This window comes from Talpa europaea (genome assembly GCF_964194135.1).
Source record: "Talpa europaea genome assembly, chromosome: 7".
Lineage (NCBI taxonomy): Eukaryota > Metazoa > Chordata > Mammalia > Eulipotyphla > Talpidae > Talpa > Talpa europaea.
The window spans coordinates 132,023,317-132,091,595 of record NC_140074.1 but is presented as its reverse complement, the minus strand read 5'-3'; the positions used below and the strand labels follow the sequence as shown (position 1 = coordinate 132,091,595).

The 68,279-nt window shown below is 60.2% G+C and overlaps 4 protein-coding genes across 4 annotated transcripts in view; 1 reads left to right on the top strand and 3 right to left on the bottom strand.

The window, feature by feature from the left end:
* Positions 1-17,221: 17,221 nt before the first annotated feature.
* GPR142 (G protein-coupled receptor 142) lies at positions 17,222-19,629 on the bottom strand (the record flags this gene model as incomplete). The annotated part of the gene is made up of 3 exons (XM_084238052.1): positions 17,222-18,081; positions 18,764-18,928; positions 19,605-19,629. 3 exons carry the CDS (start codon positions 19,627-19,629, stop codon positions 17,222-17,224), a joined length of 1,050 nt encoding a protein of 349 aa, XP_084094178.1.
* Positions 19,630-23,548: 3,919 nt separating this feature from the next.
* BTBD17 (BTB domain containing 17) lies at positions 23,549-28,525 on the top strand (the record flags this gene model as incomplete). Its single annotated transcript, XM_084238051.1, has 3 exons — positions 23,549-23,698; positions 25,506-25,782; positions 27,454-28,525. The coding sequence occupies exons 1-3, from the start codon at positions 23,614-23,616 to the stop codon at positions 28,523-28,525; spliced, it is 1,434 nt and encodes a 477-aa protein (XP_084094177.1). The 5' UTR covers positions 23,549-23,613.
* A 1,233-nt stretch (positions 28,526-29,758) lies between these two features.
* Positions 29,759-51,930, bottom strand: KIF19 (kinesin family member 19; the record flags this gene model as incomplete). Its single annotated transcript, XM_084237068.1, has 20 exons — positions 29,759-29,889; positions 30,121-30,280; positions 30,482-30,879; positions 31,418-31,514; positions 31,710-31,815; positions 32,070-32,203; positions 32,645-32,766; positions 32,853-33,123; positions 33,659-33,857; positions 33,971-34,145; positions 34,696-34,861; positions 36,571-36,693; positions 37,454-37,600; positions 38,690-38,884; positions 39,162-39,287; positions 40,151-40,287; positions 40,666-40,753; positions 41,340-41,450; positions 50,175-50,255; positions 51,892-51,930. The coding sequence occupies 20 exons, from the start codon at positions 51,928-51,930 to the stop codon at positions 29,759-29,761; spliced, it is 3,006 nt and encodes a 1,001-aa protein (XP_084093194.1).
* Positions 51,931-56,335: 4,405 nt separating this feature from the next.
* DNAI2 (dynein axonemal intermediate chain 2) overlaps positions 56,336-68,279 on the bottom strand; it is a gene marked incomplete at both ends in the record, with an annotated part of 15,918 nt that continues 3,974 nt past the window's right edge. The window contains 9 exons of the mRNA XM_084238050.1: positions 56,336-56,416; positions 56,674-56,901; positions 57,921-58,067; positions 58,929-59,064; positions 60,837-61,060; positions 63,086-63,208; positions 63,720-63,859; positions 65,662-65,775; positions 67,135-67,277. Of these exons, the coding sequence (XP_084094176.1) occupies positions 56,336-56,416; positions 56,674-56,901; positions 57,921-58,067; positions 58,929-59,064; positions 60,837-61,060; positions 63,086-63,208; positions 63,720-63,859; positions 65,662-65,775; positions 67,135-67,277 (1,336 nt within the window). The remainder of the gene's footprint in view (positions 56,417-56,673; positions 56,902-57,920; positions 58,068-58,928; positions 59,065-60,836; positions 61,061-63,085; positions 63,209-63,719; positions 63,860-65,661; positions 65,776-67,134; positions 67,278-68,279) is intronic.

The window sequence follows — 68,279 nt, the reverse complement described above, 5'->3', positions numbered from 1 at the left end:
CTGAGCATTCAAATCTGTTTTGTGGAGAAAGAGAGAAAAAATGTCAGGCCTCCCTGGTGGCACAGGGGTTAAGTCTCAGCACTATGAAGCCGTCTGCAGTCACCACAGCACGAGTTCGAGCCCAGGCCAGGGAGCTGACCCACATGGCGCAGCAGACCTCTCCTGACTCGCCCACTGCTCCCCTCAGCAGTGTATTTCAGTGGATCCTCCTGTTCTGCTCCCTACTCTGTCTCTGGTGGATCCTCTCACCCCCCTGCTCCTCAGGCCTACACCCCAACTCTTGTATGCATAAATAAATAAAGTAAATCTTTAAACAAAAAGAGAGAAACTGTCACTTATTTACCTTCCCCACCACCACCTATTTCTGCTTGATTGCGATTTCCAAAGAAAGCAAATCTTGGACAGTTAAGCAGGGACGGGGGCGGGGGTGAGAAGAGACAGACTGGGCTCCTGCCTGCAGAGCGGCCTGGTGCATCCGTCCTGCTTTCCCTGCTGCCCTGCTGGCCTGGATCTCTACGCAGAATCTCTGTTCCCTCCGGCTGTTCTCGTGAGCAAGGACAAGGCAGCAGGAATAAGAGAAGTGGAGAAGGAACCAGAAAGAATGCCGGGCAGGCAGGCTGGTGGTGCAGAACAGACAGTAACCAGAATGCAAAAAACTTCTCTTTCTGAGTTGTGCGAGATTCCCAAGAAGCAGGTGACCCACCGGGGGCCCCTGAGCGGGTAGTGGGGGCTGCAGGAAGTGGGCCTATGTGTCATCCTAGGCTGCTTGGCTCGCTCAGCCTTGCGGCAGCCTCTTACTGGACAATATTCATGTTTCTGCTTCACAGACAGAGCAGCTGGGATGTGTGCCGCTTCCCCTAAGTCACCAGGCAGGATGCAGCTGACTCAGAATTCGATGCCATCCGCTGGCCCCCAGCTGGAGCCTGAATCAGCGTGCACCGGGGCTCAGATCATGTTCTGGGTGGCAAAGGGGGCAGTGGTGACCCCCAGAACGCCGCAGCCAGCGTTGGGGTAGAAAAGGCATGCACAAGGGAAGCAGAAAACCTTGACTTGAATCCTGGCTCAACCGCTTACTGTGTGACTTCTGAGAAATTGCTTCACCTCTCTGAGCTCCCCTGCCTTCACGTGAGAACTGAACCGACAGAGCAAACGGGGCGCTTGGTGCAAGGTAACAAGCCCCATGTCCGCGAGATGGGACTTTGCTCCCTCCCACCCCGTCATTCTCTCCTGGAACTTGCCGCTCCGTCAAGTCCCAGGGTCACGCCATCTCCTGCTGGAGAGCAGCCCACCTTTTCAAGTGTCTTTCTTCCCCCGTAAGGAATGCGTGCACACAGTTCGAGCATTTGCAGTCACCGAGCGGTAGACAATGAAAGGCTTGTGCCTATGTCACCGGTGAAACCAACTTACCCGGTGAACATCCAGAGATGGTCTTCGGCGCTCACAACCAGACAGGAACACGCACCGTTTCTCTTGTTCCCTCCGTCACCGAGCGGCAGCCGTGACATTTCCCTCACTCACCAAGCATGGAAGCCAGCCGGCCCCACGCGCCCGGCCCGCTTTGCTTTTCTTATGTTTTCTTATGTTTCCTCCCTTCAAGAAATTTCTTATTCGTTGTTCTGGCCACTGTACCCCATCGTGTGGGCATTTCATAAACGTGGAGGCACCCGATTCCTTGTCATTCTTGCACAGTGTCCCCGGGTCATTTCGCACTGCGCGTGTGCAATTGGAGGGGCCTAGTTTAGAGTGGAGCTTGGAATTGTCCTGTCATGGAATGTGCATTGAGTAGATGCTGCCAAATTGCCCTCTGAGGGCGTTTTACGGTCCTGCTAGAACCGTAGAAGCGTGCGTGTGTTCTCCCCACCCCTCGTCGGCCCAGTATATCCTCAAACCTTTGACCGTTGCCAGTCTCCTTGGCGGAAAATGGATTCTGGTGTAGTTCTCATTTGCACACCTCTTATTCTCAGTGAGGGTGAGTGTCTTTTTATTTTTTTTAAAAGATTTATGTATTTATGCATACAAGAACTGGGGTACAGGCCAGAGGTGCAGGGGGTGAGAAGATTCACCAGAGACAGAGTGGGGAGCAGAACAGGCAGATTGACTGAAATACACTGCTGAGGGGAGCAGCGGGCAAGACAGGAGAGGTCTGCTGCGCCATGTGTGTAGCTCCCTGGCTGCCCAGGGATCGAACCCGTGCTGCAGAGGCTGCAGATTGCTTCATAGTGCTGTGCTTAATGCCTTGCGCCACCAGGGAGGCCCTGAGGGTCTTTTTAGCACAGCTTTCTCCAAGGCCACAGCCTGGCCCACTGTCCTTCCTGCAAGACCTGGAACTAGATTTATGTTTCTATCTGCTGGCTCCTTGCTGAGTCACTCTGGTGAAGAAAAGGGCAGCGAGCTCAGGTTATTTCTGCCCTGGGAGCCATCCCAGCTGCCGGTCGAGGGAAGACCTTGGCCTCCGCCATTCCCCCGGCGCCCAGCACCCAACACTCTTGCACACCAGGTCATTCACCTGCCAAGCCCTGACTCCCTGGTCCCTCTGGGAGAGATGGAGACTTGCAGCCATGTTTGCAAAGTCGGGTTAGTTCCTGCATGTTTGCATGGAAAGGGCTCAGCTCCGTTCAGAGAGGGAACATTTGGGAGAACTGCTGAGCCAAATCCTAAGCGCTAAGTGACAGACGAATGTAAATGAGGGACGCCTTCTCGGGAGGGTGGTAAGCCACAGCGGCGGGAGGGGGCAGTTGGAAGAAGAGTCTCACCGGAAATCTCTAAACAGGAAATGCACTTTGCACGAAATGTACCCACTCCCAGCTGCTCAGGTCACAGCCACTTCAGGCTTAGTGCTAAGAGCTTCCTGGGGTGGGAAGCAAAGAATCGCCCTTGGCTTCTCTTGGAGGTTTCAGGTCACTAGTGAGACCAGCCTGAGGTGCAGAGATGCCCAGTGACCCTGCATGACCCCTCCGTGTGCGTCGGGCAGCCCTGGTCAGGTTGTTGTTGCTGAACCTTAGTGCTGCCCTATCTGGCCTGTGTCTTGCTCATGGACAGAAAAATCAGAAGCCAGTGACTGGACTCCTGGGCCCTGGGGAGTCTGCGCTGTTATTTCTAGACTCAAGCAAGCAGCAAATTTGCACTGAAAATTGCTGAAGCAGAGTCATTCTGAAGCCCATTGAAAGATGGGGCTGCTGTGTCATTTTATGACCTGTGAGGACGTCCAATGCCATAGGGGAGCTGGCCTGTGGTATCTGGGAGCTGCAGCACAGCCCGGAAACCACCCTGAGCTGCAGGCCTGACCTCGGACTGGGCCAGCAGTCCAGAGCTGCTCTTAAAGCGGGCCGTGAGGAGAAGGTCCTGTGTGTCTTGGCCCCCTCTAGGCTCCAGTCCATGGCTCCCAGTGCTCCTACCACCACTGCCGTTCACACCAGCCCTGGTGGAGAATGCAGAGGGCAGCTGGGGCTGGCAGGAGCATCCCCCAGCAGCAGGGCAGGGGTCAAGTGCGCCCATGCCTGGTTTGTCAGCTTTACACAAGCTCCCTTTCTGCAGCGAGCATCTCGAGGCTTCTAAGCACCACATCATAAAGCAGTTTTCAAGAACTGTAGCTATAGATGCTCCCTACCCCCACATCTCTGTCTCCCTGGAGGAAAATACAGAAAGTTGTGGTTGTCCCTGAGGCCCGAGAGAAATGCTTAATTGCTTTCTGAGAGAATTGTCACCTCTTTCTGGCTTCCTCCCCCTCTCTGTACTCTGCTCCACCTCTTCCCTAACCACTGGAGGCTCTTGTTCAGAGAGTTGGGACTGAAGACAGTGCATTCTGGCTGCCTCCCAAAGCAACCAGGAGCCATGCGCTGAAAAGAAGCTCGCCTCTCCAGATATATGGCTGCTCCACCTTCGCCGAAAAAAAGAACCCTATGTTTGGGGAATAAATGTGCATTTTTCCGTGAGCCAGGCCCTCATGAGCAGCAGATGGATGGCCAGCTGAGTCAGCCAGACTTTGAGCAAGCAGACAGTGTGAACCAACACAGGGACGGGAGCCAGCCCAGGAAAGTTCAAGAGGGATGTTTGCAGGCTTTCATCCCAGGAGTTTAGTCAGCGCCCTGTGCAACTTGGTTCCAGTGGAGGGCCAGGTCGAGGGCTGTGAAAGGTAGGCTCAAAAACAGGACCGACCAGACTTCCAAGCACACAGTGGTCCAGATCCCCAGGGAATTTATTTCTTACTCATATGACGCACCAAGGTGGGCGTTCTTGATTGACAGGTGGCTTTCCTCCATGTGGTGATGCAGGGACCCAGGCTCTTATCATATTGGGGCGCTACCATTCCCTGGGATCTCATTGTCATCCATCTCCAGCTGGCAGAAGAGGGAGCAAGTATGGGGAGCTACTCCTGTAACTACCTTGGCACACATCTCTACCTGTAACTACTCCTGTAACTACCTGGCACACATCTCTTATTCCCACATTCCATTGGTGAGAACTAGTCACATGACCATGCCTCGGTGCAAGGACAACTGGGGAATGTAGTCTCTGTTCCCTAGGGATGACTCCATACTTTGAAAGGGAAGCAGGGATTTTGGTGGACAGTTAACCATCTCTGCTTCTGGATGAAATCAAAGCACTTAGGTCAGGGGACCATAAGAGAGAGCAATTCATTCTGAGTTCTGTCTGGAAGAATAGTCGGGGTCTTAATTGAGGGAGTCCTGTTTAGATAACTTACTAAATCCCTTTTGGCAAGGACTGGAAGGTCCAACATCATCAGAACTGGGCAGAAATATCAGGGACATACACTGCAGAGGAGCAGTGTATAAGAAACCTAGATAAGCAGGCCTGAGAAGCTGTGCTGTTCACCTGTACTTGGTCTACCTACAGTGTGTGCCCAGACCTCCCCTCCCACTCCACCTGGTGCTTGGAGCTGGGCCTCTGGCAGAGGCTGGGTGAACAATGATCTGAGTGCCTCCGTGTGGAGAGGCACAGCCAGAGTACAGCAGAAGTGGGGTGTCGCTTGGCTTCTTATCTGGGGTCAGCACACATGACCTGGAGCCTTCGTGAAGTAGGTACCTGAGTTAGAGGCTTAATGGCACCCTCTTCTTAGCTCACAGTCCTGTGTGTCAAAAATCTGGGGTGAGTTTGATGGGGTCTGTGCTCAGGGTCTCAAGACCAAAATCAAGTTGTTGGCCAAGCTGAACTTTTACCTGAGGCTCTGAGGAAGAATCTGTTTCTGATGGGGAGCTGGGGCGGCGGTGAGGGGTGGGTGGGGAATGGAGGGAAGGCACCATACCTAGCATCGGAATCTGCACATACACTTAGCACAGGCTGCATGGACACACTATGTGACTAGTGATCTGTTTTCTTTAAACCAAAACTCTTGCTTTGACTTGCGATTCCTGCTCTGATAATGACCAAAGTATGCTGGACATTGACATCATCAGAAATTAACCAGGAGGGGGCCTCCCTAGTGGCACAAGGGGTTAAGCACTGTACTATGAAGCAATCTGTAGCCTCTGCAGCACGATTTCCATCCCTGGCCGGCCAGAGAGCAACCCACATGGCGCAGCAAACCTCTCCTGTCTTCCCGCTGCTCCCCTCAGCAGTGATTTTCAGTCAGTCTGCCTGTTCTGTTCCCAACTTTGTCTCTGGCGAATCCTCTCACACACACACTCCCAACCGCCACACCTCTGGCCTGTACCCCAGCACTTGTATGTATAAAAAAATAAATTAAAAAAAAAAAGAAATTAACCAGGATTACTAGGACCAAGATAATGGAGAAGCTGATACCAAGTTCTGGGGGCTGAATATGACAAATACCAGCAACAACTGTGACAGGCTGTCCTGACAGGCTGTTTTCTTATAACTAACTGTCTTTGTATAACTCAATATAAAAAAGGCAGCTCTAGATGAGATGTCAGAATGGTTTCTTCAGGGAGCTACGCCCGCTGTTCTCTCAGATCGCTGGCCAGATTTATGAAAAATAAAAGCACTTATAGATTCAATTCCTGTCTCTGCTCATCTGTTTTCTGTAGAGACAGCTGCACCAGGACCTGGCCCTATTGCAGTGTCACTTCCAAGTTCATGTGGGTTCTCAGCAGAACTAGTTCTCTGCCTCTCCAGGTCTGAGAAGCCCTTTATCTTGCTGGCTATTGTGGGGTCTCTCTTAGTTTCTGGGGTCTCTCTTAGTTCTAGCAAGTCCGTCTCAGGCAGCTTCTTTATCTTCAAAGCCAGTGACGATGCAGCAAATCCTTCTCAGACCTGGAAACTCTGACTTTCTTTCTGCCACTGGGGAAACTGCTTTTAAAGGGTTCAAATGATTTGGTCAGACACCCCCACCCACTGACATTTGAAGGTCCATTTGAAGGTCGACTGATTAGTCACCTTAATTCCAATGCAAATCCTTTTGGCCATGTAATGAAATGTAATCACAGAGCAACCCCAGGGTGGAGGTCATGGGGTACCTTAGAGCCCCGCCTTTTGCAGGACCCGAGACTTTTTTGTGTGGACCCAGTGCAGGCTCCTTGGTGCTAAAGAGAATTTTGGCTTCTAGCCAAAGCAGATAAAGCCCCATTTGGTTCCATGCAGCATGGTGGGGTGACAGAGGGGTCTGGCTCAGCTCACCATATACAGGGGAGATCTAGAAACAGAGGAAGTGCCCCTCCCCTGCTACTCTGCAAGGTACTTTCTTGCAGAAGCTCCTGCAGAACGCCTCATGCAGAAGCTCAACACTGCACAGAGGACTAAGGGCCCCAGAAAAGCAAGGCCAGCTCTGCTATCAGGGAGCACACCCACTAATGACCCCTACTTGCCTCTCTGACTCCCCCCACACTCTTAGGTCTCATGCCCTGAGGGGAATCCCAGAATTTTCTGGTCTCCCGCCCCTCCCTCACATCCCTATTAGGGAAGGGCAGGCCTGGGCACAGTGACTTCAGGGCTTGGCAGCAACCTGGCATTCCCTGGCCCACCTCCTGGCCACCCAGATGGTGCCAGCCTGGAGTGGCAGCTTCTTGCTCATTCCCTGCAGATGGCCTGCCATCGGGAAGAGCGGGGGAGAGGGCTGGGAGGCTCTGCTCCCCTGCCTTCTGCAACCCCTCTCTGCCCTCCCCACCCCACCTCTTGCCTGTCTGCTAGCTCTCTTGAGGGCCTGCCATTACCATGCTTCCAGCACTTTCCCCAACTGTTTCTTTCAGGCTTTCAACGCCTGCTCCTTGTGGCCAGACCAGGTGGGGCAGCTCCTCTCCCCTCACCTGGGGCCGTCTCCCCTGTAGGTGCCTTCTGCCAAACCACTGAAAATTCTTTCTTTCTTTTTTTTTTTTTAAGATTGATTTATTTATGCATACAAGAGCTGGGGTACAGGCCAGAGGTATGGGGAGGTAAAAGGACTCCCCAGAGACAGAGTGGGGAGCAGAACAGGCAGATTGACTGAAATACACTGTTGAGGGAGCAGCGGGGAGACAGGAGAGGTCTACTGTGCCATGTGGATTGCTCCCTGGCCGTCCAGGATCAAACCCGCGCTGCAGAGGCTGTGGACAGCTTCACAGCGTGGCACTCAACCGCCTGCGCCACCAGGGGGGCCCTGAAAATGCTTTCTTGACAGCAGGCCCAGGAGCCACTGGTGGCTTCCTCAGACTCCACCTTGGTCTCCCCTCTTGTTGGTGAGTTTCAGGGGCCAGAGCCTTGAAGAAGACCCCTCCTGGGTAGTCAGAGAACGGAATCCAAAGGCCCCATGGGCAACCTTGGATGGGTTTTCAGCTTTTCCTCCCCCTTTGGCCCTCACAGAAGGCAACCAAAGGCAGTGGGTCCTCTGCAGGCAACTGGGGTGCAGGTGCTAAGGGAAGCAGGGTGCGATGGGACCTAGGCAGCCCTTCCGATTCCCCGGGATGCTGTCCGCGTGCCAGCTAGGCAGGACTGGCAGCATGGGTGCTGACTGGCATGCATGGATGTGATGTCTGCACTGCTTAGAATGGCAAAGCCCAAAAGACAGTCTCTAGTTGACCAGATAGCCTGCTATCTGATATCATTTATGCACCCACAAAGCATTGCTCAGGGTGTGGATAATACGGCCCACTTGTCAGGCACTGAGTAGGCGCCAGGAGTCTGCAGGCTCACGGGGCAGGTTGGCCGGAGCCTCGGTGGGACAGGCTACAGGAGGAGATGGGCTGGGGCCAGGGCCTCAAGGGCAGGAGGCACTGAGGAGTCAGGACCCCATGCTGGGTAGTGGGAAGGCCCCGGAAGGCTCTCCAGGGAAAAAGAGGACTCTGGCTGCAGAGAGGAGTGGACAAGCCTGGAAGCCAAGGCCTGCAGGAGCCACTTCTGGAATCCCAGAGAGGTTGGATTCCAGGCGCCAGTGACTCACACTCATGTCTCTGGTGTGCCCCATGTGGGCCCTTGGCCAGATCTGCTCCGGCACCCACGAGCTGCCCGAGGAGCCGTGCTCCAAGCACTATTTCTTTTGTAATTGCCCAACCCGTGTCCTCCTGGCCCCTCTGCTTCTCAGCAGCCGTCTGCTCCCTCTGCAACCCGGCTCCATCCTCTTCACGTCCTCAAACCTCTGATTTTTCTTTCCCCTTCTACGCACCCCACACTGCTTCCTGCCCCCACCCCCTTGGCTTTTCAGGGACCAAGCCCTCTACTGGGCATCTTTCTGAAATAAAGAAGAGAGGAGGCCGGACGTAGAGTGTCTGGAATGTTCCGGGGCTGCATGGAGGGCCCTACCTGCTGCCCTCTCCTGCAACTGTAACAGGGTGGTCCCCAGGAAAGGGGGAGGTTCCAGGTTTTCTGCCCCACCCAAGGGAGGGTGAGCTGAGCAGGGAGAGAAGAAGCTGCAGAGGAGACTGAGGAAGGAAGGAAGCAGGATGCAGAGCCAGGAGCCCTGGAGGAGGCATATGGGGCCGAGAGACGCGTGAAGAAACTGCACTTGCTTTTTGGTTGTGGACGGGGTGACACAGATGTGGGTGAGACCCGTGGGGAGGTGACAATGGCGGTTTTTGTCTTGATGTTGATTTTGCTCTTTTTCCTCCAGACTTGTCTGGTTGTTTCTGATCCTTTTCTGTGGGTCCCCGCTGAAGATAGTTTCAACTTGGGGCAGGCTTTGGGGCCTTGCTCTGGGCCAATCCCATTTGGATGGACTTTTACCCACGAGGGGACTGGTCACTTTGGGTGCCTGATTTAGAAACTAGATTCTTTGCCTTTCCTGTATTGTTCCCTAATTGTATTAAAGTTCCTTCCCATTAAAGTCTCATATGTTTTGTGTTGATGCGGCAGATGGCAGAACCCGTTTAGAGCAGGCGGGTTTGCGGGGTCTGGAGTTCCCCCTCCCTGCCCTGTAAGACAACAAGCAGATAGAGACCGGCATGCTGATGGGGGTCAGAGGCTGGAGGGAGCCCCTCCGATCCACCGCCTTGTGTGACATGAGCAGGTTGACCAGATGTTCCCTGGGATCTGGACTTGAGAGCCTTTCCAGGGTGTAGCCACACCCCTCCTCCATCGCCCGGGGGCGCAGTCCCAAGCAGCACCAAGCCCTTGGAAAAAACAACAGCCACACCTGTTACTCACCAGGAGTCCTATTCTTTCACAGGTGTGGCTGGGTCCACCTTGAGGTCAGAGAGGGCGTGGCTCCCGGGCTGGGCTGCAACCCCTTGGGGGGTCAAGGGTGGTGGCGCACTGTGCTCATGTTCTGACGCCACTTCTTCCTTTGCCGAGACCCAGGAGAGCCACCTGACCAGCGTGACCCAGGGGAGCAGGCCGTCATCCTGGCCTGTCTTGGGCTCAGAAGAAGCAGATCACAGGAGCTAGGGTTAGATTAGATAGTGGGGCTTACAGAGGCCCAGGGCCCCAGGGCCAGAACAGGACACTCAACTCACCTGACCCCCAGGATGCCTGACCCCTCAGGCCTCTGCCCTTCTCTGTCCCTGTAACACAAACCCCTTTTACTGAGTCACATAACGTAATCACAGAGTAACTCCCAAGGACTGGGATGGGGGTCACGGGGCCCACTTTAGAATTCTGCTTTCCATAGTGTTGTAGAGCAACCCCGATACAAAACGGGGTGCCTGACTGTGGGTCCTCACCCGCGCGCTTAAAGGACTTATCAATGCTCTACTGCAGGCACACGTGAAAGGTTCATAAAAGGTTTATTGACAAGGGAAGGGGAAATGAGGAAATGTACAGCTCTGGGAGAAAAGCGGGAGACAACGTTTTAAATGAGTCCTACCCGATCCGCCGATCAGGAATCCCAAAATGGCGCTCTGAGAGCTGCCCGCCAGCCGGAGCCGTGAAGCCGGGAGGCGAGCGATCGCGAGCCAGAGAGAGAGCCCAAGGCCCACGTGTTTGGTTTTTATATCCAACCTGGCTGCCCAACTCCACCCTCAGGTCCCAGCCACCCTCCCTTGGTGGTGATGGGATTTGTCTTTCCCAGAGTCTTGATGGCTTTAGTCTGGAGTGGGGGTGGAGTCCACAAAGCCTGTATGGGATTAACTCAGGACATCACTTCCCCCTAACAATTGGACTTGAGGCTCCTGTGCCCTCCACCCCCCACTTGGCTGTACCCCTCTCCTGTGCCATTGGCTGCCCCTGACTCATTGAGGTCAGACTAGAATCCCGGATCTGGCTGCAGGACTCGGAAGGGAGAGAGCCCAGGGCTGGGAGTTCTGATTGCAGGCGCCCCTTCAGCCAGATCCCTCCCTCTCCTCTTGGATTCATTTCCACCAGCCTCCCGCATGGACATCATAAAAACAAGCAGTGTTTATTCACTGAGTAAATATTTAGGGAGCTCATGCTCAAAGAGCTGATGTGGGGGCTGGAGGCAGGGCCCAGGAACGTGGCTATCAGGAGGCGGGAAGGGAGAGATGGGTGTTCCAAAGTAGTGGTGCTGAAACTACAGGCTCTGAGGCCCAGCGACGTAAGCTGACCTTTCTGGTTCCAAGTCTGTGTGCCTGGAGACCCGGGGCGACACCACAGCACAAGCTGTGGGTGAAGACAGAATACACAAACAGACAGGCCAAGTAGATTCTGACCCACAGCCTGCAGCCACCAGCCCAGAAACCAGCGCACTCGGTGCAGGAACCAGCTCAGCAAGCTGGCCTGGGAGTTAGAAATCCGACTGCAGGAGCCAGGTCCGTGATCTCTAACGGCTGGCCCAGGAAGGTCAGCAGCGACCGTGCAACAATAGGCCTCAAGTGACCAGGACTGGAGAGAAAAACAAATATGCACCCCAGAACCACCACAGTGTTAGTTAGGCCCCATCCCCCACCGCCAGCTTCCTCAGGCTGACAGCCTCCCAGACCAGCAGGCTGGATGCCAGGCCTACCTCCCTGTGGCCGGGTGCGCCTCGGAGCGTGCTGCTCAACCTCCGAGGCCCTCAGCGTGTCCAGCTATACAATGGATATAAAATACCTGCCTCCTGGGGCTTGGGGAGGGTTCTGAGATGCCTCCTATTAATACCAAGCCCAGGCCCCAGATGTGGGAACTGCTTTCTCGCGCTGCCTCCCATCAGCGAGTTCCTTTTCCCGATTGACCCTGAACTAAGGTGGAGGTGCCTGCCTGGGGACAGCAGTTTGCCAGTGGAACTGCCCATGGGCCCCGTGTAGCCTGATGGCCATGTATCTCAGCAAGGTAACTGAGATAACTGAGGTGGCAGCCCAGGTGGTCCCACGTGCCACTCAGGTGATCTTGGCGTCAGAGTGCAGAGCAGTTTCCGAGCCTTGCCATCGTGCTTTTAGTCTTCCCCTGAAGTCAACCAACATCCTTGTAGTTTGCAGAGTGGGCACTCTGGAGAAGGGTTTGGAGTTGATACTTCAAAGAGGGCTTGTGACATAGAAATTTCTAGAAGGGTGGTACCCTGGGGTCAGTAATAACTGGCATGTCTCAGTAGCATATGATCCCTTTCTGGAAGGATCTCTGACACATCAAGAGCTCATCTCTCTCCGCTGGCTGGGGAACCCCACCCAGAGGTGCCGGTGCCCCAGGCTTCGGCGGGTATTCATGGGTTCTAGGCCAAGCGGGAGGCTCTCTTGGGTCTGGCTGAGCTGCTTGGATCTGGCTGAGCGGTTTATTCACCTGGGGAACAAGGGAGGGGCCACGGGCAAGGTCAGCCAGCAGATCAAGCCCTTTTTATCTCACCCCTGGGGACATTACCTGGGGCTGAGAGGCTGAGATTTGCACAATTATTCAGTGTCTGAGCAAGGATACAGGCGACTAGTCAAACAAACAAGCAAACAGGCAAGTCATTTCTGTGACTGAGCATTTCTGGGTCCTGGAGACTGGGAGGAGCTGGATTGTCTGGGTTCATGGGTTTCCACCTTCCTGGGGTGTCAAAAGTCAGCAATTAGTCCACCCAGCCCTTATCAACTTTCTTCTGCCTACTCCGCCCCAGGGTAGGGCTCTTGGAAGCTCTAGAAACCTGTTCAGCCCCACCCAGATGATGTCTGACAGTGACATCAGCAGCCCCAAAGCGGAAACATAGCTTCAGCAGCAGAGCCCACAGCCACCTCCAGCTGGCCGAGGGGGCCGGACAAGACCTGCCTCAGACACTCAGCACCCACCACCCAGCAGGGGGTCCCAGCGCCTTGTCAGCGTGCCCCCCAGCCCTGCCCGTGGCCTTCACCAGGAGCAAAAAAGACTCCAGGGGGTGTGGAGGGAGCACAGGGGGGTGTGTGGGGGGAGCACAAGGGGAGTGTGGGGGGAGCACAGGGGCAGTGTGGGGGGAGCATCACCAGCCCAGCAAACCTTCATCTCCAGCAGGTGCAGAGGGGACCAGTGGAGAGCAGGGCTGACCATAGGTGGGAGGGGTACCCCGGGTCAGGCGGGAAGAGCCCCCTCCTGCCCACATTCGACTGCAGGAGCAGAGGACCAGCCCCTCATACCAGGCCAGGAAGATGGGGTCCTGGGCTCTCAGGGGTAACCTGTGAAAAGGGACCAGGTATGTTTTCACTGCCCCTGCCCCTCCTGCCCAGAGAGAGGAAACTGAGTCACAGGAGGGCAGGAGCAGCTCTGTTGCCAAATCTCAGGGCAACTGTGTGGCCAAGTCAGTCCCCAGCCCACCAACTCTAGAAAGAACAGAAAGGTGACTCTGGGGCTGCTGGGCCGGCTGCACGCCTTCTCCGGAGGCGGGGCTCCCTTCTGTTCCCCTTGAACAGAGGTGAGGAGGCTGGCATCGGGCTCCCCCACTGGGATTACCATCCCACGGCCTCTTCTTCCCCCAATGTTGTGGAGCAACAAAGCAAGACGCCTCTCAGCCTAGGCCTGCCTGCCTACCCAAAGCACCCCCTGAGTTCCCCTGTGCCCCCTAATAGGATGGGAGAGTGCAGGCTGGTAAGGTCAGGGGAGGGATAGAGATTATCTGGGACTCCAAGATGGGGCACCAAAAAACATCCCTCTATTTTGTGACTGGGGGGCAGCGCTCGGCCTCAGCAGCAGCAGGCCTGGGGAGGAGCCCTGCCTGGGGCCTGCTCTGGGCCTGACTCACTGGGCTTGGCCATCTCCCCGCCTCTTCACCTCCCAGTCCCTTTCTTCAATGCTTGTCACGGGGCCCCTGCCAGGGACAGGAGCAACTCCGGTGGATGCTACCAGGACGCCCGGGTGCCTGCCGTGGCCAGGAACCACTGGCCAGGGGAAGAACTAGACTAGGGTGGGGCACGTAGGCCCAGGGGCTCTGAGCCCAGGTAGGCTGAGCTCCCTGCCTTGGGAAAGGCCAGGCTAATCTGAGGCCAGCAGAAGGGGCCGCTGTGGTCGGGGGTGGAGCAGGAGGAGGAAGGCTGTGAAAGGGCCCTTCACTCCGTGCCACCCTCAGGAAACTTTCCAGCCACCACAATGATATGAAAAAACTGCAGGGACCTGCAGGGCCGGGGCCAGCCCCAGCAGGGCCTCCTGATGTGGCTTCAGCAGAGGAGAGTGACAGGGGAATAGCTGGGCCTCCGCATCCAAGCAGCCCCCCAAGCTGTGGCCCTGCAGGCAGTGTCTTTGTTTCCTCTAGATCTGGCTTAAAAGCCCAGCCCCAGGCTCCCGGGCCCACCTGTCCAGCCAGCCGGTCTGCAGCGCCCCCTGCTGTCTGAGCCCGTGGCCACAGGCCCCCCAGCCACAGGCCGGGGTCTGGCTTCCCCACCCACTAAGGAGGTGTGTGGGGGTCGGCCAGCAGACCTCTCCTGTCTCCCCGCTGCACCCCTCAGCAGTGTATTTCAGTACATCCGCCTGTTCCACCCCCCACTCTGTCTGTGGTGAATCCTCTCACTCCCCCGCTACACCTCTGGCCTGCACCCCACCTCTTGTATGCATAAAATAAATCTTAAAAAAAAAAAGCAAAACAGCGCCCTCAGCACTGATGGACGATAGGAAATGAGACTAACTGGACGAAATGTAGTGGGAACCATATAAGAAAGAAACTTAGAATTTTAAAAAGCAGTTCCTGAAGCCAGGATACTTCAGCAGAGGATTGGAGGAGAGAAGCGTCCCATACCAGCCACAGACCAGTTCTCTAGAAGCTGCTGGGAGTTTAATGATAAAAATGTGTGAACATCCTGTAAGACTTTCTGTGGACACCCTCCCTGACCCCCCACTCCCCTTCACCTCCAGCCACCCCTCCCTCTTGTCTAGCAGGCAAGAGAGCAAAGTCATCTGCATAGAAAGAGCGGGAACAGGCTGCACCCGGGAGCTCTGCAGGGTCCTGCCACCTGCAGGTAAACCACTTCCGGTCCACACCTAGGAGGCAGATGGAGATGTTAACTAGGGCACCGGCAGGTCCATCTCCAGTGCCGGGGACAGGTGAGGTCACATCAACACCTGGGTGCCGGAGACTGGAAGCCCCTACAGTACAAAACTCCACCTGCTACCACAGAGCCTCCCACATGTTTCTGGAAGTCCCTGGTTTCATAGGTGCACAGGAGCAGGCAAAAGTCTGTCTGTCTCCCAAGGGCACCCCCCCCCCCCAGATAGGTTGAAGAAGCGTCCAGCCATCGGTCGCCTTCCATGACCGTGCTCTTCCCTGAGGCTGGGAGGCACTCCAGCAGGCACCCTCCTGGGTTCTTAGTGGCAGGAGGGTTCCATCCCCAAATAGGCACATCCACTGTCCTCCTGTGGAGCCCACTGCCCGCCCCCACCTCCACCCCGCAGGCAGGAGCCAGCATCCTCTCCACCCTCCAGCACCCTCACCCCCCCCCAACCTGCATTTGCAGCCCCACCCCCGCATAACAAAGGACCGAAACCAGACACATCAGCTTCTGCCAGGGGTGCATCTGTGCGCACATTGGGGAACCCTCCACACCCCAAATCCTTGGGGTGCAGCAGAAATGGGAGAACATATAGGTCCTTGGTTCTTTCTCTGAACCCTTGGGACCAGATGTGTATCCAAATTCAGGACTTTTCTAAACAGGGGAAGGTGCCAGGGCCTGGGCTTCAGATGAGCCCTGGTCTAGCAGGGTCTTGGGGCGCCACAGTGGAACGGCGAGCAGGACCATCTCCCACCAGCTCCGTTCAGACTGATACCCAACACCGGCCTCAGTTTCCCTCAGCCAATAAAAGGAAACAGAGTTTGAGCAAAAGGAATGTGGTTTAATTTGTCGACAGCTGAGGAGGGCAGCAGACCCATGTCTGAAAGACAACCGTCCTGCTCTTTGGCAGGGTCCAGGGGTATTTATGCAAAGGGAAAAAAAAGGGGGAGATGGGCGAGGGTCTGCAAAAGGGAGGGGGAAGGGAGACAGGTGGGCGCCAGCTCACTTTTTTAATTGCTGTGCTTGGAATGCAAGAAGACAAACCTGTCAAACAAGGGGGGAACTGCAAGAAATAGGGGAAAGAGGAACTTGTTAATGCTTATCTGAGAGACGGCAAGAAGAAGGCAAACTTGCCAAATAAGGGGGAAATTGCAAGAGGTGGGGGAAGACAGACTTGTTAGTGCTTATCTGAGAGACCGGCCATTCGGCCATTCGTAACTGCATCCAGAAGGCTTTGTCCCTAAACCTGTCCGAAGCAAACTCAGGACAAATGTTTTGGTTTCCAGAGCTCTTTGGAGTTTAGAGTTGTGGCTAAAGGACTGGAGAGCTGCCTTGTCCTCCTGCTGAGCGTCCCTTCCTGGACACCCCCGATATGATCTGGGGAGAGTAGAGAAAGCAGAGGGGGAGGCCAGCATGCGCTGTGCCCCCACGTGTCCCCGGCACGCATCTGGCTCTCCCGTCTGTCACCCATTAAGGGGCTGGGTGCTGGCGGGGGCGGGCCCGGGCCTCCCATTCAGGGGAAAGGCCAGCTCAGCCTGACCTGGAAGCAGAAAGCAGCCCAGTTCTCTCCCCGCTAATGTGTTTACCCAGCGCGGGAGCAGGTGGGAGTCCATCTGCTAAGCTCTCTCAGCTGCCTCTCCGGGCCGGGCCGGCGTCCTGAAAGGGCAGGGGTCTCCGGAGAGGCTGGGGTGGGGCCCAGGGAGCGCAGCCCTTCAGGGTCCCGATGAGGGAGGCCCTCTCCTTCCTCTGCTGGTGGACCAGGAGGCCTTGCTCCAAGGGCCTGGAGGGTGCGGCTGGGCCCCTCCCTTCCCCCTCTCCGGCTCTTGAGCTGAGAGGCCATTTCCTTTCTCTTCAGGAGCAACAATGAAAACTGCAGCCCCTGGTGCGTCCAGGCCCTGAATATGTCCTGGCTCCAGGGCAGGGAGTTAAGGGGACTCAGACGGGGATTCTAGAAACCCCACAGGTGTCACCTGGGGCAGGGGTAACCAATCTGCTTTAAGGACCCCTCACTTCCTTTCCCAAGCAGTCCTCCGGGTCTCTCAGCCAGCTCACTGGATCTCCCACCCCGGGGAATCTTTCTACCCTAGAAGCCAGGGAAGTGATTAACTCAGGAATGAACCTCAGAAAGGAGGAGGCTGGAATCCATTCAAATAAATCCATCATCCATCCATCCATCCATCCACCCACCCACGCGCCAACATTAACTTGGCCTTCATGAGATGCATATTATAAATACAAACGTGCCAGGTTTGAAGGGATGCCCTTGGCAACTGACATGGTTAGCTGTGCCAGGCAGACCCCTTTCCTGGTCCCAGGGAGTGAGGGTGGCTGGTGAAGCTAGTGGGGGAGATGGCTAAATTGTCCTCCTATTAGGGGGAAAAGGATGTCCTAAAGCTATAACACTCCCCTCCATCTAGGGCACCACCCCCAGGAAGGGGCCTCTCCAGACACCAAAGTCAGGTATTGATAGTTCAGGGGGCACAACCACAAAAGCCCCCAGTAGGTGTGGCCCTGAGCCAACCCAAGGTCCCTGGCTGGCGCCTCCCCTACAATTCTGCCCCTTCGGGGAGTCCTGGAGGCTTCAGGGCTGGCTCCTCTGGCCGCGACCCCAGGGCGCAGGGCAGGTGGACCTCGTGGACAATATCTCGGACAGTGGCCCGGAAAGTCTTGCTGACCAGACAGTAGAGGACAAAGTTGACTGTGGTGTTGAGCATGGCCGCCATGTTGGCCACATCCAAGGCCAGGTGGACCCTCCAGTCCCTGTGGACGGGCGCCACATATAGGTGGTAGAGCATAACGCAAATTCGGGGTGCCCAAAGCAGGGCGAAGAGCGTGGCGACGCCCAGGAGGATGGCCGTGCTCTTGCCCACCCGTGGCTGCAGCGCCCCCCGGCCACGTCTGCGCAGCCGGCAGATGATGGCCGAGTTGGCAGTCAGGAAAATGCCGCAAGGGACGAAGTAGATGATGAGGCAGTGGGCCCACTTGAGGACCTCGTCCAGCGTGCTGGGGGGGTCCACGTCCCTCCACACGTCCAGCCACCAATAGAAGGGGATACCGGTCAGCAGGGCGGTGGCCAGGACGGCGGCGATGGCCCTGCGGGTGCGGCCAGGGGACGAGGCGGCCCGGTGGCGCAGGGGGCGGCACAGGGCGCGGTACCGGTCCAGCGTGAACAGCACGGCCACCCACACGGAGGCGTGGTTGGCGGCGAACTCCAGGATGTTGGCCACGCGCACCACGGCCTGGGGCACCCGGCGGGCCAGCACGGCCCCCTGCAGCAGGAAGCCCACGAACACGATGACCACCTGGGTGACGATGTCCGAGGCCGTGAGCGCCAGCAGGTAGTGGTAGGAGGGCTTCCGCGTCCTGGCGGCCAGGCGGCCCAGCGCCACGGCGGTCAGGAGGTTGACTGCGGCGGCCAAGGTAAGAAGAGGACATGTCAGAGCGGCCAACTCAGAGCTGGCCGGCCAGGCCTTAGGTCTCCTCCCGCCCCACCTGCTAGTGCCGAGGCCGTGCTGGCTCCCTCCTCCTCCTCCAGACCCTCCTCTAAGCCCACCTGGTCAGGAGATTAGCCCTGCCCTGTCCACCCACTCCACGTGGTCACTGACTTCAGCTGGGGCGGGGACTCTGCCTGGCACACAGGGAGCTCTTTTGCCGGGCAACAGGTGTCCGCAGAAGCCTCCTGTGCCTGCGGCATTCCCCCTAGACACGTCTCGGGTGCTCCGAGTCCTCTTTCCCAGGGGCTTCCATGGTGACAAGGTCGAGACCACCTGTCCTTTCTGCATTCCCCCTGCACCACCCCCTCCAGCAACCCCAGCTCTGCTGAGGATGGTCCTAGGGGACTGTCCACTCCGGGGTAGAGGGGGGCAGTCTGCTCTGGTGAGGCCTCAGGTATAGCTATAAAGCACCCCCAAACCCTCACTTTTAATCCTATGCTTTGCTCCCCTGTGACTCAGATCACCCCATAAAAGCAAGGGGAGTCCTGGAGTCTGTGATCCAGGGTCTCAGGGGTCAGCACAGAGGGTTGGCACCCAAGGGGGAGGACCCCTGTTTCCAGCCACGCCCATGCCCCACCCCGGCTCCCCTCTCACCAGGCAGCCCCAGGCCCAGCAGGATGCTGTAGTAGATGACAGGGGCGACGCCAGCCACACACGGGGACCGCTCTGGGATCTCGGGCCAGTAACCTTCGAACTCCTGGCTCGGCTCGCTGCCACTGCCATTGGGCGCGGGCGGCAGGGCCTCTCCTGGCTGGGCAGCTGGGGAGGGTGCAGGGTAAGAGTTCTGGTCTCTTTGCAACCCAGCGGCCCCGTCTTCACCCTGAGGTCTGTGTTCACCCTGCTCTGTGCAGACCCCCCCACCCCCAGTGCCCTGGCTCCCCTGGAAAGGAGCCCCCTGTGTGTTTCCTGTAGCCTTGGAGACTGTTTCTCCATGACGACGTCAGCCTCGAAAGCAGGGCTTCCAAATGGGGTACAGGTGCTGCCAGGCCGAGCCAGAGGGTCTGCTGTGGGGCTCAGGCCCCTCTGCTCTCAGGAAGTGTGCTGGGCGAGCCCCACCCTCGGCGAGAGCAGCTGCCCTGCTCTGCTCAACAGCCGCCCCCTTGAGGAGCCGTGACTGGGCGCCCCTCCTTACTGAGTTAAAGACAATCCGTCTTCACTGGCTAACACTATTGGAGTTGAAACCGCCCTGGTTTCCCAGTAGGGAAACTGAGTCCAGAGGGCATCAAGTCCCCTGCCCACGACCACAGCTGACTTACGTCTGGGCTGGGGAGAGGACGAGCCACCTGCTCTGGTCCCTGCGCCCTCAGCCACTCTTTAGGTCTCTTGAGAATCACCTTCCAGCTGGGCCTTGTGCTGAGCCCCCCCCCCCAGCCCCCGCTAGACCTGCCTGTGTCTGCCTCGCCGTTGCCTCCCACCGCAGTTCCAGACGCCTTACCTGCCTCTCCTCCATCAAGCCTCATGCTTCTGGGTCCTGAGCCCCCTCGTGGCTTTTTCTGAGGGTCCTGCAGCATCACCAGGGGCCCGGCATCTCGGGCGCCGGCCCCACCCGGCCTGCCTCGAGCTGTTGTTCGCCCCACGGTTCCTTCAGCAGAACTGAGCCAATCTGCTCAGGTCACTCAGAGAGGTGGGTGTGGGGAGGCGGGTGGAGGGAGGAGGAGGAAGGAAAGGGTGGGGCCCAGACTCGGGGGAGTGAGCCCAGACTGTAGATGTGGCCTGCAGCAAACTGGGATTCCCAAGGGTGCTCAGGCCACTAGAGTCAGGTGGGAAGGGGCCCTGGGGGGTGCAGGATGGGGCATCCTGGGACCTGACCTGGGCTCAGTCATGGTGGGGATACTCTACGGGGAGGGCTTTGGGGAGAAGCAGGAGAATCGGGGAGCTACTCTACCTGCCTCAAAATGAGGAGGGCTTGTCTGCAAGAGGGCAGGTTAGTGCCCTGGGAAGAGGTAGTCCAGGCACGGCCCAGCTCTGGAGGGACCTGGGGCCAGTGAGGGAGTCAGTTCTGCCACAGCTGCTGGTGGAGGGACAGACACAGAGGAGGGTCCTGCCCGAGGGCCGCTGGCCAGGAGGGACGGCAGGGGGCTATGCGTAGGGGGCCAGGACCATGGGGAGAAGCAGGTGTGCCAGCAGCCGGGGAACCCAAGATCGGGTGGCCCCCGCAAGCTGTTGTTTTCCCAGCCCTGGTGAAATGGACCATCCTCCACAGAGTATCAGTCACTGGCAAATAAACACCAGCAGGCGAGGCGCGCGGCCGGAGAGGGTGGGAGTGGTGCCTGGCCCCTTGGGAGGGTGACTGGTGCCTTCCGCGGTGGGCAGGGCTGGCTTCCCCTATCTGCCCTCTGGGAATAGAGAAATGCTGGCTTCTGGGCTCCCTAAGTTAGATCCCACTTCTGGTGGGAGGTGGGGAGAAGCTACCTGTACCCCCAGCCCTCCCCACCCCCAGTTACACCTGGACTCTCACAGACGAGACCTTGCTGCCCCCTGGTGGCTGCCTCTAGACCCTGCAGGCCCTGAGAGCCACTCCAGCTGGGCAGGGTCCCCTGGGTGGCCAAGCAGGAGCAGAGGCAGCCCCCTCCCTCCCCCAGCTCAGGCCCCAGGTAGGTGTCCGGCACCCAGCCCCAGAGAGGGCAGGTAGCACAGATGAGTCCCCTGGCTGCCACTTCCCTGCGCCCTGAGGCTCTGGACGAGCAAGGAGCTGCTTCCAGAAGAGCTGAGAGGCCAGCACACTCGAGGGGCCCCACAGATACCCCCCGATGTTCCCCCCTTCCCTGCTGTGACACCCCATACAGCCCCACAAGCCGGCTGGCACCCCCACTCCACACTGACACTGAAACTCAGAGAAGGGCAGCAACCTGGCCAAGGCCACACAGCCGGAGCAGGCGGCTGGAGTGGGAGCTGACGCGGCCCCTGGCCCGAGACTGTCTGGCCCTCACCCTCCTCACGCCGTGGCCTCTCCTCCCGCACGGGCAGGGCAGGGCGAGCCCACTGGACCCCTGTGAGCTCCAGCCTCTTGTGGGAGGGAGACACCAGGTGAGCTCGGGCCTTACGAGGAGGGGGAGGTGCGTGGATGGAGGGATGAGCACTGAGACAGGCAGGGGGAGGGGGGGCGGGGGAGCGGGGAGCACTGTCCCATCGGGGACAGCAGGTTGGAGGCCCGAGCAGGACGCGGCCCGGCTCCAGGGAAAGCCTGCAATAGCGTGTGAGTTGTTCAGGGAAGGATCCTTTCCTGTTTATTATTATTTGTTGGTTTTTTTCCATGATGAGTGATAATCTATATTTAGAAGGAGCCAGCTGGACGCGGGGGGGCGGGCCCTGTCTTGCTGCAGGGTCCAAGGCACCTGGCAGGAGCCCCCGGGTGCACCTCCCTCCCCCAGGGCCTGGGCCAGTGCTGGCCTTGCCCCGTCAGTCCCCGGCTTCTCAGGCGTGGGGTCTGGGGCTGCGGCCCTGGTGCCACGGTGAGCTTCTGTCCAGTTCCAGGGAGACTCTGCGGTGGGGGGAGCCATGACGGCTGGTCAGGCTTGTTCCTCCGGGGCGCCCCTCTGAGGGAAGAGGCCCCCTGCAGACCCGGTGACTTGGGTGTGGGAAGGTCGTGGATGCAGCTCGAATCTTCTGCGGCTGGGGACGCCTCCCGCCCGGCACTGCCTTCCCGGCCTTCCAAGCCCAGGGGTGGGGTGGGGGGCCAGGGGCTTCCTTCTTCACTTTTGACGCCATCTTCCTCCTTCCTGCTTGAGATTTGGGCGCCGTCCCCACCCCCAGGACACAGGCCCAGAACCAAAACTCATGACTCCCAGTCTGAGTGTCAGAGGGAACCCCGCAGGGAAGGGAGCCCATAGGGATGCCCCTGGAGGGGAGGGGCTGGCCAGGACCGGCCCGGGGCCCACCCTCCGCCTTCCTCGCCCACTCCACAGCAAGTCTGGGTCCTGCCCGAGCTTGCAAGAGCTCCCAGCTGCTTTCACTGCACTGAGATCCCGCGCCCGCTGGGGAGCTTGCTGCGGAGGAAATGGCAGCCGGGCCCAGGAGAGACGGCGGGGGTGTGGGGAGAGAAGCAGCAAAGCAGCATTTGAATCCCGGCCCCGGCCCCCGCCTGTTCCTGGCCTTGAGAGCTCCGCAGCCCTCAGGGCACGAACACCTCAGTCTTGGGCAGGAAGGAACCATCCTCTCTGGGGCTTTTCTTGTTATGAGTCCCCAGCCCAGCTCTCGGGGTCACGCGCCTCCAGAGGCTGCGCCCTTCCAGAAGGTTTCCAGGGGCAAATGCCTCCTTCCTCTCTCCCGATCCAAGACTCAGGCTCGCTGTACACAGCACCCACACACCAGCCCCACACACCACACAAACACAAACGCATCACACGCATGTGGAAAGTGGACATCTGAGAAACCAGACGGGCAGGAGCTGGAGGGTCTGCACAAGGGGAGGCAGGCGTGGCGGGCAGGGCAGTTGGGCGGGGTTTCCCCTGGGCGGGCATCTCTGCCAGACCTAATTCCTGCCTTCTGTTTCTCCGGAGAAGGGGCGGAGCTGTGCCCCTTCTTGCTGCCAGCCAGGGCTGTATGGAGCTGGTCTCTGGGTCCAGGAGCTGCCCCAGAGGAGCCCAGAGCCGGACCTGTCAGCTGTCGCTGCTTCAGTTCCTCAACCTCCAGGGAGCCCCTCCCACGAGGAGCTGCGCCAGGGCCCCCTGCTCTCCACAAGGGCCAGGCCTCCGGCACCCACCCCCCACCCCCCGGGCCCCCCTCGAGACCCTTTCCTCTGTGCCTTTGTGCTTAGACCATCTCCAGGGCCCGGAACGGGGGGGTCACATCCCCAAGGGGCCCAAGAAGCCCATCGCCCACCCCCTGGAGCGTGCCACGAACAGTCTCCAACCTGAAAGGATGCCCGGGGTGCCTACTGAGCCCCTTGCCCTCCTCGCTGGAGAGCTTGCCCACCCCAAACGGCAGAGGGGGCGGGGTGGGAGTCTGAGCCACCCCTTCCCGCGCCCCTTCCAGGCCTTTCCTTTGCAGCCAGCTTGCAGGGCCCTCCAGCCAATTGCTGCCAGTGTGCGCTGTGCCAGGGCGGGGGTGTCCTTGGGGCCTGGGGGATGGGGGTACCCTCTGGGTCAGGGACTGCCAGTGGTGCTGAGCTCCTGCCTGCCCTTCAGGGGCCTAAACCTTCCCAGGAGAGGCCCAGCTCGCTGTGTGGGGTGGCAGCGCAGAGGGGGTGCCGGATCTGTCCCCTCAGGGGCCCACCAGCAGCACAATAGCCCCTGGGGCTGCCACTCTCTGGCTCAAGTGGTTGCCTGGGCAACAGCTGGGGCCACTTTCCACCAATCCGTGGCAGAGGCTGGGTGGGGGAGGGTGGCGGCCCAGGAAGGGGGGCTGGTGCCAGCCCCTTGTGCAGATCCTATATAAGGAGGAGGGGTACACGCGGTGTGGCCAGCTTCCCTGTCCCTCCAGCGCACCGGGGGCGGGGCACAGAGATGCTCAAGCTGGGCTTTGCCAGGCCTGGGTCCTGGGGCAGCTTCTGGGCCGTCCTGACCTTGGTGGGCCTGGCCACTCGTGCAGGTACGTGCACAGCGGGTAAGGTGGGGGCAGGGAGCAGGGCCCCCCTAACTTCCAACACTGGGTGGAGGTGGTGCCCGGCTGGCCAGGGTTCCCCCAGTCACAGGATCACACAGATCCGGAGGGAGGGCAGCCTGCTTCGGGGGGAGGACAGCTGGCCCGGAGGAGGGGTCTTATCCACGAAAGAGCCTCTCACTGTCCATTGTGCCCGCGCAGCTGGGCCCGCGCAGAGGTGAGCGGGACGCCATCAGCATGGGGGTCCTTTCAAGGGAGAGCTGGGGGGCATGGGGCTGAGAAATGAGCCCCTGCTTCTTTCTTCCTCCCTCTGTCTCGCTCCCTTTCCCACACAGATGTTCTACCCTCGAGTAAGTGAGCCTTCCTGCCATTAGCCCATATGAGCAAGGGCCGGGTGTGTGTGTGTGTGTGTGTGTGTGTGTGTGTGTGTGTGTGTGTGTGTGTGTGTTGGGGCTGGGGCTGGGACCCATCTGCTGCTGTCAGGCACCCTCCCTGCCCCCTCTGGGAGGCTCCTCACGTTCGGCCTTGGGAAAGCTGCTGGCAGCAACTTCTGCAGCTGAGTTTTCTGAAACCAAGTGCATGTCCCCATCTGACCCTCATGGCGCCCCTGGAAACGAGAGAAACGCTTAGAGGGGCCAGGCTGGATGGCGGGGTGCCGGCTCTGACACCCAGTTCCCGTGAGAGCCCTCCCAGCTCTGCATGCACACTCTGCCCTCTCTGCCTCCTCCACAGGCCACCCGCTGAGGGTGGACTTCTTTTTTTGCTGTTGCTGAAGATTTATTTATTTATGCAAACAAGAACTGGGGTGCAGGCCAGAAGTGTGGGGTGGTGGTGAGAAGATTCACAGAGACAGAGTGGGGAGCAGAACAGGTGGATCTACTGAAATACACTGCTGAGGGGAGCAGCGGGGAGACAGGAGAGGTCTGCTGCGCCCTGTGGGTCACCTCCCTGGCTGGGGATCGAACTCATGTTGCAGTGGTTGGTGACAGCTTGATAGTGCTGTGTCTTTAACCCTGGGCCACCAGAGAGGCCCTGAGGGTGGACTTCTGTCTCACACACAGGGCCCAAGAAGGCAGCTGGGCCTGGACACAGCTTGCCCTCTGCACCTGGGCTCTGTCCTTGGGCTCCACCCCTCCCCCTCCCACGCAGCCCCCACCTGGCTCCCAGCAAACAAGCCCACCCTCTGCAAGGGCCTTCGCATAGCTGCTTCTCGGCCTGGGTGCCCTTCCTCTGGTGCCTCCTGACCCTCCCTCTGGGAGCCCATCCCTTCTCCCTGTACCTAACGTAGGCCCCACCCATTTCTTTCACCCCCCTCCCCTCCATTTATCACAGTCTACAGCTGCTGTATTCCGAGCTGCTGGCAAAGAGTAGGTGTCCAGAAAGTATGTTCGAGAATGCACCACCTCTGACAAACCCTCCCAGGCTAAGCGGACAATTCTGGGTTGAGGTGGGGGTGGGGGGACCCCCAGACTCATCATCCCTGCCCGAGCCTCTGCAATCCTGGAGACCAGCTCTGGGCATTTTGTCCCACTCTGGTTCATGGTATCTCCCTGCCAGGGACCCACCTCCCTTCCAAGAGCAGCCGCTCAGGGCTTGCTCAGGGTCAGGTTCGCCGCCTTCCCCACCCTGGATGTGTGTGTGTGCACCAGTGCCTGCAAGCACCTGAAGGACAGCACACAGCCTGGGCTGGCCCATCCTCTGCCCACACCCACACCATGTGTGTCTCCAGCCGGCCCCTCGGCCCCTCTAGACGCGGCCCCAGGCCCAGGCTGTGCTGTGCTCCCTCCCGTTGCAGCCCAGAGGGCCGACATCACGGGGGAGGCAGCGGGCACCTCCATCAACCACTCCCAGATGCTGCTGCAGCGCCTGCAAGAGCTGCTGCGCCAAGGCAATGCCAGCGACGTGGTTCTGCGTGTGCAGGCGGCGGGCACCGACGAGGTCCGAGTCTTCCACGCCCACCGCCTGCTGCTCGGCCTGCACAGTGAGCTGTTCCAGCAGCTGCTGAGCAACCAGAGCGAGGTGGTGCTGCAGGAGCCCAAGGATGGCGCCGCCGTCTTTGACAAGTTCATCAGGTAGGGACAGAGGAGGCTGGGGTGCAGATGTCATCCCTTCCCAAGCCCCCGGCTCTTCTGCTGTGGGTCACGGAGCTGTGGCTCCTTAGAGGTCACGATGACCACTCCCCAGGTGTCATTAGGACGATGATGCAAACAGCTCCTCCATCCCGTCTCCCACGGCTCTCTTGCAAAATGCAGTGCGACTCCCCTGCCCTTCCTGGTTTGATGTCACTTACTAAATAGTCTCAGAGCTGTTTCCAAACCTGGCCGGGAGAGCTCTGAGAAGTTACAGAGCTCTGAGCTTCACCTGGAGGGTCTGCTTCAAATCTGGGTTTAGCTCCTGCCATCGTTTTTATTTTATTATTATTTTTAATATTTATTTATGCATACAGGAACTGGGGTACAGGCCAGAGATGCAGGGGAGGGAATGAGAGGATTCACCAGAGACAGAGTGGGGAACAGAACAGGCAGACTGACTGAAATACACTGCTGAGGGGAGCAGCGGGGAGACAGGAGAGGTCTGCTGCGCCATGTGGGTAGCTCCCTGGCTGGCTGGAGATCGAATTCATGCTGCAGAGGCTGCAGATTGCTTCATAGCACTGAGACTTAACCCCTTGCGCCATCAGGGAGGCCCCATCATTCTTATTTTAAAGCCTGCATGTGGACTTGGTGTCTGGACAGCTTTGAAACCATGGGGCTAGGGAGCTGGAAAAGTTAGCCAGTGCCACCCCCCATCTCCTGCTTCCTGCCACGGCACAGCACGGGGCACCATTCACACTGCAAGGAGTCACACAAACTGGCTGCAGAGCTCCAGACATCACTTCCAAGTTCCAGGCAACAGGAAGAGGGACAACACAGAAGGTCAAAAGGGGCTTCCCCCACTTAGTTTCACTTAACCAGCCGTCCCAAGATTCCATCCTGTGCCTGCAATTCTAGCCAATTCTGATTGGCTAGAATTTAGCCACACGGCCTTTCTAAGAGAACCTGGGGCACGCGTTCTGTTCCCCGAGGCATGGGCGTGGCTGACATGAGACATGGTGCAGGGGCAGCTGCAGGCACTACCGCCACACCCCCTGGAGACTGTGCCAGGGGGACAGGCAGAAAGGCTGCTCAGAGGGACCCTTTGCCAGCCGTAGACAGAGAGCGAGTGAGCAAGAGCAATACTGGACAACAACAGGGGAGAGACAAAGCTAGAAAATCACACAGCAAGGAGAAAAAAAGGGGGGGGGGCAGGATGGGAACTTCCCTGTGTGCCCCGCCAGGCTGTAGCAATTGTCACAGTAACAGCAGATTTCTCCTTTCCCTGGAGAATCACCACAAGGAGCAGCCAGGTTAAGCGACCTGCGCACTCATAGCAAAGAGGAGGTGGGATGCGGATCCCAGCCCAGATTGTCAGCCCCCCAGTGCCAGGACCCACGCGTCTCTTCTAGCAGAAAGCTCCACCCAGCAGACATGACCCAAGCTGTCCCGAGACAAAAAGAAGAGGCGAAGAAGGAGGCTGGGCACGGGGACGATCCTTGGGAGGAAAAGGCAGGAAACCTCCACGCCCACTCTGCTGTGCGCGCCCCTGACCGCGAAGCTCTCCACCCAAGGCCCGGGCCCTTCTGGACCCAGAAAGTGGCACCGGGTGTGGGCGCGGTGCGCTGCACCCCAGCCTGACGCCGCCGCGCCCCTGTGCTTCTCCCGCAGGTATCTCTACTGCGGGGAGCTGACGGTGCTGCTGGGCCAGGCCATCCCGCTGCACAGGCTGGCCACCAAGTACGGGGTGGCCTCCCTGCAGCGCGGCGTGGCCGACTACATGCGCGCGCACCTGGCGGGCGGCGCGGGCCCGGCCGTGGGCTGGTACCACTACGCGGTCAGCACCGGGGACGAGGCGCTCCGGGAGAGCTGCCTGCGCTTCCTGGCCTGGAACCTGTCGGCCGTGGCGGGGAGCGCCGAGTGGGGCGCCGTGAGCCCCGAGCTGCTGGCTCAGCTCCTGCCGCGCTCGGACCTGGTGCTGCAGGACGAGCTGGAGCTGTTCCACGCGCTGGAGGCCTGGCTGGGCCGGGTGCGGCCGCCGCCCCCCGTGGCCGAGCGGGCGCTGCGCGCCATCCGCTACCCCATGATCCCGCCGGCCCAGCTGTTCCAGCTGCAGGCGCGCTCGGCCGCCCTGGCGCGCCACGGGGACGCGGTGGCCGACTTGCTGCTCCAGGCCTACCAGTTCCACGCCGCCTCCCCGCTGCACTACGCCAAGTTCTTCGACGTGAACGGCAGCGCCTTCCTGCCCCGCAACTACCTCGCGTCGGCCTGGGGCGCCCCTTGGGTCATCAACAACCCAGCGCGCGACGACCGCAGCACCAGCTTCCAGACGCAGCTGGGCCCCAGCGGCCACGACTCGGGGCGCCGGGTCACCTGGAACGTGCTCTTCTCCCCGCGCTGGCTGCCCGTCAGCCTGCGCCCCGTCTACGCGGACGCCGCCGGCACCGCCCTGCCCGCCGCGCGCCCCGAGGACGGCCGGCCGCGCCTGGTGGTCACCCCGGCCAGCAGCGGCGCCGACGCGGCGGGCGTGAGCTTCCAGAAGACCGTGCTGGTGGGCGCGCGCCAGCACGGCCGCCTGCTGGTCCGCCACGCCTACAGCTTCCACCAGAGCAGCGAGGAGGCCGGCGACTTCCTGGCGCACGCGGACCTGCAGCGGCGCAACTCCGAGTACCTGGTGGAGAACGCCCTGCACCTGCACCTCATCGTCAAGCCCGTCTACCACACCCTCATCCGGAGCCCCTAGTGGCCCAGCAGTGCCGGGAGGTGGGGGGGCGGGGGGCTGGCCTCTGGGGACATCTCTGATGGGGCGCGAGGCCTGGGAGGAACCCCCGCATGGAGGTGCCTGACACCGGCCCCCTGGGTGGCCCGGCCCTGGCAGTGCAGAGATGGTGGCGGCCAGGTGAGGGCTGGTAGACCAGATGCCTGGTTTCAGCAGGTGTTTTCACAACCGACTTGGAGGCAACTGTCTTGGTTGAATAAACAGATGCTCAGAGGATGGGAGGTGATTGAATCACCTGTGCAGGAGTCAGAACAGCCCAAGGAAGGTCCCTCGAGTCGCAGGGTCCCCAGCTGCTCCCTCCTCCCCTGCACAGACCAGGGCCCATGGGAACATCCAGGTGGCCAGGGTAGCCCACCAGCGACCAGCCCGGGAAGCCCCAGGCAGTTTTCCAAGGGGCTTAGGTGGGCAGTTTCCGAGCCCAGACTTCAGGGTAACCACCTCACTTGGGTTATAAGGATTTCTGAGGTCTGGACCACCCCGAATGTGGCCTATCTCCCTGGAGGGGCCCTGGGCAGGTGTGACTGACAGGAATCAGCTTGCTAGCCCCACCCTTCTCAGGGCGGGGCCTTAAGGTCTGAGGAATACCCCTCCCCCCTGGTGCAGTGACCAGACAGAGCTTTCGGGGGAGGGAGAAGAGAGTTGGGGTGAATCTTGACCAAGTATGGCCACCCCACCTTCTAGACAAGGTGGAGCTTCCAACACACCGTCAAGACCCAAATGGGATTTTATTGTTAAAAAGGAGGGGGAAAGACACTACCAGTAACAAAATCCGATCCCTCCCCCACCCAACCACAGTACGAGAAGAGCTTGCCAGCCTCTCCCCAACCATCCAGGTGCCCCCAACCATCCAGGTGTGGGCCCAGGAGCCTGTCTCACTAACAGCCCCGTCCCCCCTGTTTCCGAGGCTGGGTCTGGCCACAGGTCTCTGCAGGATTTTGGCAACAGAGTTCTGTCTGGGAGGCCAGGAAGCCCTGTCATCCTGGCCTGCTTCTGGGCTCATGTCCCTTCCCCGGTGGCACTGAGAGCATGGAGGATTAAGCAGGTGCATCACAGTTCCTGGGGCTCAGGAGCCCCAACCTTCTGAGGTCCTGGGCTCCTGCTTCCAGGTCACCCCGGTCTGCCCTGCCTCCATCTCCCATTTCCTGCCACACCCCGTTCAGGCTCGGGGCCAGGAGGGTGGGTTCCAGGCAGGGGTCCTCAGTTACGCCGGAAGCGTCCGTCTTTGCCATGGGTGCTTGCGCCATGGGGCAGGCGGGGCCCACGGCTCGCCCGACGGGAAATAGCAGCTGGGTTGGAGGGCGCAGCGAGCGGTGAGGTGTCCCCAGGGCCTGCAGCAGGAAATGGCCAGGACCAGGGATTTAGGGATGTCCCCTCTCCCCCGCCTGATCACTAATGTCTTGCACTCCTTAGGGGCGCAACCCCAAGTAGCTAGTCCCACGAGTGTCCCGCAAGAACCCTGTTTCCAGCGGGAGGCAGCCATAGGGGCAGGGAGCGCAACGGCCCCTCCCTGGGCCCGTCAAGGCCTCCCGGTCCCCAGTCCCTCCAGGGGTGTTACTGACCCATGTTCTGGCTTGGAGGGAGTTTGACTTTGGCCAAAGGCAGCGTGACCTTTCCCAGGTGCCGGCTGCCAGGGTTGGGGTGCCGGCGCACTGGCATCCTGTGGTCGGAGCTGCTCTCCAGGGGGCGGGATCCTGGGAGGTGTGACTTGGGGCAGGAGAGCTGCACGGTTGGAGCACAGTGAGGTGAGGCGACCGACACGGGGATCTGCCGTGGGGACCAGCCACAAGGCCAACCGTGGGGACAGGAATGGAGTGGGCTGGGGGGTGGGGGGTGGATGGGTGTAGCTACCCTGGGGTCCCCTAAGAAATCCAGCCCTCACACCCTCACCCACAACAAAGGGGTCCTGCCCCCATGTCTCACCCCTTGCCCCGTGACCTCAAAGGACCGGGACCTCCGCTTCCTCTTCTTGGCCTCCAGCGACTCCTCCCGCTTCTTGCCCAGGATTTTCTTCTGGCCCCGCAGCCAGGGCCCAGGACCATCACCATGATGCCCGACCGCCCGGGACGGCGCTTCTCCCGTGCTGCTGGACAGGTTGTCCTCGCTGGCAGCGTGCTGCAGCATGGGGCTGGACGGCCGCTTGCAGGCCAGGGGACCCGGTGGGCCCAAATCTTCAGCTTCGCTCAGCGAGTGCAAGGACAGGCTGCTGCGCTCCATGGCGGGTGCCAGCAGGTGGCGCCCCTCGGCGCCCAGGGCCCGCGAGCGCCTCCGCGCAGCCTTCACCGAGATGCACTTGGTGCCCGTCAGGATCTCCTTCCTCTCTGCAGCGGGACAGAGGATCCCAAGCCGGGATCAAGGCCACACATCCCTCCCCTCCTGCACCACCTCGACAGCCCTCCAGTGCACAAATGAGCAGAATCCAGAATGTTCGCAGCTCCATCCTAGCACCCCCACTAGCTGGCTATTTAAAAAACTGGGGGCACGTTCCTGAGCTGACTTTCATCTGTAAACCGGGGGTGGTAAAATAACCCCCATAGGGTTTTGTAAAGATTCACTGAGCTAACGGCTTAGCCTAGGGCGAGGGGGGGATTTGGTCTGTGTTTGCCATTACAATTATGACTGAGTGGAGGGAGGGCTCCATCTAGTGCCGTGGGCGCCCCGTTCTCATTTCCGGCGGTGCGCCCCGCCATCCCGCAGCAGCCGCTCGCCCTCTCTGGCCTCGGTGCCTCTCGCCATAGGAAAGGCGCACCGTGCACGGGAGCATGCAGCAGCGCAGCGGGCAGGAAGGGGCTAGGGCTGGGTGATCCTGGAAGTTTAGAGCCTGGCAGGCTCAGGCTGACAGGGTGGGCAGGGGCACACCTTTGCGGGACATGGGGACCTCTGACAGATTCTCGCTGCTTTCGGGGGAAGAGTTGATCCGGCTGCTCGGGCTGACCAGGCTGTCCTGAGTCCAGGGCTGCGGGCAAGGAGGTTGGGGAGAGAAAGGCAGTGAACACAGCAGGGACACAGGAGCTACTCAGTGGGGTGGGGGTAGGGATGGGGCTCCAGGGTGGGGGTGCTTTGGGAGAGGCTCCATGCCCACCACGGGCTGCCCCCTGTGCTTCCGCCTCCAGTGGTGGGGCCCGTGGGCGGGCGGGTGCTCAGAGCTCACCTCCTGAGTCACCAGGCTGCCCATCTGGATGGGGGGTGGGGTGGGCACAGAGGAGCTCTTCACCTGCCAGGCCCGGGGACTGGCCTTGAACATGCGGTTGGCTTCGCTGAGGCTGGCAGAGGAGGACAGGTGGCTGTGACCAGGCCGGTCCCACGGAGGTCCCACCCCCACCCCGGGGGGACAGCTGTTTGCACAAAGGGAGAGACAGCCCACAAGTCCAGGCTCCAGATCCGCTCCAGCTTCCCTTCCACCACTCTCCACCTTCCCCAGGTGGCTGCCATCCACTTCGGCCCCCAGGGCCCGGCCCGGCCTGTGGTGGTGCCGGCAGAGGGGCTGGAAGGAAGCGGCCTCTGGCCTCACCTCTCCAAGCCGAGGGGAGGGAGCATGCTGCTCTGCAGGCGCTGGGCTTCAGAGTCCAGCATCTTCACGCTCTCAGGGTCAGACTCGGGGGTCAGCGTGGCTCCTGCTGTGGTAATTTTGGGCAAAGAGCTGTCCTGGGGTGGAGAGAGGCAGGAGGGCACAGTCAGAGGCTTGGTCCTGGAGCCGTTTAACAACGTGGGGCGACGGAGGCGCACACAGGGTGACCAGGGCTGCAACATGGGCTGGGAGTCCTGCAGGCAGTGAGTGTTCTGAGTCCCCAGGGCTGAGCTGGTCAGGCAGGCATCCTGAGTGGCACTGCCTGATGCCCTGGCCTCCTGGGAGGGCATCTGGGGCCATCTGTGACATCTCAGACCCTGCGTGGGAACAAGTGCCAAAGAAGAATGGCCAAAATGAAGCCCTTACTCAGGGCTGGCAAGGCCTGGGTGGGTAAGAGGGAAAGGAAGCAGCCCCCTGGGGGGCCAGCCCGTGGCCATCCCAGCTACCTGCAGGCATTGCTTGGGCATCAGCCTGCTCTCTGCACCTGTGCGTGCATACTCCCAGGACCTGGTGCCCACCTGCAGGGCCCTAGAGGCCACCCGGTCCATGATGGTGGCCCGCTCCAGGCTGCCCTCCTCCAGCTCCCGCAGGTAGGCCTCATACAGCTCCTCCAGGTGCTGGGGGACCGCCAGGTTGTAGTCTGCAGGGAGGGAGCAGGCTCAGCGCAGGCTCTCCGGGTGGGCCCGAGGCTGCTGGGCTGCTGGGCAGTGCCCCGGCAGGTCCTACCGTCAATGAGCTGCCGCTGGCCCTGGATGATCTCGTCGCAGAGGCTGCGGTGCTGCTCCAGGCGGCGCACGGCCTCGCGGCGGTGGCGGAGGGCGCCGTCGCGGAGCAGCGCGTGGGACTGCATCTCCGTGTTCTCCACCTCCAGCTCGTGCACGCGGCACAGCAGGCTGAGCACCTCGCGCTGCTCCTCCGAGCCAATGCGGCGCGGCAGGGTCTCCTCCAGGCAGCGGCCCCGCGCACGGAGCTCCCGACAGCGCTGCTCCAGGGCCAGCTGGGGTGGGCGGGAGGGGTCAGGCGGGGAGTCTGCCCCCCTCCCTCCAACCCCTCAACTCTGCGTGCGCAACGGTGCTCTATGTGGGGCCTTGCAACCAGAGGCTGCGGCGAAGGGACCCCTCCCTGCGCAATTTGAGGCACAGCCCACACAGCCCACAGCTGGAGCCAGTTGGGTGGATATTTGCTCAAGCCTCGGCCAGCTGAGCCCTCTGGTCCCTGGAACCTCCTGGTTTGGGTAAGCTGCGGCGCAGAAGGCAATGATCTAAATCTTAAAAACCCTGCTTGTAATATCAGGTGCCACTGTTAGGGTCCTTAGCATGGAAAAGGCATTTATTTCATCTCTCCTGCCCCCAACCGGGGCTGCACCATGATTATTCCCCTTTTGCAGACGGGAACGCAAGGTACGAGACGCTAAGGGGCTTAGAAAAGTCAGCCAGGGCTTGTGGCCACGTCTCACTCCCCTCCAGCCCCACTCCCAGCCCCTCCGGCCTTGGCCTCTCAAACCCACTTTCCTGCCCCCACCTTCCCCGCACCTTCTGCTTGCGCAGCTTCTTCTGCTCACCCACCAGGGTGGCGATGCTCTCCCGGGCTGAGGCCACCTCTGGCGGCTCCAGGATGTCTGGCTGGTCATCGCCGGTGTCCGAGTCTTTCTCGCTGTCCTCCTTGGTGTAGGACTCCTTTCTCTGCTCCTCCCGCCATTTGAGGGCCCTCCGCGACTTCTCGTGCTCCCAGCTGTCACAGCCCCACCCCAGGAAGACACAGCGTTCAGGCCGCGGGGACACAGCGTGCCATCAGTTCGTGGCCTCTCCATCCCAGGCCCAGGGCTGGGACCTGGGGGTGCTTACCCGGCGATGGTGAGCAGGTGGCGGGAGGTGTCGATCTGGACCTCCATGGCATGGTTCTCCAGCTCCAGCAGGCGTCTCCGCACATCCATCTGCTCTTGGAACGCGCTGATGAGCTGCTCTCGCAGCTGCCCCATTTCAGCCTGCTCGCCCTGCCCGTTGTGCAGTTGGACCTCGGCTGCCCAGAGGATAGGGGTGCAGGCGGTCAGTGGAAGAGGAAGGCTGAGGCCAGGAAAATCGCAAAACACTTCCTGTTCAATCACCTCCTCCAGAAAGTCCTCCTAGATTCCTACCTCCTCCCACACCTCACTTCCACGCTGAGATTTCAGGCTGAGGCCCAGAGGGGACTCCAGCGCCTCTGTATAAACTGGGCTGCTGCTGGCCCTCACAGCATCTTTGTGTGAGATATTTTAAAAATGCCCCTTAGATACTTTCCTGCCATCTGTATGAAAACCATCAAATACACAAGTCTAGAAGAGAATGGCATTCTTGCTGATGCTGGGCATGGTCTCACAGCCCTACCCTCGCCACAGCCAAACGCTCACTCCTGTGATCCCAACTCGTCTCCACGCCGACTCTCTGAAGCAGAGATTACAATTCCGTTTTCTAGTCAGAGAACAGAAGGCTCAGAGCCTCAGAGTCTGCCAGAAACAGCCTGAGTTTGGATATGAACCCAGAGCAGTTTGGGATGGCCTGGGAGGGTTCCAGAGCCGGACCCCAGCACACACCTTGGATCTGGCGGATATCGGCCCGCTCCAGCCGGCCTCTGGCCTGGCCCCGCCCGCCCTGCTCATCGATCTTGCACTTGAGCCTTTGGATCTCGCCTCGCAGGTCGGCGATGATGCTGGTGTACTGGGCGATGTGGTAGGAGACATTGAGCAGGTTCTGCTTCACCTGTGGAGGGCGTGGCATGGGGGCACGTCAGGTAGTCACCCCCTGTGCTGAGGCCTTTCTTGGGGGTTCTTCCTTTCTGTCTTCCCCATCTTTCTAGGTGACAGCAATGGCCTCCTTGTCTCCAACCCCACAACCTCGCACACCTGTAACCAAGCTTAGATGGTTAAATGACGCTCAGACACTACAGCACAAAAGGAAAACAACTATCGAACTTTCCCTTTGAGGTTTGCTTTTATAGACACACCAGCGCCCGAATCTTACTTAAAAATTCAGAGGAGGGGGGGCTACCCAGAGGCAAGGGACCCACCAACAGAAATTCAAAGCTCCAGTAACCTGAAGAAGAGGCTCTTTTATTTCTTCACACCAGCCACATGTATGAATTTGAGCCACATCCACATTTCTTTGCCTATAGCTCGCTCCTTGGCCAATAAACTTGAACTCCTTTGTTCTCAATCTTGGTCCCCAAAACCTATATAACCTTATTCCCTTTCTTAATCAGGGAGCAGATGAGTTTATCCCCTGCCTCCTTGTCAAATGATTTGCAATAAAAGCCTTTCTTTTCTCACAATCTGTTATAGTAATTGGTTTTATGCGCACGAGGCAGCGAGTCCACGGCCTGGCAATATACCCACACGCCTCTGCCAGATCCGTCCCTGACAGTGCTGCTTCCCTGGGCATCCACCTCAGTGGGTCCCTCCTGCTTAGAGGAGTGTCCTAACTCTTTCACCTGGTGCAGAAGGCCCACCCCTATCTCTCTGGATTTTTTTTTTTTTAAACTCCCTGCTCCATTATGCATATCTGTGCTCTAGTCAAGGAACTACCCTGTTCTCCCACCCCCACCACAGACACCCTGTCTTCTCTGCCTTTGCACCACCACCTTTACGCTCTCCCTTCTGGAGGGTCCTCCCCACCCCCACTCAGCCCCCAAAGAGCTACATGGGATCCTGTCAGCCCCCCTTTCCTGTCCCCTGACCTATCCCAGCACCCACAGTTGCATCATTTACCTACTATTAATAATATTCTGTTCCAAAGACATGTCTCTTCTCCCCCATTAAGTTCCTTGAAGGTTGGAATAAAACTGGAGCACCCAGGAGAGCATCTGATCACTAATGCTCTCGTCCCTTTCTCCAGTCCTGCCCCCAAACACGCGGGTGGCAATGGACTTCCTAACAGATACGGGGGCTCTAACACCTCTCTCAGAGGCTGAGAACAGGGCTGGGAACCCAGGCAGACCCAGGTCCAGTCTCGGCACCATCACTGACCACCTGGGAAGTCACTTAACTTCCTTCAGCTTCATTTTCCTAAACTGTGAAGTGGGAACACTAATAACTTCTGTCTCCTCTGAGGAGCAAATGAGAGGACGGGCCAAAGGCTGGAGGAAATGCCCAGGAGCGGCCACCAGCTCTGGCCACTAGGATTTGGGACTTTGAACATATAAATGCTGAATGAGCATCTCAAGTGAAAAGGAGCAGGTGGAAAGGAATGGGGTGGGGGGCACAGACCTTGAGCAAGAAGAAGGGGAGCCTCGGGAGCCGGGGGCGTCCTGGCTGGCCAGCAGGTGTGGGAGGTACGGGGTGGGCAGGGAAGTGACATTTGACTGGGGAGTGAGGCAGAGAGATGGGGAGGGAGGCAGGGCCTGGGACCCGTCTGAGGGCTTGTGTCTTGGTCCAGGAAGGAGTGTTCTGCGGGGAGAGACCAGGGGCCCTCACCCTGGTCTTGATGTTCTTGGCCCGACCGGCGTAGGTCAGGGTGTTCCGGGACTCCTCAAAGGCGCTGCTCGCCGGGCTGATGTGGGCGATCATCACTGTGCGGCTGTTCCCCCCCAGGGAGTCCTGGGCAGGGAGGAGGGTGGGCCGGGGTCAGTGGTCCTGCCCCCTTGGCCCCTGCTCCTGCCAGGCCCTTCACCATACCCTCCCTGCCATGCCCTCCATGGTGTGGGTTCGCCGACTCTCTCCTGCTCTTCTCCCATCCCCCACCCCCCTCTCTCTCTTTCTCACACGCGCACACACTGACCGGTGCTGCTGATGACATCACTTGGATGCTCCTGAGTCTATTTCCCCTCCCCCCTCCAATCCCCCTTCCCATTTCCAGCTCGCAGCCTCTGCAGCGTGGGTTTGATTCCCGGCTGGCCAGGGAGCAACCCACGTGGCGCAGCAGACCTCTCCTGTCTCCCCGCTGCTCCCCTCAGCAGTGTATTTCGTCAGTCTGCCTGTTCTGTTGCCTGCTCTGTCTCTGGTGAATCCTCTCACCCTCCCGTGCCTCTGACTGTACCCCAGTTTTTGTATAAATAAATTAATCTTAAAAAAAAAGTTCACATCGGCTTTGGGGCCGTCCTTTTCCCCCTACTGCCCACTCTTCAGTTAGGGTCAGCAGATGACAAAGGACACCAGTCAAGTCTGAATTTCACACAAATAGTAAAAGATTTTTTTTTTTTTTTTAGTGTAAGTATATCCCAAATTTTGCTTGGGTCATACTTATCCTAAAACAAATGCTGTATATCTAGAATTCAGATTTAGCGGGGCATCCAGTATTTTTGGCTACATCTGGCCGCGCTGCCCTCGGCGCCCGTGCCAGGCCGGCCGCAGCGGGTACCTTCAGGAGCCGCGTGAGCTTGCTGTCCCGGTAATTAATGTACTTGTTGCTGCTCTTGTCGCTCAGCGCGTTGATGCAGTTGCCCAGGGCCAGCAGGGAGCGGTTGATGTGGGCCCCCTCCTTCATGCGCTGCCCGCGGTTCTGCGTCTGGGGGGCAGGCAGCGGGCATGAGGGTGGCCTCATGGGGCAGGGGACTGGCTTCACTGCCAACCCCCTGGCTGAGCCCCTCTCCCTCGGGGCTCTGAGATGTGACCATGACTGAGAAGGCCTCATCCTCTCGGCCATCAGGAAGGCCTCTGAACAGAGCCTCCCAGCATGGCAGAGAGAGCCTGGGCACCAGAGCGGGCACCAGGCCTGGCTTAGCACAGGCCGAGGATGAAGTGCACGGAGGGTGTGGCTACAACCACAGGCACCAGGGTTTAGAGGGCGCCCTGGTTGTTAGGGAGGAGGAAAGTGTGTGTGTGTGTGTGTGCGTGTCTCCTTTCCTGGCCTGCGGGATGGTGCCAGGCTGAGGAGGCTCTGCCCACAGCTGCCCAGCCCAGCACCTCTGCCCAGCCCTCCCAAGCTGGCGCCTCCCTCGCTGCCCTCCAGGAAGCCCTCAGGCCTTACTGGAAAAAGTGTTTCTCAAACCCCACCCACCCACCCAACCCCACATGTTGATTCTCCCACCTCCGTCCTGTCCTTTGCATTTGCATCAGAGCTTACAGGGCGTCACTCAGCCTCATCCTCCAGGTGACCCTTAACCCCCCAAGCTTGCCTGCAGGAGGGTGGGGAACCCCCACGGGGTGGTGCTGTGGCCCAGAGCCAGAGGGCGGCTTAGTGATGGTAGGGGAGGCAGCTGAGAGAGATGGGTGACTGGTCTCTCCTCCCAGGGCGTGGCTGCCAGCGCCCTCTCCTGCCCTTCATCTCCTGCCCATGGCCCTTCTCTGGGGCCAGTCTCCTTCCCTGGAGCCCCACCCCCACATTCCTTCCCACAAATAGCCCCTAAGTGCTTCTCTGGGAAACCCCACTTCACCCTGCCCTCCTCCTCTGGGACATTCCTCTGTCCCCTGGGATGGTGTCCCCCCCACTCCCTGGGGAGCTGGAGGCTGGCTCCTCCCCTCCTCCAAACCTTTCTCCCCAGTTACCTGGGAGGCATTGCTCCCCCACCCCAACACCCCCTACGCCTAACCCCAAGGGGGAGCTGGCCTCACCTGGGAGACGGCCCTCCCACCCCAGCCCGTGCGCAGGCCTCACCTGGGAGGCCCGCTCCGAGCCGGCCAGGTCAATCATGAACAGGCGGCCCTGCCGCACCTCCTGCAGGATGTTCTTGACCCGGCTCCGCTGGCGCACGGCCACCTGCAGCACGGCGTGCGAGCGGGAGGACGTCTGGTTGGCCGCCGTGGGCTCCTGCGTCCTCTGCCGGTTCCCCTTCATCAGCAGCTGCATGATCTGGGTGGGCAGGTGGGGGGCTCTCTTAGGGACCTTGGGATGTCCCACACCCACCTGTGAGAGGCTGGGAAGGGGTGAGCGGGGTGGGCAGGTGGCCCCGGAGGGCTGAGGCGTCTGGGTGCCTGGCTGGTCCCCCAGGAGGTGGAGGCAGGTGTGAGAATCCCCCCGCTGGCCGTCATGCAGCTGCCTCTCTGCCTGCTCCAGTGCCAGCTGAGTGGGCAGCTGCGCCCTTGGGGGGAGGGTCCCTTTCCACCCCCGCTGGCTGCGCAAGACTCACCTCTTTGGCATTGATGGTGGAGACCTCGGTGATTCCGGCCACCTGGATCACCCCTTTGGAGTCCTCCCTCAGCTCCAGGTACCCCAGTGTGGGGTTCAGCAGGTCTCGGATCATCTCATTGTAGATCTGACGGGCGGGTGGGCATGGGCATTGCATAAGGGCAGGATGTCCGGCCCAGGGCTGGGAGGTCCTGGGTCCCTTCTTATCCATGTGGTTGCTGCAGCCTCACAGGGAGGCATCTGCTGCCACAGTCGAGGGCCTGAGGCACCAGGACCAAGCTGGACTCCCTTTGCAGGTGGCTGGGCCCTGGGCAGAGGATGGACCTGACCCATGACCAGGCTGGCTTGATACTAGGCAACCCCCACGCTGCTTCTCTCCCCCTCTCCCTCCCAACAAGGTGCGTCTTGCTGGCTGGAGCCGCTGCTGGTGGCAATGCCTCGCTGCCCTCCGCGAGCTGTCACCCGGGAGATTATCAGGAGGGAGCAGAGGGAGAGCCAGGAGACAGAGGGAGTCCAGCCCACTGGCCATCCGCCTCCTCTGGCCTCTGTGCTCCTGCCCTTGCTGTGCCATGGCTGCCTGGCGGTAGTGCTCCCACAGGTGGGCGCGTGGCAGTGGCAGGTAGCGAGGGGGCAGGTTCATGCCCATCCATGTGTGTGCAGTTCCCACCAGCACCCAGGGCTGACGATGCTTTCAGGGCCGGGAGGATGGCAAGGTGAGGCTGGAGCCGTCTGGGAAGGCGGCTGAGGCTGGGGGCTACTCTGGAGCGGGGCGCAATGGCAGGGCTTGGATTTGGAAGAAAACGGGTCCTGAGTTTGAACGCCGGCTCCCTCACTGTGTGCCACAGATGGACCTGTCGAAGCCCTCTGGGCCTCAGAAGGTTATAGAACAGGTTGACAGTTATTTGTGTGGGGGATGAGCACCCCAGTGTCTGTTCCCAGGGCGGTGGCCCGGCCCGTCCCATGGGCCTCTCTTCCAGGCCTGGGGCTCACCTCCAGGTAGGACATGGACACCTCATATTCCATGTCGTTGCTGGTCTCCTCAATGGTGCGGAAGAGGTCGTTGAGGGTTCGAACGTAGATGCCCGGCTCACGGTCTGTGCCCAGCATGGTGTAGGTTTTCCCACAGCCTGGGCAGAGCGGGTGGCAGTGAGCAGGGTGGGGGCCGTGGCCTTGGAGGGCAGGGGCTCCCCCAAGCCAGGGTCTGTCCTCCAGGCGAGGCCCGCCCAGCTGGCTGGGGTGGGGGGAGGGAGGAGGGGAGCATGACGCCCAGCTGGCTGGGGTGGGGGGAGGGAGGAGGGGAGCATGACGCCCAGCTGGCTGGGGTGGGGGGAGGGAGGAGGGGAGCATGACGTCCCTGGCTGGGGAGGGGCCTCTGGCGAGAGCAGGTGGTGGGGGCGGGCTGGGTCAGCTGCATCCTTGATTCCTGCCAGCTGGGATCAGACCAGCTCCGTGATGGAGAAGGAGGGGGCCAGGGCCAGAGTCCTCTCCCCGTCTAGGCCCCTTACCTGTGGGGCCGTAGGCGAAGACGGTGGCATTGTAGCCGGAGACGACGCCTTCGATGAGGCTCTTGGTGGTGGCCTGATACACCATCTCCTGCGGGCCAGAGGGAGCTAGTCGGGGCCTGCCCGCAGCAGGCGGGGCCCACGGGCACGGCCCAGCCCTCGTGGGAGCTGTCTCTGTCCCTGGAGCCCTCAGCCCCAGAGCAGCGGTGGTGGGGAGGGGTGTGCGGTCTCTGCTTTCAGCCCATGGCGGACACCAGCCCGGGAGAGCGCTCAGGACACCCGAGACGCCGCCCCCCAGAGCTGGCTCTTGGCCCCTGGATCCAAGGGCGTATTTCATCTGCTATTAGGAGCACCCGCAGATGGGCTGACAGGGGTCCCCGGGAGGGTGTCAGCTTCCCTGTGACTCCCCCTGGCACCAGATGGGTTTCAGGGCCTTCCTGCAGCTCCCCAGGGGCCAATGGCAGGTGTGCTGGTGGGTTCGGGGTCGGGTGGTGTCTGCATGGCCACCAGGTGCGTCTAGGCGGCGAGTAAGCCCCATGGCGCCTGCACCCGTGTGCATGTGATGTGGTGGGGTGGGAGCTGGGGAGCCTGTTGGGGGGAGTCCAAAGAGGCTGTCGCAGGGTCCCCCAGGGCTCCCTCCCTCCCTCCCTCGTGTCCCGGGCCAGGCCCTCGCTCACCTGGGTGGCAGTGAAGTCAAAGGCCACGTCGAACAGGTAGGACTTCTCCCGGGAGCGGTGCGCCCGCAGGATGTCGTCTGGGTCCTCCATGGGGTCCATGAGAACCACCATCTGCAAGGTCCGGGAGGGAGGCTGGGGTCACCCGGGGCACCTGACATCAAGCTGACCTCAGTCCACCTCACTCTGATGTGTGAGGGGCCAGTAGCCAGGGTGCCCAGCCAGGCCCCCCGGGAGGTCCTGGTTGGGCAGCCCTGACCAGCCCTGTCCCCAGCACCTCTGTCCCATCTGGGCACCCCCTGAGGCCCAAAGGGGAGCCTCTGGGAAAAACGACGCCTCGAAGGAGAGCCCCGTGGTGCTGGGCACACCTCTGCCCAGCAGGGGGGCAGTGCGCAGCCCCCACTTGTTCCGCACTGACTTCGTGCCACAGGCTGCTCGCCCTCGAGGTCCTGGGGCTGTCTCAGGCCCCCGTGCGAGGCCAGGTGGCTGACCCACCACCGTTCCCGCCTCTCGGAGGAGGAAAACGAAGCCCAAAGATGTGACTCGCCTGAGCTCAACACTAGCAAGAGGGGCCCGGGGCTCCCACCCCAGGGGCAGCTAGGCCCAAGGGCGCTGACCTGGCCCCCTCGCGCAGGGCGGGGTGATGGGCAGGAGTGCAGGTCAGGGGCAGGGTCTCAATACCCATCCTCCCTCCCAAGTGGGGTCCCTGTTCCCAGGAGGTGCCCGGGGGCAGGGCCACACTGCGGAGCCTAGCCCAGGCGCGGCAGGTAAGGCGGAGCCCTCGCTGGAGGGGCGGTGGGCACTGGGGGGCTGCAGGGGTGGTCTCGGCCGGTGGGGGAGCTTGCCGGCCCCCTCCCCTCCCAGCCCGCTCCTCCGGGTCCATAGCGACAGTCGTCCCCTAAGGCAGCCCTTGGCAGTGAATTCATGATCCTAATGCTCAGGGGGCACCTCGCAGCGAGGGCGCGCAGCTAGGACACGCGGGGCCAGACGGGCACCGGCTGTGGCTCTCGGCTGGCGCTCTGCCCACCCTCCAGAACCCGCTCCCTCCCGACCCCACAGCCCCGGGAGCTGGCAGGAGAGGCCCTGACCCTCGGCGGTTGCCCCACCCCAGCCAGGGCCCAGCCCCACCCCAGCCAGGGCCCAGCACCCCCTGTACACATGGGCCTGACCTAATTTTTCCTGGGAGATGTGCCCAAGGAGGGAAAGAGAGCCCGAGGGGGCCAGGCTAGGTGAGCGGGTGCCACCGGGGACGCCGAGGCAGACCCTCCCCGGGTCAGCAGGGAGCCAAGGTCAGGGGTAGTCCCCAAAAGGGCTGGACAACAGATGAGGATGAGGGGCAGCCGCTCCGAGGGACAGAGGGGCTGAGGGAGAGGACACGAGCCCGGGGTTTAGGAGGTGAGGTCCCGGGGGGTCAGCCTGGGGACTCCTGCAGACCTCCTCAGCCTTACTCAGACGTCCATTCAACCAGTGGGGTCCCTGCTAAGGCAGTTAGGGGGAGCACTCCCGACACGCTGGGCTGGGGCTTCCAGGTGAGCCTCCTCAAAGCTGGTTAATGGCTGGGTGGCCATGGTGGTCTGAGAGCAGGGCCTGGGGGGTCCAACCCCTCAGGGCTTCAGCCCCAATACCCCGCTAAGCCTCTTTCAGGCTCCAGCCTCTGCCGCAGGTCCGGAAGGCGGATCAAGTTTCAGATCCAACTGAGAGTAACCGGAGGGACGGAAGGTCCCTGGCTCAGAACAAGAAAAGAAGGAAATCTGACCAGCTGGACCAGCTCCCTGGACGCAGCAGGGCCTGAGCCCCAGGGGCACCCTCTGGCGGCCTGAGGGGCAGGAGAAGGTGAGCAGCATGCGCTGAGGCCCCTCACCCACTGATGACCTTCCAGTGACCTCTGGGCACTGCCAAGTTCATGACACCCTGGGTATTTCATTCCTTTGCTCTCCAGGCTCCTGAATCAGCTCATTGTGAGCAGGGCAGCCGTGATCCCCTCTTAAAGAGGGCTTTGTCTGGGTCTCCATCTGTCTGGGCCCTGGCCCACACTCCACCCTCCCAAGCAGTCCCCCTCAATCCCCGTCCACTCTGCATACAATGGAGCCCTTGTGCCCCTCAGCCAGGTGAACTGGAGCTGAGCCACGGAGCAGAGGGGTGCCCTGGACCGAGGCCTGGTCAGTCGACACAGTGCGAGCACCCCTTGTGTGCCCCACATTCAGCAGGAACAGAGAGAAAGAGAGCTGTGCTTGCTGCCCGTGACATTCAGAGTGGAGAATAGATATTTTAGCAACAGGAGCCAGGCTCCAGCAGGCCACCAAGGAGTGGCACCTGATCCAGCCGTACCACCCCAGGAAGGCTTCCTGCAAGCAGTGGCACAGCCTTGAGTCTTAAAGGAGGAGCAGAGATGGGAAGAGATGGAGCATTCGTGGCAGTGGCCACGGGCATCGGTTCTCAACTGACCTCACCAGGGTGCCTGGGGCAGAGGCAGAGCTGGGATGCTCAGAATTTCCCCTCTGTCACTGCTACAGAGACCAGACGCCAGGCCCCTCTGGACCACATGATGTCCCCCCCCACCCTGCCCCGGGGCCTCCTGCACATCCTCCAAGTCTCCTAAATGTCCCCTGACTGCCCCCAGCCACACCCAGGGAGCGTTTGCTGGATAAAGCCGCCTTTATGGGGAGCTCAGTGCCAGGCTGGCACTCACGCGTTTTCTCATTTTCTCTGACACCTGGGAGCAGGCACTGTTACCACAGGATGTGGTGAGGATCAGATCGGTTACGTGAGGTGCCCAGCGCCCCACTGCCGAGCATAGATGAGTCAACTGTGAGGTTTCAGAAGCCAGGCCGCTCACCCCCGGCCACCACCTCTGCCCTGAGAGAGCCGGCAGGCCCACACGGCCTGGAAGGGTCGGGCTGGATTCTCCCAAGGTTCGTACGTAGAAGGCTTGGCCTCCAGGACCTCAGAACGTGACCACAGATGTAATTAGTTAAGATGGCGTGCTGCAGGGTGGCCCCTAATCTGGTATGGCTGGGGTCCATAACGAGTGCAGGCATGTGGACACAGACATGCCTGGCGGGAGGACAACGTGAGGACGCATGAGGCTGTGGCAGGTTCTCCTGAGCCCCTGAAAGAACCAGCCCTGGGGAGAATGCTCTGCGGCCCCGCCCAGTCCAGGTGCTCCATGATGGCTGCCTTGGGGCTGCTCCGGCAGGGAGGTGGACACAGCCCTGAGCTGGGGCCCTGGCCAGCTCCCCTGGCAGCCTGAAGGCAGGATTAGCGAGTTAGGCCGGCACCCCTCCCTTTCAGTGAGGATGCTGCTCACACAGGACACCGAGAGGCCCCCCCAGCGTGGACAAGAGGTCGGAGATAGGCCCCAGACCAGGGGAGGTGGGCAGGGAGGTGGGCAGCTGTCTCCACAGTCCAGCTCTTCCCACTCGGCGGGGACCCAGCTCGACCTCTCCCCACCCCACTGCCTCCATCCTGACTGTCCTGATTCAATGTCAGCTGAGCTCGGACTTAGGGGCTGGAAACCCAACTTCTAGCGGGGGCTTAGACTAGAGGGGTGGTATCTAGTCTGGGAACTGTCCCCTGCAAGACCCGGCTCCTCCCCAGCATCTCCTAGGTGAGAAACACCGGGAGCAAAGCCTGCTGGGAGCTCGTCCTCCTGCACACCACACAGCTGTGGGGCTCTCTGGTCAGCTGCACCTTTCACCGGCTCCCTGAGGCCTCCAGCAGCTAAACCAACATTGGCGTTTCTCAATCTGGGCACTGTTGACACTCTGGGTTGGGCCATTGTTAGTGGGACAGGTCTGTGCACTGCAGGGTGTTGAGCAGCACCCTGGCCTCTCCCTGCAAAATGTCAAATGTCCCCCGAGGGGCAAAATTGCCCCCCATTGAGGACCTCTGCCCTAGACTGTTCCTCCTCAAACCTCCAAGAATAGCAGCGAAAATCTAAGGGTGGGGGGTGCCAACAGTGGGGTCTGGACGAACACTGCTGTGTGACCTTGAGGCAACCACGTCACCTCTCTGAGTCCCAAGTTGAAAGTCAGGGAGGGAGGACCAGCAAAGTCACAGCCAAGAGTGAGGCATTATTCCAACTCCCCCAGTCTACTGGGGAAACCTCAACAGAGAATCTGAATTGGGGAAGACCCCGCCTAGGAGACTTCCTTTCCAGCCCATGGAGCCAGACCTACCCCCAGCCCCTTTATTCATGGGGTATAAATAACAGCAATACAAAGCCTGGTTCCAGACCCCGTAAGACTGCTCTTGGGTTTTTGTTTGTTTTTTTTTCTTTAAGGAGAACACAGTCCCTGTGAGGACATCCAGGCAGGTATCCCTGCGCCCTGTCAGCTCTCAGGTACATAGTTAAGGTCAGGTCGAGCCTGCTGAGCTCATAAAGCCACCAAAGCCTGGCTGGCTACTTAGGACTGAGCCACACCTGGTGGATGTCCTGCTCAGGCCCCACCTGCCAATAGGACCCTGAGGCCCCAGAGGCCCAGGATGCGGGTAGTGTGGTCTGAAAGAGTGCAGAGGGCTGCATCTCTTATGGGTCTGCAGACACCTTCATCACAGTCCTGTCCCCACTCCCCCGGTGGAGCTTGTAAAATGCAGATTCCTAGCAGATTCCTGACTGTCCAGATTCACAGCATCCGACTCTAGGGGAAGTGGGCCCACAAATCTGTTCTTTAAATGAGCAGTCAGGCCGTGGACCCCTCCAGACACCAAGTGCAAGAAGCCTTGAGTCTTTGCAACATTATTCACAATCACCAAATGGTGGGCAGCAACCCCAAGCCCCACCAGCTGATGAGAGGATAATACCACGTGGGTTATCTCTACCAGGTGACATTATCCAGCCACAAAAAGGAGCAGGGCCTGACACCAGGGACAACGTGGATGAGCCTCGAAGACATTATACTCTTTGCCCCTGAGCAACGAGGGGGTTGGGGCACTGACCCTGTACGTGGGGAAAGTTCTGCAGATAGTTTACGACTCCTCCAAAACTTAACCAGTGACCTGCTGTCGACCGGAGTCTTATCCATACTATAAACCCCAGAGGAGCACCGGTGTTGGACGTTACATGTATTAGATATTGTATTCTCACAACAAAGGGAGCCAGAGTAACGCAGAGTTGTCAGGAACATCTCCAGTGGTGCCTCGGTGCGGAGCAGGTGGAGAAGCAGGAGGAGAAGGGAGCACCCAGATGGTGGGTGTATGGGGAGCCCCTCCCCAGGCAGGCGAGTGGGCCACGGCAGCTGCCCCACAGCACTCCTGTCTCTGACGCTGAGCATCTGTCACCTTATCCTTTATTTATCTTTCACAACAGCCTGGCATTTGTGCGGCCAGCCTCCCCCCAGGATCCTGGAATCCTCCACAGCCCTCGGGCTGGGGGAGCTGGCTGGAGGAGGCCAGGCTGGGAGGAAGCTGGGGTCTGTTCTTGGGCCCACAGCCTTCCAGTCTGCTCTGTCGGAAGCGTGGGGCCTGGGGACGCCACCCTTCTCCAACCTGCCCCCCACTTCTCCATGTCCACCTCATTCTCCCCCTTTTGTCCCTCGCCATGCCCACCTCACTCTCGCAGTGGGGCTTTGCTGGCTCTCAGACAGACCCCCAGGAGGGCACAAGGGGGTGACGCTGGGCATTGAGCAGATAAAGGCTAATTACAGGATTGTGTATAGTGTCAGGTGACTTAAATCCAGTGGATAAACAGTCTGGAGGGCGGTGAGGAGGCTCAGCAGGCTTTGGGGGTGGGGGCATGGGAGGGAGAAGGTGACTGCTGGTTCTGGTTTCGTCCCCCTCCCCCCACCCGGTACCCACCCCCCTGTGGTCGTGGATGGCATCCCTGGGGGCCCTGGGGCTGGGGCCTAGATCTGCCCCAGAGAGCTCCTGCCACAAGCACGTGTGGAGGGGCCTGCTGAGGACCACCAGAGTAAGTGCTCTGAGCAGGAGGCGGGCTGGATTTCACTTGCCTCTGGGGGCCCCAAACCATCCTATATTTCAGCTCTGAAAATAAGCTAATGTCTGTAAAGCCCCTGCTCTGTGCCAGGCTGGGGTTAGCAGTGTGCACGCCGCCTCTAACAACGGCCACATCGTCATGTCTGAACTGACCGGTCTCGGGCCCCCCGCCCTGAACCTGCCCTGCACAAGCCCCACCCCCAGCTCCAGCCTCCCAGCTCCAGTTCAGCGGTCTCGTCTCTCCACAGTCATGTCACCTGTGGAAAGGCCACCCCAGCAAAGCCTCAAGTAGCTATGACCTCTGTGACCCCCAGAGAAGAAAGTCAGCCTTGAGGAAGCTGCCCCAGAAGCCCTCAGGGTGGGCCCTGCGGACCTCCAAGGGACCGGGCCCTCAACAGTGACCTTGGGCCGTGCTGCAGTTCCAACCTTCAGGCTAGAAACAGGAACCGCAGAGCTGGGCCATGAGGGCCACAGCCCAGGGCGCAGGCAAAGCAGGGAAAGAGAAATTCTGCATCCCAGGGGCTTCTTTAGATGCGGCAGGGGGGCGGGGAGGGGGAGCTGGGCCCAGCAGCACCTCTGCCGGGAGACATTCCTTGGCCATGTGGTCCTGGGGACACTCCTAAACTCACCTCACTGGGCTCCAGGCCTCAGAAGGAGCAGCAAAGGGACCACTGACCAGCTGGCCCATCAGGGAGGCTGCCTCACTGACCACCAGCCCCCCAGGGGGCCAGCATGCAAGCCTGAGGGGCCAGGGCCATGGCCAAGCCGAGCTGCCCACGGAGAGGGACAGGCGCAGGGACTGGTCAGGCAGGAGGAAGGGATGATGGTTGTCAATTTTGCTTCTTGGCCTCCTGCGTCCCTGCTTCCTATGTGGCAGGGCCTCATCTGTCAGAGGGACAGAGCAACTCGGGGGCAGCTGGCTTTTAGGAGGGCCCCAAACTGGCCTTTGCCGTGGCTCCCCCAAACTGCAGGCAGGGCAAGCGCATCTTTGAACCCAGAGGGAACAGCAGGAGCTGGGGCCAGAAGCCGAGGGCTCTCCCTGCAGGGAGCCCACGTTGCGCAGGTCCCCTTCCTGCCGCTCCAGGCTGACAACGCAGCACCTTGTGGGGACCGGCCGGGACCTTCTCGGGGGCGGAGATGTGAGCTGCGCCAGGCAGGAACCCCCGCTCCGCTTGCAGGAACAGAAAGGAGTCAGTGTTTGCCGTGTGGGCACCCGCACAGCGGGCTGCCAGCCTTGTCATCAGCATCAGTTAATATCCACCAGCCCCCACTCTGGCTGGAAGCCAGAGCGGCAGAGGGCGGGCCAGCGAGCACCGTCATTGTCCTAACCCCGAGGCCTGATATCCTTGGGGACAAGGTGGACAAACAGACAGTGGCCTTGTCTGGAAGATTCTCCTCGAGCTCTCTGGCTCTGCAGGGCTGGACGCTCTCATTAGCCAATCCAGCAGCCCTGGGGGATTTCGGTGGCTAATGACCGACAGGACATTGGGAATTCACAGCTCTTAGCCCCCTACTGTGTGCCAGGCTCTGGAAGCACTCCTGGCCCAGTCTGATGAGACCCCCACCCCAGGCCCAGGGCTGGCAGGAGGCGGCCTACCCAACACTATGTTAGTGGCCCCCTGCTCTAGAGGGCCTGATCAGTTGCGATGGGGCCTTCCCAATCACCCCCACTTTCCCCCAGGTCTTTGAGAACAGCTACCCTTTCCCAAGAGGGAATAAGGAAGAGGAATCAGGAGGCTGGAACCAACCAGCTCCCGCTCTGTTGTGCCTACAACGCCATGGGGTTGAGGAAGCGCTGGATGGGCACCTGCCCCCAGGGGAGCCCAGAAGTGGGCAGGCTGTGCCACCACCTGTAGCTGGTTCACAAGTCTAGCTTGCCAGGCCCAGGCCAGGCTCAGCAGATGCTCCCCGGGCCTCTCTCTGGATGACACAGTACCCCCTTGGCTCCTCGAACCCCCAGCACATCCCGCCGCTTCGGTGAGCCCTGGCCCTTAGCAACAGCCTCCTGAGTAGAGGCAAGTGGTGGCTGTCAGATGCCCATGGGCAATACCGCTGTGATGCCCCCTGTCCGGGCACCCAGCCTGCTCTGTCCACCACCATGCCCATGCCCCACTGCCCATGCAAACATCTGATCATGGTGCGACCTGGACACACACACACGCCCCTTGCCCCTTCTCTTTTTCCCTTGTGCCACACTGGCCTTTTCTGTTACCCACCACCATGAACCCCTCTCACCACAGGGCCTTTGCACATGCCAGTCCTCTGGTTGAAATGTCTCCCTTCATGCTCCCCTTCTCCCTCCTGTGAACACTTCTCAGGGACCCCCCCCGACCCAGATCTGGGACTAGGTCAAGCCTCCTCTTACTCTCATAGCTTTACAGTGTCTTTGCAGCCCCCTGGTTAGGTCTTGTCTCCCCACAGTCACAGAGGGAGGACAGGGCCTTTTCTGTTCACTGTATTTCCCAGCTCCTGGCTGTCCTAGCTCCAGTGCATCCTGCCCAATTGTCACCTTCCATGTAAGGGGAGGTAGGGCCTGCCCTGCTACCTCCTCATGGCGACAAAGGACAAGAGTTAGCAGGCATCGAAGGACTTTGCAAAGCCTGAGCACTCTGGAGGAGAGCTTTTGCTCTCCTTCCTATAAATACATGCTCTACGGAGAGCAGACATGGTATGCAGGAAAGTCACCTCATGGGCACGTGGAAGGTGTGGAAGCTTTCAGCTTTTGTGGGTCAATCTAGGAAGGCTGCCTGGAAGAAGAACCCTAGCTATGGACACAGCCAACAGTTCAGTGGGTAGCGGAAAGGCGGCTGCAAGCTCCAGAAGCCCTCCCCGCCCCAGCAGATGAGCAGATGCCCACGCCCAGCCCTGTTCTGCCCGGCGGCTCCTGCATGCAGCCCCATGTACCTGCTCGTCTACTTTATGGGCGATGAGAGTGGCTCCTTCCTCCAGCTCTGCCACACTGATGGGCCGGACCCGGAGTGCCACCTGGGAGGGAAGATCAGACACTTGGGGTTAGGTGGAGAGGGCTGCGGGGGGCCACAGAGAGGAGGATGAGCGGACCCCAGGACTCCTCCATGGTTCTTCCCTGCCCAGCCACCCCAGGCCTCTGCGGTCTTAAGGAAACGCAGTGGGACAAGCCACTGCCATGGTGCAGGCAGCACGTCCACTTAATGTGGGCCCAGCCTGAGTCTGTGAATTCCCAAGGAGGAGCCGGCGCCGCAGGGACAGCCCCAGGGGAGCGCTGTCTGCACCTCCTGCTGCATCCCTCACACACCCAAATTAAGGGCCCACGGCTCTCCTGGGCTTTGAACTTGGATCCCTGGGCACTGGAGCAGTGTCTGGGAGTCGTGAGCGACACGCTGCACTAGAAGTGCCACACGGAGGGTGAGGGAGGTGGGTGTGCGGCTGGGGTTCCGGGAACTTCCCTACGCCATCCTAACAGCCTGTGCCTACATTCACCCCGGGACTGGCCATCACCGCTTGCGCTCTGCCTCTACCCTGCAGCCAGTGAGAGATGGGGGTCTTCATTCTTGCACGGGTCTCTGAACAGCGGTCCTGGGAGTGCATCTGAGGGGATGCATTTTTTCTACTGATTGAGGGGGTGCTTGCTGGATTTGTGGGTATAACTAGCAGTTCTGCACCCAATAAGAACATCTCAGAGGGATCTCCGCTGTCAGGCAGGTCACCTGCCCGCCTCACCAGCCACAGGTGGAGGGAAGGACCCTCCGTGTCGCCCGGGGGACACATGTGATGCCAAGTCCTTTTCAGAGACACCTAAACTGCCCCAGAGCATGTTTCAGGAGCTCCTTGGGCCAAAGCTTGTCTCTGGAGTGTCTTGCTCACCTTACAGAGGTGGGGTGTCTCTGGGGGCCACATTATCCTCAGTTACATCATCACCCACCTGCTGGAGACGTGCCTGGATCTCAGAAGTGAGGGAGAGGGGAGGGAGCGGGGAGGGCCTTGGGTTCCCTGGGTCTCCCCCTGCACATTTCAAATCAGGAATCTGTCTTCAGCCCTCTGTGCTCCCTGTACCCCGTCCACCCCCCCCCCCCAACTCTCTTCCTCTGCCTGAGGCCTGGCTCCCCGGCCACCTCTGTCACTACTCACTCTCAGAAATATTTAGAGTCGGATCCGGGCAGTGTGTGCGCTGCAAGCCAGTATAGCCAGCCAGATGCCACGCCAGCCCCTCTGACTCCTGGGGCCCACACTCTGCCCAGCTGTGACCCCCCCATCCCTTTAAACACCTGACACATCAGGGCTGGGGAGCTCTGGGTCGCCAGGAAGCTCCCACCTTCCTCCTCCAGGCAGGGAGGAGAGGACGCTCTGCCTGGCAGGAGACCAGCTGCGGGACCCAGCTCGGGCCTGGGAGGCATGGGGGGGGGCGCTGCTAAGATGGGGGACAGTGGGAGGGGGTCAGTGGAAGTTGGGGTAACTTCTCAGGCCCCAGAAAGATGGCCATGCTGCTGCTGGTCGGGGCACCCCGGACCCGGGGAAGTTGGTCAGGCCTCCTGAGAGTCCTCTTGGGGGCCGGGGGCGAGGGTGGGCGGAACTGCTCTCCGGGACGCCCCGCTCGAGGTTCCGGGGCGGCGCATGGGGGCCGGGACGGCGGGAAGCGTCTCACCATGAGCTGCTGGTCCTTGGAGTCCCCGCTGTCCTTCATGCTCGCGGCGGGTGTTGGGGTCTGGCGGCGACGGCGGGCACGCCCCGGCCGCACCCCCTGCGCCGCGGGCCCCCCGCAGCCTCGCCCGCGCTGCCTGACAACCCGAAACCAACGACGCGCCGCGGCCCAGGGCGCCGACCGGAGGCGGGGCCGGGACAGCCCCGCGGCGCCTCCCCCTGCGCCCCCGCCCCCCGCCCCCCGCGCCGGGCCGGGAGCTGCCGCCTCCTCCGGGAGGGGCCCCCCGAGACTGCGCCCCCTTCCTGCGAGCGCCCGCCGGTGCGCCCCTCCGCGGCCCTGCGTCCCCCGGCGCCCGGCGTCCGTTTGGCAGCTCCGGCGCCTCCCCGCGACCCCCGCTCGAGCCCCGGCGCCCCTCCCGCTGGCCGCGGGGGGCGACCGGCCTGGCCCGGCTTCTGGCCGCGCGCCCCGGCCGCCCCTTTGTCCTTCGGCGTCGCCAGGCGGCTGCGGGCCGCCCCCGCTGTTTCCAGGGGCGCAGCGCCGGGGCGCAGGGCAGCGCCCGGCCTCGCTGGGGCGTCTCCTCACCCGCTGGCCGTGTCGGGGCACAGAGCTGTGCTGTGGCCCGGGCCCCGCCCGCCTCACTTGCAGCACCCCAGAGGGGCGCCCTGGGTGAACCCAGACTCCGGGGCCAGGCTGCGGCCTGTGCGCCCCTCCGCCCCTCCAGCCCCGCCGGCAGAAGAGCCACCCCCGTGGGCAAGGAGCAGAGGTCGGAGCTGCCGGCTCCTGCCTGGTGATGGCTGGGAGCGCACCGGGAGGTGTCTCCGGAGGCCCCAGGAAAACAGGATTCTGGTCCCAGCGCAGCATCCAACTTGCTGAGCCACCTGTTGCCGGTTTTTCCTGCCCCGCCCCCCATGGACCTTAGTTTCTGGGTGATGGTGGAGTTCCTGCAGCTCCTGCGGGTCCATCTTTCTCACCTGTGTGTTGGGGGGGGGCACGCGTGCACACACACACACACACACCCCACACCCCAGAGTCAGCAGGGCCCAGGAAGCGCCCCTGCAAAGGCCAGGAGCCAGCAGCCCGGTGGGAAGCTGCTGTGGAAGGAGCTGGTAAGGAAGAGCGAGCATCCCCTGGGCCGTCTCAGACAGCCTGGCACGCGTCCACAGGCGCAGCGTGGTACCAGCCTGTGCCCTGGGACTGGCTTCCCCGCTGCCCCAGGAGCTTGCCCTGGGTGTGGCTATTAATAGAGGAGGAAGCCGCCCTGGCCTTGGGTTTGATAAATAGATAAACCAAGAGCAGTGCGGTGGAATCAGCACTCCTGCCGGGGGTCCCAAGGTTGCCCTTGAGGCTGCACCCCGCGGCTGGCCTGTCTGCACATGGGCCTCCCTCTGCCAAAAGCAGCAGGTAGGTTTACAGATGGGCTTTCTGACCAAAAAAAAAAAAAGTATCCCTGCATTGAATCTTGGGGGGACTGGCCACAGGAGGCCCCTGGTCAACTGGACTCTATTTATTTTTCTTTCTTGACTGTTCCTCTATATGCAAAATCCCTCAAAGCAAAGCCCGCCGTGGCAGAATGAGAGAACTTTCTAAGCAGGAGGTCGCGGCCCATCTCCCTTGGCGACTCATCCCAGAGTCACCTCGATTTTCTCAACCTGATTCCTGTTTGTGGTGTTTTGCCAACCACACCACCCGCCACGGCCTCAGGCCTCAGTTTTCGCTGCCTCTTCCCCCCATCCTGCACATGCAGCTCTGGGAGATTCTATTTCTGCAAATGTTTCTCCGTCCCGTGGCCTCGTGGCCATGCCCCCACCTCAGCTCACTTGAGGCCCCGGCCTGCCCCCACAGCTTGTGAGGGAGCTGGAGCCCCCGCCCTTCCTGCCACACCTTAGGCACCCCCCTCCTCCGCCTGCTCTGGGCTCCGGGCTCTGGCGGTGCCACCGCGTGTTCTGGGCCACGCCGCCATGTTCAATTGCCCCTGGGCCTTGTTCCTGCCTCTCTGGCCAGGAGAGATGCTGCCCCCCCTCTCCCACCTGCTGTCTGTCTCCTGCTTCCCGTTCCTCTTCTCTGTCACAGCCCGCTTCTCTGAGCTCATTGAGACCTTCATTCATTTACCTGAAGCGAGAGCCGACAGCTCCCTCGCTAAACAAGACGACTGCCGCTGCCCCGCTGCCTCGCTGAGGGTTGACTCGCCAGTGGCCGTTAGTCCTGACTCGGGAGACCCATGACGTCCTCCCTGCTCGCTCCCTGGGAGCGGAGGTCGGTCCTCCTACCAGCCCCGTCAGGACGCCCCGTGCTTCCCCTGTACATGTGGCAGGGGAGGGGGTCCTGCCTGGAGCCTGGCCCGGGCCCGCCGCCACGCAGAGAGGATGTGGGACGCAGCTTTCCCCGGCCCCCAGAGCCGTCGTGCCACAGGCGGCCACACCCTCAGGTCCGGGGCTGTGTGTCCATCAGCGCAGTGGAGTGGAGCCGGCCTGGGAGCAGGTGCGCCTGCACAGGAGGGGCCTGAGCCTGCAGTGGACACTTGGGCCTCATCATTGCTCCCACCACGTCCCCCCCTGCTTGGACGTGACCCCACGCCAGGCCCCCACCCACACCCATAGGGCTGGTGTATCCGTGGCCTCTGGCTCCCCTGTGACACGGAGCACCTGGGGCCAGGTGAGGCTGGGATGAGGACGTGAAGGTCATGGCCATGAGAATGGGCATTTATAGGGTTCATGCGCCCTTCACCCCGCCATGTCCGGAGGCTCTCCTCTCCCACGCCCGTGTGCCAGCGCCGTCAGGCACTGGGCTCTTTACCTGTGTGAAGAGCAACAGGCCTGGCAGGCGGTCGCCTTCCAAGCACAGAGGTGCCAGGTTGACACAATGGGGACCTGTGCTTTCTCCTGGGACGTGTCATTTGGGTGGGTTTTCTAAGTGGGGGTTTCGACCTCAGCACCAGCCACATTTGGTCCGAGTCATTCTTTGTGGTGCGGGCCTGGCCTCCACCCACTGGGTTCCAGGAGCAGCTCTAACCAGTTCACTCAATCTAGAATGTCCCCCAGTGTTGCTGGGGGAGACACAGTCACCCCCAGTTGAAGCCTCTGCTGCATGGGCAGCTCGGGCTCTGATTCCCTTACACAGGGTGGGGCCAATCCCAGGACAGTGGGGTGTGTGAGGTGTGGGGGTACCCTCCGCCTAGATGGCAGGGCTGGGCAGGCCCAGGTTGCTCCGGGGAGGCGGCAGCCTGCAGTGTGCATGGGCGGGGCCAGCGCTGCCACCTGCTCCCAGGAGACTCAGGCAGGCTGCTCCCTCCTGTGTGTCCGCTTGGGGACTGAAGACGGTGACGTCACTCCTTTGGGGCTATCGCAAGATCAGCATTCAAGAAATGTGACCGTCGATGATGATGATGACGTTTCATCAAGGTCTGGCCACCGGGGCAACTCGATCCCCCACTTCCCTGAGCACAGAGAACAGCTGGCCCAGCCCCCCCCCACCCAGATGCCTGAAGCAGGCATTTTTAAAATAAAGGGCAGTTGATCCCCCATCCAGAGACAGACGAGGTGGGGCTTCTCCTGGTGCAAAGCTGACTCAGAACCACCCCCTGCCCCATGATGTTTCTGGCAACATCACTGGGTGGGCCGCGAGGCTGGCTCCAGGCTGCTGCCCTCCTGGCCCCATGGGCCGCCCTGTGCTGGCTCCGCAGCTGACCGCAGCCAGGGTCAGGAGAGAGTGGCCGGGCACCGGCCCCCCCTCGCCAACTCTGTGATGCAGGCCAGCGCCCACACCTCTCCGGAGCCTGCCCCCTCCTCCTTGGGGTAGGGTAACCAGAGGACAAACCTTCCAGGGGCTTTTTAAAAGAATCACCTGCGGTTACATGGAAACTCTTAGCGCAGCTCTGTGATAAGTGTGAACTGTCTGCACATTATTATTAATTTCATGTTACAAGAGTTGAGATAATAGGAAACCCCCCCACCCCCGGCAGCGGATCCCCCCTCATTTCATTCCCCCTACTCTCACCCTGTGGAGGCAAACATGGCCCCGGGGGCTCCTTGCAAGGACATTTGAAAATGGACAGACTTTCTGTTCCTGAGCTGGGCCACAGGGGAAGTTCTATAAGGAGAAAGGGAAGCCCCTTTCCTGCACCCCTGGGTCTTCCTGAGGCTTGTCAAGGTGAATGACTGTCGGGAAGGTGTGGAGAAGCCAGACCTGAGGGGACACGCAGGGTCAGGCTGGCAGGCCCTGGGGGCCCTGAGGTGGGGTCACCGGGACATGTTCTGGGTGTGTGAGACCAGGGCCCCCCTCGGGTGTGAGCGGGGTGCCTGCCCTCCCGCCAAGGGGCTAGCGATTTGTGTGGGGTGGGGGCAGGGGCAGGCCCCTTTGCTCCCCAGTGCTTCCCACTCTTGGACAACCTGATTCGCACCAGAGGTGGGGCGGGAGGGCCGGTGGGGCGGGCGCCTCCTAGGCGGGCCTTCTAGGCGGATGTTTCCTCTCGACTGTCCGTGTTCCCTTCATCATCTTCCTCCACTTCTTCTGTGTCCAGATGCTGCTGCAACTGCCGAGAAAAGACAATGGTGGGGGGCAGGCCTCCCCCGCACCCAGTATTAATGCCGAGGTCTGCGTTGGCTGGCGCCCAGCAGACCGAGGCGGCAGCCCCGCGCCACCAGGGCCCTGTGAGTGCCCAGGGCGGTGGGCCCCAGACCGACAGGTTAGGCCCAGCTGGTGAGGCTGCTCACTCAGGCCCCGGGGTGGGTCAGCCAGCAGGCCGTGGCTCCCCCCAGCCCCCCGTCCCTGCCAGCTCAAGGTCCCTACGATCTTATTCTTCAAGGCCTCGGTCTCCTTCCTCTTCAGCTCGGCGAAGATGACTTCGAAGAACTCCTCCTCGGCCTTGGCGACCAGCTCCTCCATGTTCAGAGGGGACTCGTCCTCCCGCGCCACGTCCTCCCGGCCCTCGGCCTTGTCCTTCTCCTTCTCCTTCAGCCGCATCTCTCGGTGTCTCGCCTCCAGGATCTTCTCCCGCCGGGTCTCACGCTCGAACATCTGGGGTGCACAGAGACAGGGAGCCCGTGGGGAGGGGGTGAGCAGCCACAGGGTTGGAGGGGGGGGTCTTCTCCTGAGCTTTGCTGGCTCTACTGAAAGCTGCACCGCAGAGGTCTACACCTGCAGGGTCTATACTGGGGCTCAGGGAAGGGTGTGGAGGTGGGAGCAGGGACCCCAAGTGACCCCCTTCTGAGAAAGCCAGGTGATTAAATTCTGAGCTGACAGGGTGGCAGGTGACTGCTAACCCCTTGTTTAAGCAGCCTGCCTCTCAGACCCTCCCAAGGCGCCCTGCCTGGAAACCTACACCCCAACGAGCAATTGTTCCACTATTTCCTGGAAGAGGGGGACAGTCAGGGGCCCCCCACATGCACAGATGATGAAAGAACTTGACCCAGAGTGACCAGAGCCTCATCAGCAACTATGCACCCCCCACCCCCTGCCTTCCCCCCCCCCCCCCGCCCCGTGGAGACTTGAGATGCTCACGAGACCCGCAGCAGACGTGGCAGCAGGAACCTGCCCAGCGTGGTCCACCTGGGAGTCTGCTCCCCTCTGCTCTGCCACAGTAGACCCCCCCTCAAAAGCCCTTGGGGGAGCCAGCCCAGAAGCTTCCCATTCAGTGTCTGAGCACAAGCCTAGCAAAGCCGGGTCTGGACGCCATCATGCCTTCTTTTACCAGGAGCAGAACCTCTGAAGAGACCCTCAGGTATGAAAAGCCTCTCAGGGGCTCCAAGAAGGCAGGCAGCCGCCTGAGAGAGCCCTGGAGTCGAGCCGGGGAGGCCCGGGGCCCAGCGGAGGCCCAACCAGCTATGAGGCGGGGCCACAATCACAGGTGGAGCCAGGGCCTCCCCGTGTCTCGGTATCCAGTGATCTCGGGGCCACAGCGTTCCCCACCCCTGGGGGCTGTACTGACAGCTCTCAGCCCCCCATGACTCTCCCCTGGCCAGTCCCCTCCATGTCTTCTCCACGGGCCTTCTGCTAAACCAGGGGCTGGGAGCTGGGCGCTGCCCGGCAGCACTCACGGAAGAAGCCGTGTTCTTCTCGTTCCTCTGCAGCGTGGAGAGCCCGCTTGAGACCTCCAGCAGCGTGGTCGTCCCCAGCTGGGAGCCACAGGCGATGAGACACCCATTGTCCTGCACCCGGAGGCAGAAGAGGGCCTCGTCACACACCTGCAGGAGGCCGGGCAGACTCAGTGAGCAGGAGAGAGGAGCAAAGTGTGTGTGAGTCTGTAGGGTAAGGTAAAAAATCAGGCTTTTCTGCCCTCCCGCCATCAGGATAGATGAGGGAACCCTGTGATCCTGAATGCATGCCTGATGGCGGGCACCTGAAGTGGGTACACCTGTGCTAGGACTGTGCTTTTAAGGGTGGTGTCACGGGGACGCCAGTAGAAGCCGAAAGAGAAGAAGCCCGAAGCAGAAGCAGAGAACGCCAGAGAGCCCAGATAGAGTGATGACTTGCTGGGGGCTGGGAGGCCTGCCAGCCTCCCGGCCCCCCAGCACTCCTGCCTGCCATATGCCTGGTGAACCCCAATAAAAGACCTGCAAAAACCCACTGAGGACTCTGACTCCTCCTTTACCCAGTCTGCATGGGATCAGAGAACCTGCACTGTGTCCTGGTCCTGCCCTTACAGAGTCCCTGGCCTGGTGAGGCTTCCCCAGGTGGCTCTGTCCAGGTGTCCTGTGACTCCCCCTGACCCCCAGGATGAAGCTCTGATTCTGAGACTGGCCCTCGAGACCCTAGACCCCCAGCTTTACCCCACCCCACTCCACCCTGCTGCACCCACCCCTTGAGTCCAGCCTCATGCACCTGCAGTTTCCCAAACTCCAGCCAGTAGGCTCGGCCTGGCTACGCTGATACGCTGATGTGCTATCAGCATATCAGGCCTGGGAGGCCGGGGGTGGGGGGGTGGGGGGTGGAATGGGTGAGGCACCTGGGTTTTGTTTTTGTATTTACTATCCCCCAGGTGAGTCCACTTGGCTACCAGGGCCTGTGGGCCTAGAAGCAAGGAGAGGATGTGTGGAGGACATGACCTTCAGGCTGAGGGCCGGGTCACACTGTTTGAACACATAGTCCCAGATGTCCAGGGTCCCGTCCATCTTGGTCGTGAAGAAAACAGCCGGCCTCACGGGGCTCCAGGCGGCATCGGTGAGGTACGCCATGTGGTACCTGTGTGGAGTTGGTCCACGGGTCAGGGCCACTGTGGTGGGGAGGCTGCTAGGCCACATCCATTGCGGGGGGATGGTCTTCCTGTGCCTGCCGTCCAGCTGTGCCAGCCTCGCCTCCCGCTGCTGACAGGAGGCCCCTGAAGGGACCTGGGCTTTTCCCCCATGGACTGACCACCAGTGCTTCCCCACAGCCAACTCCAGGGAACAGGCACGGGCTGGGGGACCTGGGCCCAGCCCCCCAGCCATGGGACTCCCTGAGAGGAGCCAGGAAGGGCGTGTTGAGATTAGCGCTGCGCTGCCTGCATGATTGAGTTTACATTCTCAAGGATTTCCACAGGAAAGAATGAAGCTGGACTGCATCTTACACCATACACAAAAACCAAAACCAAATGGGCTGAAGACTTGAAAGCATGAGCGGAATGTGTCAAAGTCCTAGGAGGAAACACAGGGGAAACTCCGCGCCTGAGTCTTGGCAGTGAACATCTGGATTTCACGCCAAAAGCACAGGCAGCGAAGGCAAGAATCAACGCGTGAGAGGACAAGAGACCACAAGCGCCCTCCCAGCGCGGGAGCAGCCGAGGCAAGGCAGGCACAGCCCAGGGGGCCGGCGCAAGTCTGCAGACTGCCCGTCACGTAAGGGGTTAATGTCGAGGACGTACAAGGAATGGATACCACCCAACAGAGAAAAAAGCATTTAAAAATGGGCCAAGGGCCCAACAGACATTTCTTCAAAGAAGACACAGAAATGGCCAACAGAGGCAGGGCAGATGCCCAGCGTTGCTCGTCATCAGGGAAACGCAAATCAAAACCACACTGAGCTCTCGCGGCCGCCTTGCATCTGCTTACAAGGCCTTCACAAATTAAAAAAAAAAAAGAAGAAGCTGCCCACAGCCTCTGCAGCGCCAGTTCAATTCCTGGCCGCCGGGCGAGGGTCCCACATGGTGCGCAGACCTCTCCTGCCGCCCGCTGCTCCCCTCAGCAGTGAACTTCGGTCCTTCTGCCTGCTCTGCTCCCCGCTCTGGCTCTGGTGAATTCTCTCACCCTCCCGCGCTTCTGACTGTGCCCAGTGCTTGTATAAATAAATAAATAAATAAATAGACAAGTGATAAGGGAAAAGGAGTGTGGGTGAGGGCCCCTAGAAAGGAACCCTCGTGTTCTGCCAGTGAGATGGTAAACTGAGGCAGCCACTATGGAGAACAGTATGGAGGTTACTGAAAAATTAAAAACAGAAGCCCCACGTGGTTCAGCGATCCCACCTCTGGGTATTATCCGGAAGAACTGAAATCAGGATCTTGAAGGGCCCCCCCCCCTTGCCACCCACCCCCCACCCCTCAGCCAAGCTGCAGGCAGCCTGCCTGTCCATCAGCGTCTGGACAGACGGCACACCGGCTTCTCTGACCGCACTCCGGCGCTCACAGCTGCTCACAGCCCCCGAGCTGCTCCGCCTGCCTGGTGGTCATGGGGGTGTCCTCAGGCAGGACCCACAGCCCAGATTCTGGGCTCCTCCCAGCTGCGAGAGTTGGCTCCCCATTGCTCTGCTCCCTCACATAGCAAGGAGGGGGCGAGCCCAGCGTTGTCACCTACATGGGGAGGGGAATGAACGCCCCCAGGCTGTGGGGCTGGCCACTAAGCTGGGCACACCGAGTGTGTTCTTGGCATGGCTGGGTCATGCCAGTGCCCAGCTCACACGCGGGGTTTGTGGGGGGCGTCTCCTCCATTTTAGGGACAGACACACGGAGGCTCAGGGTGCCCCCACCCTCATTTGCCCCGTACTTGGTCCACATGATGGACGACTCCCGGCTGTCCTCTGACCAAATGCGGGCGGTCCAGTCGCCGACGGTCAGGAAGTTCTTGGGGTAGAAGGGGTTCCTCTGGAGGGCGTAGATGGGGCCGTGGTGTCCCGAGAAGGTGCACACGATCTTCTCCGCCTGCGTCTTGGCCTTGCGGTTGCAGGAGACCACGATACCCTGCTCGGTGCCCACCATGAACTTGGTTGGCTGCAGAGGGGGTGAGCAGGAAGGAGGAAGACTCCAGGACACGGCAGCTCAGGGCTTGGCTGGCCGCGCGAGTGGCCGCTTGTGGGGGAGGGGCTTCCAAAGGTGCTGGGAGGGCCTTGGGTGTGAGCCTCTCTCAGGCTGTGCCCACCTAGAAGTGGCCCTCACCCTTACAGCCCCTTCAGAGCCCACCCTTCTTTGGAACCTGGCCGAGGAGCCCACCCTCAGGGGTGCCCGTGTCCCATCACTGCCAACTGCATGCAGCACATTGCACCCAGTAGGCGTTTTGCCACAAAATCTGGGAATGTCTGTTTACAGATAAAGTCAATAAGCCCTGAGAAGAGACACTGGGTGCCCCAGGTCACTCAGAAGCCTGGGCAGAGCCTGGGGTGGCACAGTAGAGCACTATCTGGGGGACGTCCCTGCCCCGCCGTCCCCGAGGATACAGAGCAGGTCACTACCCAGCACGCAGGAACCCACGGACCGCTGGTGATGTGATTGCACCCCCACCAGCCTGGGAGGTCCTCAAGGGAAGAATCTGGTCTAACTTTGAACTGTGCTCCCCATGGCACCCACAGTGCAATTGTAGATCGCAGAACAGAATTGCCTCCTGCCTCAGGCTGGCCCCAGCCCTCTGCCCACAGCCTCCCCCATCACCCCAAGTCTGCCTCACTCACTGCTGCACACCTCACCCTTCAGGCCAGACTAGACGCCCTATGTGGCAGCCCCAGCCTACAGGATGCTGTGTCCTCAGGCCCCAATAAGAAGAATAGGGGTGCTGCTTGGGGGGGGGGCGGGGCACCCACATCCCCCTGGTGATAGATCCACCCCTGGGCGATAGATCCACCCTGCAGGGCCAGCTCAAGAGTCCCAGGGAAGTAAGTCAGTAAGTCACGAGGGGTCCTGCCAGCTCGTCCTGGAGGCCAGCACCCCAGACTGGGGAACCGCCCCTCACGCCTCTGGTCTCAGGCTTGGCATGTCGGGGTGGAGGTCTGGCCTTGGAGTCAGAGCCGCCCCTCAGTGGTGTGTTCTAGAACATGTGACTTAGCCTCACGGAGGCATGCTTTGGCAAGCGGGTGTCGGAGCAGTAATGTTACTTCACTGGGTAGTGTTGGGCCATCGCACAAGCTCAGCCGGTAAGGTAGGCAGGAGCGGCCTCCCGTGGGCATGGCTGCCAGGCATGGCGGTGGGGTGGTGGCAGGGACCCCTGATTCTAGGACAGAACATTTTTTCTGAGTCCTCTCCACCTCGACCTCTATGCCCAGGGTTGGAAATCAGTGAGATTGTCTTCTACCTCATCCCAGCAGCTGTCGCCCAAGGCTGAGGGCTCCCCGGGGCAGGGGTGAGGCCAGAGCACCCCCACCTCCCAGGGGCCTAGGAGTGTCACAGGCCCAGAGGCAGACCAGCCACGTCCCAAGCGGGGAGCAGGGGGGCTGAGAGCTAACTGAGGCACCACCCCAGGCCAGGAGCCTCCTAGGAACTATTTTTGGTTTTGTGTTGTTTTTTCTTTTGCTTTGGAGGAAGTCTTCATTTGCTGCTTCTAGAACCTTCCCTCCTCTGACACATTCACACTATGGCTCCACTTTGATAGTCACATGCCTTCACTGTTCCTTCTTGGCTGCTGCGCCATGATTATCCCTGTGCTCTGCTTTTCCAAGGTGCCGCTCTGGGCGGAGCCTGGCGTCCCCGACGCTGGGTCGGGCAGACCTCTCCTATCAAGGGGCTCTCCTATGGAGGGGCTCTCCTGGGATTCCTGCCCTGGGGGGGAGCTTGCTTTCCCTTAACCCAGCCACCAGCCTGGTGGCAACCTTGGGAAGGAGCCGGGCTTCCTTCCTCAAAGGCTCTGCTGCCCCCTGCCGGGACACTGCTGGAAAGCCTGCGCGCATCGGAGCTGCCCGTGGCGGGCATGGCCCTCCCGTGTCTTGTAAGCAGGGGGCAGCGGGCAGCCCCAGCACACTAGCCCCAGCCTGACCTTGGCTCCTGCCGGCCGGCAATGAAAGTCAGGGAAGACAGGAGACTGGCACTCACCAAAGTAGACTCGAACTCCAGAGAGATGGCCCCCAGGGCATTTTCCAACTGCTCCTTCCTGGTGATGTCCAGAATCACCACCTCGGTGGGCTCGCTCAGCTTTCGGATGTCCCACCACATGACCTGCAGGAGGAGGGGTGACTAAGGACTGAGGCCCCGGGGTTCGCCTGGCCTTCTCTTCCCCAGCCCCTTCACCTTAGTGGGCCAGAAGCCCTGGGCCTGAAATGGGGGTGTGAAGGGGCCGTCATATGTACCCCGTAATCTATTTACAAATAGGCACTTCGTCACATTTTTTATAACAACAAATGAGAAAAAATCCATTTAAAGAAATTGTGGCATGCCTGCACGACGCAGCCCGTAACAGGGCGCCCTTTATGCAATGCCAACTGTCTCCCGGACTTGCTAATGGAAACGTCGAGATCAATGTGCAGGTCTGCCAAGAGATCAGGAGAGACCGTTGCTTCCGTGTGCGGAGACGCCCTGACGGCAGACTCAAGAAACGCTGTGGGTGGGCGCCCGCCAGGAGGGGCCTAGGAAGCTTGTGGGCCTCCGCGTTGCCCCTCTGCCCGGTGCCCTGGGTAGGAACTATTCGCTGTGCCCCCACCATGCCCCTCGAGCGCCGGCTGCTGAGTACCTGCCCGTCTGTGGACGCGGAGAAGCACTCGGTGCCGGTCTTGGACTGCAGCCAGATGGTGCCGTACACCGGGTCGCGGTGGCTGAACTCAATGGTGGACAGCTCGGCCACCAGGCTGCCTTTCCTGGTGTCCCAACAGGCTGGTGGGATGAAAATAAGGAGGAGCCGAAGGGGGCACAGGCATCCCCCTGAGGAGAGGGTGCTGCTCCTCTCCGATAGGCAGGGATGTGGTTTTTTAGCGTCGGAGCTAGGTTCAAACCAGCCCAAGTTTCCTATCAGCCCCAGGGCCAGCGGGAAGATGCCCAGAGAGCACACGTCACTAATTCCTGTGCCCTGCCCACCCGCCAGCCCTGGGGGAGCCGCTGCGGTGGCACAGGCAGGGCACTTGCTGGTGCGCAGTGCTGTGGCTGCTACGGTGGTTGAGGCCCTGGGGGTGGTCCGGGAAGGCTTCCTGGAGGCAGTGAGGGGGAACTAAGGGTGATGATGAGCCCAACATTGTGAGCCAGGCCGAGAGAAGCCTCCATCACAGGCAGAAGCAGGTGAAAATGCTCCCAGAAGTAAGAGCACTTAGGCAAATCTCTCCTGCTGATAACTCGCCCTCTTTCACCTGCCTCTGATGGGAAAGTCACAGAGGAAGTTTTACCCTTTGCTCCAACCTATTATCAGTGCTTTGCCTCTTCTGCTTTAACAGTGAAGACTCAGAGCTTATCTGCTCTTCTTCAGATAGAATGTTTTTTTTTCAATTCCCTGTGAGTGACAGCAAGGACCCACTGGGGCCTATTTCTAGAAAAGCTGATCTGTAAAGCAACAAAAGTACTCAAAAATCTTGATTTAAGGATCTCAGTCTGCAGCCTGGTCCAGACATGGGTTTTCTCAGCTCAGCTCACTCTGCTTGGACACAGCAGTGCTCCCCGAGGGGGGCCCCCCTGCAGGCAGCGCCCAGCCTGACATGAAAGTCCCCTGGAGGGGGTGCCTGAGTAATGAGCGGCCGCAGGCCCCGGGATCCGGAATAAACCGTGGCAAAGTGGCTCTGCTTTAGCCCTTTAGGCCCTGGCACCCAGAGCACTGGGCAGGGAGGTTTGTGGGAACCCACGTCTGTTCCATAACCTGGCAGTTACCCCAAGGGAGATAGTAAATCTAGAAGGGAAACCAGAGCAGGCTGACCACAGGGAGTTTCTGAGAAGTTTCTCAGCCATGTGGCTCCTCTCCGGAAGGACAGGGAGTAAGAGCGTGGGAAGGTAGGAGGGCCAGAGTCCTTTGCATGTCCAAGGTCAAATCCGACCTGGGGGTGAGAGAGGAGGGTGAGGGTCCATGGACACGGTGGGGGTGGGGCGGCGGGGGGCGGCCAGGTGCCCCTGGGCATTTTCTTTCCAAACACACTAGAGATCTCAAAATCAGGTTTTTGGGTCTGCGCCAGCAAAAGTGGCCGAGTAGGGGCCTCTGAAGGAGATTGTCAGAGTCTACTTTTTCACACCTGGAAATTAGCCAAAGGCTTACAGCAACCAGGAGAGTGGTTATTCGAGAAAAGCAGCCGAGTCTTGGTCAGTGCGGGGAGTTCTGTTGCATTTGAACTGGCCCTACTTACAAGCCCACACTCCCCAGTTCCCTGGTAGCCTTGAAAACCCATCACGTTCCTGGTGAAAACCACTAGCAGCCAGAGGAGGGGCCTGGAGCTCTTTCCAAGTCTCATGTCAAAGAACTGTCGCAACTTGACCTGGGCAGGGGGCCTGGAGTCCCACTTGCTAGGTTGTCTCTACCTACTGACCTGGAGCTTGCCCAGCAAAAAAGTCTTTTCACGGAGTTCCCGGGTGCCCGCCCTTGACGGTAAGCCTGGACCTGGCAGGTGGGCCCTGACCGGACAGCAGTGGGAGCTGCCTCGGAGTCCCCTGGGGGATCACAGGAACTGGTGCGCCCCTGGCTGAGCATCCAGGTCTCTCCTTACCGATCTGCCCGTTGTAGCAGCCTCCCAGGAGCACGTGGGAGTCCTTAGGGTTGTACTCCAAGGTGACCAGAGGAGAAGACGGCTTCAGGACAGTTTCAGGCTTATTGGGGTTTTCTGGAAAGCAGGAAAAAAACGATATAAAGATTTCTACCTACCCCATCGATCATTTGTCATCCATCCACCCATCACCATTATCCGTCCATCCATCCATCCACCCATCCACCCACCCACCCAGCCACCCACCATCTCCCCGTCCCTGGAAGGGAAGGCCAGGGTCACGCAGCTTAACCTCCTCTACAGGTGGGGAGTGGCAGAAGGGGGGGCTGTGTTTGGGACCCCTCCTGTCTTTTCCAGGCTGCCCCTCTGGCGCCCGGCAGCTGGGATCTGGCCCTCTTGGTCCTAGAGACTCTTCTAGTGGTTTTATTTGGGGGAACCGGGGCAGGGAGGGGGTGATTGCATTTGCAGTGCACTCCCCGGATCTGGTATGAAATGAGGCCCTGACACAGAGTCAGCTCTCCCCGACTCCTCCAGGGCACTTTCCCCTTCTGTGCTTGGACCATGGGGGAGCCCATGCCCAGGAGTGACCGTAGGGACCTGCTGAGCCGCTCAGGCTGGAATGAGCTGTGCTGTGGGTTCGGCACCAACACCGACTAGTAACGGCTGACGCTTGTTGTCACAGCGGCCACAGGGAAGGGACGTGCGGGAGCATGAAGCCACATGTGCCAGCCACCTGCCGGGCTGTCAGAGGGAGCCTCGTGTCAACAGTGGCCTGTGGATCAAGCCATACGGTCTGGCCTCCTGATGAAAACTGCTGGGCCGTCAGGGAGCCTGTGGTAGTGCCGCCATTCACAGCACGGTGGGGCGTTCCAGGGAATATTCAGAAAAGCTAGTGGACACTAGTGAGGCTGCTGAGGTTAGGAGAGAGGAGAGAGGAGGGAGGGAGGGAGGGTCTAGGGGTGTAAGGGATGGGGTGGGAAGAAGCCTGTTCCCGTGTTATCAAATGAGCTTATATATGCAAATTGTTGAGAGCAGGGTCTGGCCTATGTAAGTCAGCCTGTGTGTTCTGTTCCCCACCCTGTCTCTGGTGAATCCTCTCAGCACCACCCCATCTCTGGCCTGTACCCCAGCTCTGGTATGCCTAAATAAATAAATCTTAAAAAAAAAAAAAAAAAAAAAGGCTGTGCTCCCAAGTGGACGCACTGCCCCCTGCTGGCCACAGATTCAGAACCAGCATCAGGAAAGCAGGACAAAAGTGAGTCCAGTCCCGCCCCCTTGAGTCCCTTCTTAGGTGGCTGGGGACCCTTAGGAGGCCAGGCGGAGGCGCTCTGGAAATGAAGCGAGCTTCCTGCACTGCACCCGGGAAGAGGAGACAGTGGCTTCCTTCTGGGTCCCTGGTCCCTCCCTCCAGGGAACAGCTCTCAGTCCCCTTCCTCAGGCTCCCTCACCACCCCCGGGACCCCCAGCTTTTCTCACCCAGGTCCCAGATGTAGGATTCGTAGCTCATGCCTTCAGGTGCCCGTTGAAACTTCAAGCAAGAATAGGCCACTGCCAACTTTCGGTTGCCATCAGGGTGCCAGGAGAGGTGTGTGGCCGTCCGCTTGATTTCCTGGGGATCCCTTTAGGGAGCAGCACAACTGAAGTGCAAGGCTCCCCAAATGTCTTTCTTTTAAAGATTTATTTTATTTAATTTATGCATAAGAGAACTGGGGTGTAAGCCAGAGGTGCAGGGGTAGGGGGGTGAGAGGTTTCACCAGAGACAGAGTGGGGAGCAGAACAGGTGGAATTATTGAATGTATTTCAGTAGTGAAATACACTGCTGGGGGGAGCAGTGGGGAGACAGGGGAGATCTCCTGTGTCATGTGGGTCACCTCCCTGGCTGGGGATCGAACTCAGGCATTTGTGATAGCATTGAGACTTAATCCCTACACCATCAGGGAGGCCCCCCAAATGTCTTATTTCCTAAATTTCTCTTAAAATAATTTAAGTGTATTTAAGGAATATCATTCACTTAGAGAAATTCACCTAAACAGCAAAGTTTACAGGACTCCCTTAGTCGGAACACCAATCTCACCAGCCACAAATAGAAAATAAAAATGGGGCCTCCCCAGTGGCGCAGTGGTTGAGCGCTGGGTTGCGAAGCTGCCTGCAGCCTCTGTGGCGCCGGTTCGATCCCCGGCTGCTCCCCGGCCACCGGAGGAGGGTCCCACATGGCGCGCAGACCTCTCCTGCCGCCCGCTGCTCCCCTCAGCAGTGTCCTTCGGTCCTTCTGCCTGCTCTGCTCCCCGCTTTGGCTCTGGTGAATGCTCTCACCCTCCCGCACTTCTGACTGTACCCAGTGCATGTATAAACAAAAAACAAACAAACAAATAAATAATAAATAAATAAAACATGCCTCTATTAAAAAAAAAAAAAAAGAAAATAAAAATGAAAATTAAAACAGTAACAACGAAATATTAAATTCCAGTCTGATAGTCTCACTTGCTGAGAGTTTTGAGCCCAAGGCTTGATTTCTCATTAATATTAATAAAAGAGGAAGGATGAAACCAGCAATCAGGCTCCTTGGCATTCACCCAATTGAGCTGAAAAGGTTTTTCCTCACAAAATGTCCGCACACAAAT